We start from the raw sequence: 72,089 nt of genomic DNA, 5'->3' as shown, positions 1-72,089 counted from the left end.
GAGGTTCCCAGAATTTTGCTTAAAACAAAACAAAAGCCCCTGTTTCTTTTCAGCTTGAAACCACCTGATCCTCATCTTAACCTGGAGGGCTGACATTCTCTTTGTTCTCCCCTTCAATCAATTAAGTGCACGTGCACAGCTTTTTCGAATCTCCTTACTGCTTACTTCTGACACCAGAAGGATGTTCCAAGCTGGTGGTCACTGAATTCCTTTGCTTAAATCAAAACATTCTGTGGAAATCTAAATTTAACCATCTTTTCTTTTCCAAAGACTGATAATAAGCAGACTCATAAATGAAATGGGTGCAGTATCTTTCCAATACAGTGTAAAGACAGAACCGTCTCATATATATCAGCTAGTTGATAGAGGCCAAACTCAGTCCTCGCCTGCATTCTTTGGGATCATATTGAATTCAATGAGAACCACCTGCACACAGAATTTGGTAAAAATGAAAAGCTTGTCACAGATTTCATTTGAATTACTTGACATAGAAGTGAGGTAGACTTTTTTCCCACAGTGTTTTTGGAATAGTTTTTGTAGTAATAACAAAGGTAGGGCATTTCTCTATGGAATAGGTAAGAAAACATTTAGAAATACTTCTGAAAAATAATGATGATTTGCTGTTGCTGTACCATCTATTAAAAAGTGCCATTTTCCTGTGATGTATTGGAATCATTATGTTTGAGATAGAATGGCTTTGTGGTGCCAGATGACTCAAAACATCAACTGAGCAGGAGTTTACAAGTGGGTTGAGTTTTATTAACTAGCAGAGCCATCTGGACTGATTCGATTTAAGCAATCCTGTAAACTCACCACACACTGTGGCTAACTCCCTGAACTGGAAGACAGGGACAGGGAACAGAATGAAGCTCCCATAAATCCAAGGGGATTTATGGGTCAGCAACTTGCTGTACCTCTTAGACACACATAAGTCTATGGGGCTGGGTGGGATCCACCAAATAATATGGCAGGAGCTGGCAAAAGTGCTCACTGAGCCACTTTCCATCATTCACCAGCAGTTCTGCTTAACCTGGGAGGTTCCACTTGACTGAAAGTCTGTGAATGTCCCACCCAGCTACAAGAAATACTGGAAGTAAGTAGGATCCAAAGAACTACAGGACTGTGAGCCTGACCTCAGTGCTGGAGAAAGTCATGGAATAGATAGATCATCCTGAGTGGCATCATGGGCACATGCCACACAACCAGCTGACCAGGGCCAGCCAACATGTGATTATGAAAATAGGTCCTTCTTGACCAACCCGATCTCCTTCTATTTTCAAGTGAACAGTGCACTTAGTGGATGAGGGAAAGGATGTGGATGTTGTCTACCTGACTGTTAGTAAAGCCCTTGACTCCTTGTTCCACAGAATTTTCCTGGAGAAACTGGCTGCTCATGGCTTGAACAGGTACTCTCTTCACTGGATTAACTTGGCTGGATGTCTGGGCTCAGAGAGGGATGGTGAATGGAGCCACATCCAGCTGGCAGCTGGTCACAAATATGGCTCCCTAAGGATCAGTATTAGGGCCAGTTCTGTTTATTAACTTTGTTGGTGATCCGAATGAGGGGATAAATCAGTTCATAGATGACACCAAGCTGGGTGGGAGTGGTGATCTGTGGAGCGTAGGAAGGCTCTGCAGAGGAATCTGGACAGACTGGATCGATGTGCTGAAGCCAGTTGTGAGAAGTTCAAAAAGGCAAAGCATCAGGTCCTGCACTTTGGTCACAACAACCCCCTGCATCACTACAGGCTGAGGGATGAGTGACTGGAAAGTGGCTCAAGAGGACCTGGGGGTGCAGGTTGACAGCAGCTGAACATAAGCCAGAGTATGCCCAGGCGGCCAAGAAGGCAAATGGCATCCTGGCCTGGATCAGCAATAGTGTGGCCAGTAGGGCCAGGAAAGTGATTGTCCCCTGTACTTGGCATTGATGCAGCCACACCATGAATCTGTGTTCAGTTTTGGACCTCTCACTAACAATAAGGCACTGAAGTGCTGAAGCAGGTCCAGGGAAGGGAAAGGTCTGGAGCACAAGTCTTATGAGGATCAGCTGAGAGAGCTGGGGTTGTTTTGCCTGGAGAAAAGGAGGCTCAGGAGAGACCTTATTATGCTGTACAACTCCCTGAAAAGAGGTTATAGCAAGGTTGGAGTTGGTCTCTTCTCCCAGGGGACAAATGACAGAATAAGAGGAAATAGCCTAAAGCTGGACCAGGGGAGTTGTAGATTGTGTAGTAGGGAAAATTTATTCACTGAAGGGGTTGTCAAGCATTGGAACAATCAACATTCCTGTAAGTATTTTAAAGGTATGTGGATGTGGCACTTAGGGACATGGCATGCTGGTGAACATGGCAGTTCTAGGTTAACGATTGGACTCAATGATCATGGAGGACTTTTATGACCTAAATGATTCCATGATTCTAACTTGTTTTTAATAGCTTAAATGTTAAATGCCACAATATGTTAGGTAAGGAATTAGTTTTCTACTTTGTTTACAAGCAAGAATATAAAAATAATGACAATCTTTTAATAAGAATTTTTTCAAAAAAAGAAAAAGAGAAAATATTTCTCACTGACTTCACCATAATGTACTTCTGTTACTACTGCAGCTAAAAAGGATGACTGGAAAATTTTGGCTAGCATATCTTGAGTTTTCCTTAATTTCCTCAATTAATCATGGCAATGATGAAAAATAATCATTCCATTATTTAACGTACAGTTAACAACATGCCTGTCAGTAAAGGAAACTAACTGCTGAGGTTAGAATATCTCTGGTTCATGTTCCTTCTAAATAATAGTCCAGTGGTGGCAGCAACGTCTAGTTGTTAGAAGCTAAAAGAAGTGCCCTTGAAATATTTCAAATACTCTCATGTACTTGAAAGTGAAACACTCATTTAATAAAAGTGTAATCTTGAACAATAGAAGGTGTTAGTGATTAAAACATGTAATCTTTTGAAACATAGTTTCTCCTTTTCTTTCTTTGTGCCCTTTGTAATCAGAAAAACCCCCACAACATATTAGTGAATTGTACAGGCATTTCAGAGATCTGTACTTAAAATTCAGTGACTGGATACCAATGGTATTTTCAAGGAGATGGGAGACTTAAACCAAGGACTGAAACCACTAGAACATGTTCTGAGGCATATTCTCACTCCCCTTCTTCTCTTGCTCCTTCAGTTTCTCCTCTTCCCTAAAAGAGTGTTTGATTAAATAGAAGAGCTCTCCTGCTTTTTGAGCAGTTACCTGTTTAGAGTCAGATCAGATACCTTTTCTTAGTACGAGTAGTTCCCTCCTCCATAAGAGTCCTTAAGATTGCAGTAAGAACTAATGGCAGTGTACAGTGCTCCTTCCAACTAACCATATTCTGGTTGTTTAAGCACATAAAGGTCACCTATACAAGATGTTTCCTTTATGTATTGCAAGAGTACAATTATCAATGGCAGTTTGGGCATCCCAAGCAGTGTCACTGAAATAAAAAGGAGGTAGCACAACCTGAGCAAGCTTTTCCAGGATCCTGAACATGGGTGTGAATAAACAGCCTATGTAGAAGCATATATGTTAGAGTGCTACAGGTACCAAAGAGAGCTCATTTTGCGACATGCCAGAAGGAGGGAAACTCATCTAGCCCAAGGTTTAACATAGTTAAACCTATTGTTGCCATGCAGACATTTGGACTAGAAGTTGCAGTGTAGACTGATCTGAAAGTATGTGGCTTGCCTACATCTCGGGCAACTTGCTTAAAATACCTCGTGAGTGAGGATCACAGGCTCCTAAAGCATTACTTTTGCTTGATTGTCAATAAAAACATAGTTTTGCATTTCCATATTTGCTGTGATTCTGTGGTTTGGTGCAGAAAGTACTGGAACAAGCTTTGAGCAACCAGGTGAGCACCCAGAGGACAGTGACCCTCTGTGGAATTTGGCTGCCTGGGCTCAGGGGCAGCATAGAGACAATTTATGTGTCCGCCCATGGCACACCTCACTGGAACTACTTATTTTCTTTGGAGCTGCTTGTAAGCTTTTTATTAAAAAGTTGATTACAAAAATGAGTCTAGAAATAGTCCATCAAAAAGCTTACACCATATACCTTTTGAAATTTGGACAGATGAGTCCCTGCTATGGTGTTTGTTCCTGTCTCTGAGCAGCTGTTGATCAGATTCTTTGTTACCCATGTTCTGCTCCGAATATTTTGGCTTTTTTATATTCTTCATTGTTGCACAAGTGGTCTCTGACTGTGTGGCTCTGTAGATCAGAACGCAACATACTACCCCACAACCTGGGTATTACTACTGCAATACAAATAATAATTTCAGCATCATATTAAATAAAAACATTCTATCTCTCTGTGTCTGAAATGATACTGAAGCCAAAATCTAATGTCAGAAGAACAACACAGAATTGCCTCATCTCTGAGGTGACAAAGCTTTCTACTGTGGACAGTCTCATTTCTATATCTGAAGGTGGTACTGTCCAGCTGCCTTTGGTGAATAAAACATCCCCTTTGTGTTTATTAATTTGGTGACCTGATGGTTGCCTGCTTGAGATATTAATTAAAAAACAGTTCAGAATTTTTGAAAATAGAGTTGAAAGGTTAGTTCATGGCAAGAGCCAGCATGATTAGTGAAATTTCTGAGAGCATAAAAGCTTCCATATATTTGAGATACAGACAGCTTCTTCTCCTTAGTGAACCACCTTACCTATAGAGCTGTGTTTGATTTTAAGCCCTGGGAGCTCATAGGTTTCCTTTCCAAACAGGTTTTTCTTTGTTTTCATCATTCTCCAATATGAGCATGGATCCTGAAACCCCTGTTTGGCTACAAACATGTCCAAAACTCAGCTAATGGAGGCCTGTGATGTGTTTCCTTGCTTGCTAGCCATAGTCAGCACATGGGTACAATTTTGCTCTTTGAAAGTTCTGCACATGAATTAATGAGTTAATCTAAATTAGCAGGGAAAACATTGGCAGAATTGCCTACCTCTCGTTAGCCTGAGAGTTGGGAGCACATGAATGCTCTCAAATCTGCATCTCCCACATGGCATCCCACTGTTGTGCCCACTTGAACCAAAGGGCAAGAAGCAAGTGCTCCTTTGAAGTACTACCTTAAACAAGAGATAAGGAATAGTAAACTTAACTGAAGCCTAACTGATGGCAAACAATTCTGTCTTCTCATGCACAATAAGCAATTGCTGAAATGGTCTTTCAACCTGCGTAATGTAATCATGACAGCAATCAACCAAGCCCAGTCTCCTTTTTTCGCTCTTCCCATGTTATTCTTTTACTTCAGCAGATCTTCTCTATAAAGCTGAGTGATAAGACTTTGCAATTGCATCCATGTTTCCGAAGAAAAAGTGCACAAGGTAATGACAGGTTTTGTCACCGCAGTGGTGGTGGCTGTAAACAGTTCCCAAGCTTCCTGTTCCTGAATAATATTACAGTGGCTTCCTGCAATTACACAATACATTGTCATGCAGATTAGCCACGGGTCACTGAGTAGGGATAGGAAATTTCAGAGGTTTCTGTTGAACCTGTCAGGTTGGCAGATCTAACATAACGTTGGGATCCCCTCCAGCATTTCTCCCCATAATCCACACAGCTTATTGCAGGCTGTCTTTGAGAAGAGGGTGTAAACCAAGTTGTGCTGCTCCCCTGAGGAAATGCCCCAAATGCCTGTTTTAGAAGCAGGCATTCAGAGTCTTCACTTCGTTGAGGGAATGATTAGGGCTGAAGACTTGCAGGAAAGCAAGCTGAAGGGATACAGAGGAGTCTATTTTAGGAACATGGGAGAGTATGAGATCTTTATGGGCTTGGTCTGTCTTTCTCTGAAACAGGGACATTACAAACATGCACATACACAGCTACAGTCCTTGGAATGAAAGGAGAAAGACAGTGAATGTGTGAGTATGTGTGGCTTTTTCATTAAGGTGTGGCTTTTTCATTAAGGTGCCAAGGACAAATCTGGGGAAGAGATGGGCTTCCTCATGCTCAGGAGCTGGCATTTAACAGTGGTCTTGTTATGAATCTAGTCAGGAGAAGTATCCATTAAACCACAGACATGAGGAGCAGAAATCAGAAACAACATGTAAAGTTAAGTTTAGAAAAGGTAAATTGAGAAAAAGATCTGAGCTAACATAAGCAAGGAAGGAACCAGTCACAGTCTGTCTGTCTGCAGTTTAGAAAATCCCACACATCCAAAGGAAATGACAATGCATTTGGAGCACAAATCTCATGCTGGTACTGTAATAGAAGCCATGTATATTCAGAACTGCAAATGCAGATTGCATTTAATATGGAAAAAGCCATGATTTTGAGATTTTATGTCAAAGCTGAGCTTAGGAACTAAGCCTAGGCTTAGGAACAGATGTATCCTGAGTTCTATTAGAAAGCACAGTGGTGTGCTATGATAAGATTACTCTGTGTTTTGGGGATCTAGGAAAGCTGCTAGCTCTCACCTTCTATCCCTTATTGTGGTATTTTTGTATATATATAAAATCAATTAAATTGTGTAGCAAATGCAAGTGATTACAAAGGACAGTAGCCATCCTTCATGATGTTCTGTTCAGAGGACCTTAAAAATGTTTTCTCCTGTTTAATGGAATTGTCTCTGAAAAGAGTTTGCACTCTCCTGACCTTTGCAATAGACAAACTAATTGTCTATTACAGTATCAGCAACTATCTCTGTTAACTTTTTCCCTGCTTTTCAGGCATACTGAGTTACAGGTTTGATAATTTTGTGAACATTAGACCAGTAAACAGGTCTGGGAATATTTTGGTCTCTATTTCAACTCCTTTCACTTAAATATTCTGCTGAAGGCAGGAGTTCTGTCTGGGCAACCTAGAAATCTCACCTGTGGGCTTACTATGGTGGAAGAAGAAAGCATATATTTATATTCCTGCCTTGTTTTAAGCACTCAGTAAAGCTGCTGATATGAAAATCTTTCCCTCCCCCCCACTTTTTCTCTGTTAAGTGAGTGAACCTTCAGAAATTGTTTTTAAAACACAATCTCCACTATCGCTCAACAGATGTCTGTCCCTCTTTTCTGTGTCCCCACTGCTGCAATTATCTTCTTGAAGCCATATGGGGAGAAGCACAGGCCAGACATTCACTGAATTGACTCATTTATTAATCATTCATTATCTTTTGTAAGAATGAGCAAATTTACTGGCTTGTGTCTGAACAAGAGTTTTCTGAGCAGATTCTACAAGTCAGCATTTTCTGGGGTTGAAAAGATCCTGAAGATGAGAAAAGCGCTGTCTTCCTCCATTAACAGTGCTTCTCCACTAATCTGCTGATTACTCGGTGTAGCCGGAGTAGCCAAAACGTGGATTATGCCCTGGCACAGGCTTCGTGCATGCAGAACATCTTAACTTCTGTCATGGTAGAGGACTGTGTTCTAACAAGCTAGTTGAAACTTATGCTTCAGCTTGCCACGGTATGTTTATTTAAAGGCTTAACAGCTTGCCATGGTTACACTTGATGTTATTATTAATAGGAAGTGTTTTGTTTTGACTCTCTTTCCTGCCTGACTTAGGGTCCTTTTCTACATCATGGCATCCCCAGACATCTAAATGCACCTTCCTTCGATCCCTTTCCACACCTTCTGCAGTCACAGAAGTCTGCGTGACCAGGCAGGCATCACAAGAATCACAACAGATAAAATCTAGGCCAAAATGGTCACGGCGTCTGAGTAGGGCTGGCCTGATTTGAAATCTTCTATTTGGAACAATTTTTCACACATAAAAATATCTTTGAAGTCTCAGTACCCTTTCTCTCCCCCAACAGAGACAGGCCGATGGAAAATCTTTTTGGGGAATTTTACAGACAATTCAGGTTTCACCTGTCATTTCAGTTAGAAGAATGTGATAAATGACTACCTTAAAAGGAATTTTTTTTCAGAAAAATATAAATTAAATGCCTACATTTCTGTGAAGAAAACCAAACCCACCCAAACCCTTTATATTTCACTGGAATGAAATTTTAGAGTGAAAGAATATGCCTGAACCAGAGCTCAGTTCTGTTTCTCCTTGCCCCCAACAGAAGCTTCTGGGTCAGGGTCTGCCTGACATAGCTTATCCCAAAGAGGGCCATTTAGTAGGTAGTTGATTGGTGTAACTAAATTCCAAAAACAAGTACAGTAACTTCAGTGGGCTGATGAATATAGCTAAACTGCTGTTCTCTAAACAGTCACATAGCTAAATATCACTTAAGCAGCTTGGCTTAAATTACCTTGGAACAAGTTACTGTGAAAGGGAAATGAAAGCATATAAATGAGTCTGAGACACTTGTATTCATTTGAGGAGAAGTGAGGGAAACAATTAAGATAAACCAGAAAATGGCAGGCCTGTCGAGCCATATGGCCTTTTCCTGTTTCTAACACTTCTTTTGTTTAACTTTTCCAAAGCAATTTTGTCACTATTACTACTGTGGTTGTTTCAGTTTTAAGCATGTTTTCCTAGCATTCAATCCTTTCCCCAGCTGCCGCTGCCTAGGAAAAAAAAAAAAAAAAGAAAAAAAGAAGAAAAAAAAAAGCAATTAAAAAGTCTTAACCCAATTAAAAATAAATGCTAGAAAAATCTTTAAGGTGCTCTTTGGCTCATGGTGCCTTTAAAACTTTGCAATGTATGCTAGTTTCTTTTGTTTTTTGCTTTCTGCCTGTTTTACCCAGCTGTTGGACACTCCTGTGTTCTGCTATAGCAAAACAGATGCAGACTACAGATCACATGGACTGCTTCAGTTGAATGAAAGCAGCTTTGGTCATTAATCCTGTCTATAGCTCTTTGGCTTTTTTTTAACAAGGTGTCTTTTTTTTTTTCTTTTTTTTTTATTCTAGCTTTTAATCATGGTTTTCAAAAAATTACGAAATGTGTCTAAAAAAGTATGAGAGATGGAGATCAAGCAGGCTGCTGTGAGCTTTGAAGCATAAAAAATAAAGGAAAAAAAGAAGCTTTTATTGTCAGGAAATAGCAAATACCTAGCTCAGTTTAACAATTCTGTCTGGCTGTAAGATAGGGAAGTAATGCCTTTGGCAGTACATAAACTCTTGTTTTCTTGCCCTTTGTCTTCCGGTGTAAAACACAGTTGAAAAAATCACCTGTCCATAGCAAAGTTAAACTCCTGGCTTTAACACAGTTGCATGGGAACTTCGGTTTATTAATGAATACAACATACCCTCTTTGATTTGAATGCTTTCAGAGCGCTGAAAAGATTCAAAAGGCATCGCTTCCTGCACCAGCGGCGTGCCTTTATCCATCTCAGTGGTTCACCCCTACCCAGCTGCTATATCTCATTAACAAGCGTTTGGCCATCGCAGCGAACTTCGCAGTGTTGACACTTGAAAGGCCCAGGCAGGCGCTGGCAGGCTATCAGCTATGGCAACAGGAAACTGCCCCAAGACAACACTGAGAAAACAGCAGCTGCAAAAGCCAAAAGCAAAAGAGGACAGGGAGAGTTAGGTGTTTCCAGGCTGCGCTGTTTTCCATATGGGCTGTTTGTGCAGCAGAGCAATGCCAAGGGAGGGGAGGAGAAGAAAAAGAAAAGAAAGGTCTAATAAGGAGGTTGATATAAGCTCGGTAGGCGCTGGGGCATTAAATACTTTTTTGTTACATTTTAATGGCTTCCTAAAGTCTATTTTCATGCAAATAAAAGCCTGTCTGTCTAACGAGTTCACAAAAGCCAGGCCTGGGGCCGGTTCTCTGAACCATCTCTGGCCTGGGGTGGCTGGAACCTGCTAGCCTTCCCAAAAAACATGCTGCACTTGTCCCCTTGCTTGCAGCACATTCCCTCTGCAGACGTGCTGGACACTTAACTCCCACCACTTGCTATCATTATTTCCCCTGAATAACCGTGGCTGCAGCCTTCAGCCCCAGACAGGCTCTGTTTCCCAAGTGCCACTGGAGCAGAGAAGATCAAGCCCTTTAGCCAAAATGGGAGCTTCACCCTGCCAAGGACACCCCCTCTGCTGCTGTCCTTCCCCAGGCAGAGTGTGCTTTTCACCAGCTTCGTGTCACACAGAGAGCTACAGGGCTCACAGGGGAGGAGTGGGGGATCCTACGGGAGGCAGCACGTTGAGTGCCTTTATCCCTGTACATTGGGATGGAGGAAGCTTGGTGTCAACTGATGATGAAGGGATGAACAAGTAAAGGAGCAGTGATATATGCAGAGCATTAAAATTAGGATCCTCACTTAACTATATGGTGCTTCTATTTCACATATGTAAAGCAAAAGAAAACCCTTTCTGCATTTTATGTCTCACTCTGTGCTTCCACTGGCATACTTGGTGTTCCAGGTTAACTACAGCTCATTCTGCAAACGTTTGCAGCAAATCAAGTAACAATGGTCAAATTCATACAACAGTACTGAAAGCAGCAGCAGCAGCAGCAAGCAAACCGACATGAGCTCAAGACTCACCACCACCTTAACATTTTCAATGGTCTGGAAAAAACCTCTCAAATAGTTTTAAGTTTTTAATAAGCATCAGTCTTTATTTTTCCAGCGGTTCAAATGTAGTGCTAACTGTTGCCATGTTTCTTCCTTCGGCTGCTTCAGGGGTTTTGCAGCTGTGAGAGGCTTAAGGGCGGATGTTTAGATAATTCAAGCTTGTATTTTACATTTACAGGTAGAGGTTGTATACACTATCACTATTACAGAAAATGGAAACTATTTTCTCAAGCCTCATGCACGTCAAGCTCTGTGGTTTATACTAAAAGTGGATTTTATAGTCTGTTGTGTACACTTCATGTTTCCTGTGCCAAGGAACCACAAGACAGAAACCTGTGAAGTTCCCCTGCCTTAGACCTTGGTGTAGCATCGTCACCAAAGGTTTCCAGCACAGCAGCACACACTTCCAGTTCTGTAATCTGTGGTTTAGCTGCGGGATGACTCAGGTGGTGATTCAGTAGGTGGCAAGCTTCCCTCTGTCAATATTGAACTCATGTCCCACTATTCAGGTACACAGCACTGTTTAAAGGACTAACCTTCTGCTGGGATACAAGAGAAATGCAGTGACCTATGATTGTTGTTCAAGATCCCACTGCACAAGTGGAAATATTAGCTCTTGGGCACATGCCAGCTTTCAGTTTGATGGAATACATTCTGCTTAAATTTTCCTTCCCCATTTTAATACTAGTTTGAAATCTTGCCCTTCCTGATGGCTTCTTTCCACATGACAGTAGGCTGCATGCTGTAGTATGGGAGATGATTTTTCAGGATCCAAGGGACAGGGGATAGTGCTGGTGTCCTGAGTCAAGCAGATATAAATCATAGCAGGAATAGTGTTAATCCTCATTATTAAAAAAGTTCACACTTTGTTCAAAAGCAAAACGGTGTAGAGATATTTCAGGTTAATCCTGTATTCTCACATGATATCTGTTGGTAAAAGAACATGCACATGAGAAGGTAAGTGCAAATGCCAGCTTACCGTGCTACTTATTGCCACTGTACAGGCCACTAGGAAATAGCACTTAATTCTAAGAAAGACATTTTGCTAACAAGAGTTGTATGTTGCAAGAAGTACATAAATTCATGCTGTTTCAATTTCTCTAACTAAACTCTATTATTATTGTTATTATTGTTATTATTGTTATTATTTTACATTTCTGGTAAAATATTATATCTTGATATTCCTAAAAACCTTCCATACTTCAGATGTTTGCCAGTTGAGAAGTGGCTCCTGGCATTTGAAATGAGCAATGCTTGTTCTGTGGCTGGCACATTGCTGGAACAGAGCAGTCAGCTACCATGCTTTCATGCCAGGAGGACGTGCATGTGCTTGCCTCAGTGTGTAACTCTCTCTCTTTTGCTCATTTGTGCAGCTTCACAGGGTTTTTCTTCCCCGCTCCTTCATGTTTTGGTATGAATTATCTGTTGTTGCACAGATACAGCCTCTGCTCTCTTCTTGAGAAAGAATTGCAATATTCCCCTGTGACTTGCAAAACCATATCTAGACCATAAAGGGATGTTTAATGATTTATTTGTCATATGTGTCACCCAAATAAGGAATTGCTGGTCTGCAGAAAGAACAAATAGAGAATTTGGAGATACTGTGTTATTTCCCCTGGGTACTACATTAAGACAATAAAACATTTATTGACACTGGAGTTAGTTCTTCAATGTCATGAAAAATAAAAACAACTTCCAGCCAAAGGAGGCTTATAGAAATAAAAAAAGTATTTTCCGAGTCAATATTAAGAAGTACTTATTGTTGATTTTGAGAAGCAGCAGAATATATGACAGAATACATCCTTGCTCTAGAAGTGTAGAAAAAACTTCTGTATCAGTCCTGGTAGACAAAACCAGTGTTCTGGCTTGCTCATCAGACAGCACCATTTTAAATACATGAAGACTCATGAAGACAGACATATGAGAAGCAATTACCAGATGAGAAGATCACCAAATAGCTACTTTATTGTATAACTCTGATAAACTATGGCTATATCTGAAAAGACAAAAAGCACTGCAAAATGCAGAGTAAAGCTATGCTCTTGTTTAGGAAGTGATTTTTTTTTCTTTAGCTTTATAGTCACTTCTTCTATGAAATACTACACACCCCAGATGACATGAAACATTATGTATGCTGTTAAGACTAAATCTGTTATTTTAATTGTGATGTCCTGCAAGTATTCATATTAGTGTATCTCTTTTTCCTCCCTCACTGGACCTGAAAAAAATTTCATCTGACCTTGCATGTTTAAAATGAAAATGTAAATTTTATTTTCCACATTACAACTTTGATCCTCATGCAGAATTATTTTTATATATGGGGAGGCTAGGAGAGGATTGTGGTTTCTAATTTTAAAGTTTATCTCTTCAATTTTACCAGATTTTCAGGAACATGGACTATACAAAACAAAGCAGTGTACCCATCAAATAAAAATTATATTAATTTATTTATGGAATGAGATTTTAAGTGTGAAGTTTTTCTCTAAGGAATTTTTTTTCTCTTTTTTAAACCTAGGGTAAGTTGAAACAATATATATAACAAAATGTTAACATTTCCTTAATTCCAAGAATTCTACTGGACATTTTTTAAGGAAACCATCATCTCACAGATGTCTTTTAAAGGAAATGAGTTTTGAGGTAGCAACTTGGCCATATAGATTGTTTAGGAGTCTTTTGGGTTTTTCACATGAGCATCTAAGATTATTTCTAGTATACAAAGCAGCTAAACTTCAATCCACGAAGTCTACAAACATTTACACATTTTCCAGTTCATAAAAAGTGCCATGAAAAAGAGCTAATTACAGGCATATTTTTTTGAAAGATTTTTTGGTGTTCTGCTTCAAGAAATGATGGCTGATTTGAAATTGAGAAAAGTGCCATAAAATGGGTTTCTTCAGCTTGATCAGGTTCAGTGAAGATTGTAAAGGACTGTAAAAGCCTGGATTCATTCAGTCTCGTGCCTTTCCAAAGCTCCTGTGAATGTTTTGTATCATTGCTGTCAGATGTGATTTTCTCTGCTGCTGCAGATGTGCACAACAGATTTACTGTTACAAGTAATAGATAGTAAATTCCTGGCATAGAGGCATTTAGGGCCACTGCCAGATGTCTCATTTTAATAATACATTTGTATATCCTAGATCTAGAGGGACAATTAAGCTGTGAACAATAAAGATAAAATCATTGGAGGACAGGTATTACCACTTTATTGTTGTAGTCAATCTACGGTGCTCAATAAAATGGATGAATTCAGTTTTGGTTTTGTGCTGTTGCAACAGGATTACTATCGCTTAGGTCTCATTCAAAAAACAGTGGATAAGGATATGTCTTCATTACAGCTGTCTGCATGGGAAGAAGATGGTCTTTTGCTTCAACTTTTTCTCTGACAGTTTGGATGCAGAATTATCTCCATCAAACTCCAGAATGCATTAAGCAAATGGAGTCTCATTTCTATCCTCAGCAAATTAGGGATGTTGAGAGATCCGTTGGCTGGGTACTGACAATTTGTTATCTGTGCAATTGAATTGCCTGGGAAACACTGCCCAACTTTGTGAAGGGCATATCTATTTGCTACAGGTACGGGAAAACTGTGCAGGGATGTTTCAATAATTACCTGCTTTCTCACTTTCCCTTGGGCAGAGTTTTAAACTAGTTTTGTTTAGCTGGTACAAATAACAAGGGCTATATCCGCAACTAAAGGATGTCTGGGAGCTGCTCAACGTAAAAGCCTCAATCACAAAGAGAAAGAGAGGTAGAATGCAGGTCTAAATCATATCTTTACTTAAAATTAATGGGATCATGCAGACATTGTTAAAAGAAACAATAAAAAGTCCGAAGCATTAACTGTAACATTAGGTGAGTCAAGACCTGACCTTTCCAGAAATTCAGTGTTGTTTGAATTGAATGAGAAATTCTGATATTGGTACTTGTTGCTCTGTTTGCCCCTGTGCCACTCTTCAAGATACACTATATTTAGGTGTTAGTGTTAAGAGGTAGATGAATTTTAACAATCAGAACAGAGAAGAAATAAAGGGATTACTGAGGGAAGTCTTCTCTAAAAACTTGTCGGTTTACAGTGAGTCTTACCTCACCTAAAGATGCCATAACTCCTTCCAGTCCACTCCTACACTTTGACACTGATCAGCTTTGACTCTTGGTCTTCCTTTCTAATAATGCCTAAATGAGCAGTTGTGTGGGCCCAAACTGCTCTTATCCTGGCTTGCAGGGGTCTGGAAAATGGTTACACAAGATGGCTCTGGGCAATGGACCCTCCAGACTGTTTGCAATGTTGGCAGTTGTCTGAAAATGCCAGTAGCAGAATGTGGCACAACCCCTGTTCCTGTTTCCCATTTTCAGGGCCTCTCTATGGCTGAGTCAGTCTTTTAGAGTGGTGTCCTGTCTCTCTGGGTCACCTGGGTGATACCCCCTGCCAAAGGCTAAGCAAGGTGGGCAGTGTTCCCCATATTCATGTACCCCAGTCCCTCTGGGATGCACATTAGGGTCAGAAGTGGCTGTGCTCTACCCTCACACTTTGAAGGAAAAGTGTTTGCAGAGGTGAGGAATGAACCTTTACATCTTCCAGTACATCCATCAACCTAGAATGTGGGGAAACCAGGATACTGGCCTGCATCTGACTTCAGTTTAAACACATCCTTTGTGATGCAGAAGGGACAGGGAAGGGGTATAAAAAATATGCTTTTGAAAAGTTTAGTTTTGAGGGTGATGGTTGGAGAATCTCTCCATTTTCACAGTCATGGGAACATCATTTAGTGCCTGTTATAGCTTCCCACCATAGAGTCACCCTAAACTCAGGTCTGAAGGAAATATGCTTGACTACAATCAATCTGGATCACATACTTTAGTTTATTCAATTTACAAGTGTCCTTCTTCAAACTACCCCTCCTTTCCTAGTAAAAATGAGACAGATTTAGAGAGACAGTTTTAAGAATTATCCCCTGGGTCCTGTTAAAGAGACCAATTCATAGATACTCATGTGTTAAGCACATGTGTGTCACTGACAGTAAGTACTTAGAACCTAATGGTGATGGGGTAATGAAAATAGCTGAAATCATGGAAAATCATGGGAAAAAAACCCTGTGCAGACTTTTAAAAACAATCAATTAACAAGCCACTGGGCTATCAACATGGAATATCAGAAAAAGAGGAAAAGCTGTTAATAGTCCTGCCAAGCCATTATTAGCAAGTCTTAGCTTTCTTCAGGCACATCCTTCTCCCCTCCCTCCCCATTGCCTTACATTTTTCTTTGTAAATGATATAAACTGAGTACCAAATTGCTTCCCCAGTTTCAGCAGTCCAGAAAGTCTCCCTGGCATAAATCAACCTGTTTTGGAGATGACTCCCTTTGGCTTGGTCTGGCAGATTAACAATGAAAAGGGAAGAGACAATGGTACAGTCAGACAGACCTCCAAAAAACACATTAGTTGAGAGCTAATAGCTGATTAGAAAAACCTTGCCATCATTTAAAGATGCATTTTCCTTAGTGATGAAAACCAGGTCTCCTTAGACCTCGAGTCAATGTCTGGTTTTCTAGGTCAGATTAGAATGGGGTCTGCAGTTTGGGTAGGCATATGTGCAAGTTAGCTTTTAATGTCAGAGTGGACAAGATTCAGGGCTGTAGCTGTAGCAAAACCAGAAAAGCACACTGAAACTGAACTGTGTGCTTCTACGGGGGTCTAGTCAAGCTAACGCACCACATGAGGCCTTGAGTGAGGTGGAAGGCAGAGCACACACTTCACCTCTGTCCTCTGCAGTGATTTCAGCATTAGCTCTACAAAGGCAAGTAATGCCATCTTCCTTGCTGAAGTGTGCATTGATGCTCTACCTTGCTTTTCCTCGGTAAGACAAAGAGAGCATCCGTGTGGAATTTGCAGCATGTGAGCTATGATTATCCCTAGTTTTGAGAATGAAATTTGTGCAATTAGTTACTGGTAACTACTGCATCCAATCTACTTTAAAGTCTGACAAATGATTCCATGAGTAGTTTTTCTTCTTGTTCCGCTGTTGCATGAACCCAAATTTTAAGGATGCTGGAATGCAAGGATATAGGAACATAAAAGAAGTTGCAACTAGGTGAATATTCAAGGTCAATTACATATATTTGAAGGAATTGATAAATAATTTAATGATTTATAAATAAAAGCTTTCCATATTTCCTTTTTATTTACAGATTTTGTAAATCCTTTATAAAATGCAAAATTAGATTTTGCTACAGAACTACTTCCTGTGAATGAGCTCACATGCAAAAAGTGTTTTTAAAACATCTATGACTTTGTAATATTGCTTTTTTTTTTACTGTTGTTTCAATAATATGAAATATTAATTATAAATATTATTTTAAAACACTATGGAAATCTATTAAAATCTATTATTGTCGGCAAATGTTTTAAGGTTCTTTAGTGCATCTACTAAATAGATAAAGAATAGATGGATTGCAATATGTAAATATGTAATTTAACCTGAGTCTAGCATGACATTTTTATATATAAATACTCATGTGTATTTAAAAAAATAAAAGAAAAATAGAGTTATACGAGACACATAAACACCATTCTTTTTCCCAGAAGCACCAATACTAATGTCTGCCAGATACAATTTTCATATAAGGTGTTTGCCTTACAACATCAATGCTTCTAAGTCTTGTAATACACATATTTTTGGTTTTTTTTCCCAAAAGCTTCAATTGTCATAGTAAGGGGATTAAGGAGGAACCTTGGCTTTCTTTAAAAATCTTAAAATTGTCTCCTTTCTGACAGGTAGTACAAATGTACCGACTAAATCTGTTTGAGTTTTGTTGTCACCTGCATCCTGGCAGGCATATCTGCAGAAGCTGAAACAGCTTCTTCTCAATATTTGGGTAACTGTATGTCTCCCCTTTATAGTGTGGCATTCTGTCATTTTACAGCTACCACAATAAACAAAAGAGAGGCCACAATCCCCTCCTCAAGCCCTGAGTCCCTGATTTTCCATATTGCTTAGCTACTATTTCATTCCCTGGCTCTGTCGTGCACTGCCCCAGTTAGCTGCCACTGTGACGAAGCTCGAGTGGCTGAATAGGGTTCATTTCAGATAACGTGACTGTAACAATCTGACCTCAGTCTATCCTAAACAATCCTCTGACAGCATCCCAAGCTTCAAACACACATATAGGCCTTCATGACACTCACTAAGGAAGGCAACAAATAACTTCAGTCCTCCCTGGCGGCTGTGAAACACTCCCTTTGCTATTTTAGGCACTTTTAACTTGAACAAAACATGCGATGAGAAAGAAGAACATCTCAGGGACTCTGGTACTGAAGACTGCTCTGAAAAAGCTGCTCTATGGCGTGGGCATGGCTATCTTGTTCTAGATGTCATTGGATCCCAATGCCAGGCAATCTTGGGATCAGTGCCAATCTCTAAGTATTATGGTGGACTTGGGAAAATGAGGCTTCTGGGCTTGTATGCAAAACTAATTAGTACATAATTATTCATTATGCCAATTTTCCTCATCAGCAAAGCCAGTTTGTCATTTACCAGGTCATTAATGATTTGCCTGATAATCAAATCTAAGTCATTTTTGACTGTTTTTTCTAAATCTCTGGGGATTACAATACCTGGATGTTTTAATGCTATTGGGGACTACTGAAAATCCACCAAGTAACACTTTGTATATTCCTTCAGTTACTCCTGACAGCTCAAGCTTGTTTCTACTCATTTTGTACCCAGACAACTGTCTGAACTTTTCAGTGTATTCTAACAGTTTTGTGTACAGGCCTTCACAAATCACTTTAAACCAGAGCGAAATAGAGCAATCTGAATCCCACCTAAATTTTAAAGCCTATGTAACATTTCTCTGGGCACTAAGAGAGAGCCCTGCTTGGTTTATCTGTACAGCAACCATTTATGTCCAAACTTAGCTTCAGCACATGAAGGGTTTCACTGGAACAGGTGTACCTATGCTGAAAACTCAGACTATATAACTGGACTGTCTGAGCCAAGACCTCAGTTTCCTCAGGGCAGGGCTGTTAGCCATCCTTGCTGGGAGACTTGAAAAAGAACCATTTACCTATTGCCCATTTTCCCTCCAAGTCTGGTTTGTGGCACGCAGAAATTGCAGCTCAAAAGTGTTTTGATAGAAACCACCATGTTCTCTGGGGCCTGCTCATGTTGGGCACAGGCCCACAGCAGAAGCAGAGACAGCCCAGCTCCACTATTTACAGGGCCATCTGGGCTTTTGGTCATGAGCTGTTCAACCACCCAACTTCAAACAAAGCTCCTCCACAGCCTGTGTCCTTTCTGCTGCTCCCAGGAGCTGTGAGATGCTCTGGAAGTGGTGAAGCTTGGTCATTCACAGGAGAGATGTGGGGGAACTGCACCATCTGCACTGCTACCAGCCCCCATCCCGAGGCGTTCTGAGATTGTGTCATCTCAAATTCACTAACAGATGGGTAAACATAACTTGGTTCTTTAAGTCAAGAAGTCACACGACAGCAACCTCTCATACCTTTAAGCCTGTCAGACCTTTAAGCCAAAGATTTCCTTAAGGAAAGTTTGAGGTTTGATTCAATGCCAAATATATCCAAGACTTTATCCATCCTTCTTGCAGAGGAGCAACTGTCTTAGCCACTCAGCACACAGTTTGCCCTACTCCTGGTTGTCTACAGAGCCAGAAATGGACTCTGCAACACCCTGTTCACTGCTCCCCTTAACCAGGGTGGGAGGAAACTCCTTCAAAGGTGGTACAAGCTTCTCCTACACTGCATCTCTCAGGCTATTCACCTGAGGTATCATTTACTTTCAGAGTGCCTTGAAAAATCACACTGCAAAGTGCATAATAGGGAGTTCCCCATTCACAGCAGGAGCCCATATCCTAAGACAATTTGTGCCAGCAGTCCTGAGAATGAGGAAGGGGTCCATATTCTCTCAGAAATACGGGGAACTTATAGAGCCAAAGAGGAATGAAACAGTGATCGACACGACTGTCCATAGGCAGCACTGACTACTGGGTCCCTGCTGCATAGTCCTCTCTTGCCTTCTCTACCCACAGAGCAAGAAAATAAGGCAGTGCTTTTTTGTTGACAGCTGCAAAAAAACAAAAGGCTGGGGAAAAACTCACTCCCACCCCTCCTTACCTTCTTCACAGAGGGAGGTCTGCTGGTCTCAGCAGGGGTGAGGCTGGCGTTTGGGGAGTGATGGCAGGGCTGGGGGGAGACAACAGGAAGCAAGAGCCCACTGTCTCCCTGCCTGGTGCAAACACACACAGACTTAACCTACAGCTGAACTTTTGCCCTTGAGTGACCAGTGCCATTAGGACACAGGTCAAAAGGTTGCAGGGTGACAGAAAATGGAACTTTATTGAATGAAAGAGAAAATGAAAAAATTCCTTTGTTTGCTTAACTCCGTGTGGTTTGTATAGCCACTGTGATCCCATAATGGAGTCCAAAGTGAAAAAGTAACTTGATTTATCACATGCAAAGAAAAAAAAAATAGAGGAGGGATTTTACTAAGGGAATAACTAAAAAAACAGTGAAAGACTAAAACCTGCAAATCCCTAAAACATTAGAATAAATGTGACTTTAATCAGTAGAAACCCTTTTATAGATACGAAGCAGAGGAAGATTTTCATTCTTTAAAAACAAGTGTATATTAAGAACACCATTGTATATATCAGTGTACATGAAGGATACCAGCGAGGCATGATAAAAAAGTATTCTTCCTGTATGAATCAGGAAAAATGTGCACATATTTGAGCAACTGGCTTAAAAATGTTTTGGTTTGACATGTGTTTGAGTTCCAAAATCATTGCTTTATATGCATAATCCTCCTGCATTTAAATGCAAATGCAAAACCCAGATATTTAAAATCTGTTTGAGAAAAGGAAACATCTCTGGATAAGTAGAGAGAAAAAGGGTAAAACTTGTAGGGCTCTGTCTGGAATTGGAGATTCCAAATGAACTTAGCTAAATGTAACCTGAAATTCCAGCATGTGGCATGCTTAATATGCATTGGGTTTTTTCATTTCTTGACATGATGTGGTTCATCAATAAAGATAGAGCTGGTTAAAATCAGATGTTTTAAAATCTGTATTTTTAATGGAGTGGCATATTATGACTCAGATTCAAAGAATTTTAAGGGTTAATGTGCTAATTCTGAGCTGTCTCAGCAATGAGATAGAAATCAATGGAGCTAGAGCACAAGCAATTGAATGAAGTCCAAAGCTATGCCAGGTAGTAATACTCAGAATATACAGATACTCCCAGAAACACTTAAAATAATAATAAAAAATCTTAAAGTGAATTAAATGTTTCATGATCTGTCTTACAGAGCACTTAGGAGCAGATTTTGCAGCTGTGTGCATATGTAACTGCTGTGGATGAGATGAGTGGTTCTGTACCCAGTGTGTGCATAAACACTACTTGAGGGGCATGAGGCTGAAATTCTGCTTGGTATGAACAGGGCATCAAAAACTGGCTTCTCACATCTCTGTTACTCTTCACCCTTCCTTTGCATTGTCTCCTTCTCTCTCCCTCTCCTTTTCATCAGTCAGTCCACAACCTGCAGGGCTACAGCAATTACATCTACATCTCCAGTGTGCCCCACAACCTCTTCTTTTTGATCCCAGTGAACAACCAACCCTCCTGGCCTGACACTTAGCTCTAGACAGTGACAACCTCTGTAGAGTGTGTCTCTAAGGGTCTTCATTTCCAGAATATGTTTATGTCTTGCTAATTATTTTTTTTGCATTTTGTCACAAGCACAGGCCTTTTTTTTTCATCCATCTAGCTAAAACTCATATCCAGACTAGTTTTGGTGTTGCAATCATGTATCTCACTTACTGCAGTATCCTGTGCTTTTGTTCCTGACAGCTGCAACCATGCTCTCATCATATCTATTTGGACTGCTGCTGTCAAGATTGTTATCCCCATCTGTTGCCTTGAGTCTGTCATAATTCTGTTTGTCTCTTTGCACTGTCTCCTCCTTCTCTGCTATAACAAATGCACTGCCTTTCCCTATTCCCACTTAAATGACACTGTAATCAGTACTAAAAGGCTGACTGCTACCTGCATTAGGATTGTGTTATCAGTTTCCATCATCTCCTTTCCAATTTTCAGCCACCCGTTTCCAATTTTTCATCTTTCTCTCCACCTAGATGTGGGAGGAAATCCTCATAAACTCATGCAAGCCTACTTTGTTTCCTGACCTCAGAAAGTGCTATTGCAGTTTCCTTCAGCTCTCCTATCAGACTGTCTGATTCCATCTAGTGTAAGTACTCAGACCCCTGAAATCTTCCTTTTTTTTTCTCATTGTACAATGCCTAAAGCAATGTGGTCTCTATTCCTGACCAGGTGCTCCAGATTGCCTTGGTAATACAAATAACAATTTGAACTTTGAAGCTGTGAACTAAATGCCTATGAAATTCCTTAAAATGCTACTTAAATACAAACTTGTTTGTACATGAAATCTTGAAGGCTCTGGAAGTTTCTTTTTTAATGCCCTCTGTTTTCTTCTCACAAGCACACTTAGGCACATGATAGTTTACTGGTTTGTAACTTGTCTCTTTGAAAACATTAAAAGATGATTTTAAGATCATGGAAAGAATCTGAAAGAAGAACTTTATATTTTGTAAAGAAAACTTGGTTTTGGTCTAAAGTCCTTTATGCCAAGTTTCAGTGAATTTTTACAGCCAAGTTATACACTTCCACTGACAATTTTTAATGCTACAAGACAATTTGGCTGCATGGTATTGTTATCAAAATGCTAAAAGAAAAACTCAACAACTCATTATGTTGGGGAAGTAATGTCAGTAGACAGTTATTATGACTTTTAGTGTTGTTTCTGTTCAGCAGGTATTAACATGTTTGGAGAAAGGGAAGAAAGGATGGTAATAAACACCAGAATTTTTTTTTGTGGGTGGGTGAATGATTATTCTTCCACATGCTGCCAGAGACAGAAAGCAATTTGTGAAACCATTGTTCAAAGCAGAGATATTTTGGGAGCAAAAGTATTGTGCATTGTGTATCGTATGTCAATCTTTTGGGAGGTCATGTCAGAGTGGTGGGAGAAGTTTCGGGAAAAAAAATCAACAACAAGCCCCACTGCATTTCATTATCCTCAACAACTCACCAGGAATCTGGCACCTGGAAAACATGAATTTAGCAATTAAATTTGTCTTTCTCAACCATAATATCTGCTAGACAACATATATGGATACTTAAAAACAAAAGCTGATTTATTCAGTACAGAGATAGAGGGTTTCTGCAGCTATTACAGAGGAGAGTATAAAAAACATTTAAGATTTAAGGTGGAATTCTGAAAGCAACTAACACCTCTGCTTGATATGGACAAAGCCTCCCTGGATATATCTTTTAATGGAGAGATTTGGAGTAAAGTGGCAGTTTAGATGATTCATTTAGGCCAAACAGATGACGTACAGATAGCTGAAGTTAAAGGTTATAAATCCCACTCACAGAAACTGCATAAACTTGTTTTGGCACTTCTCACCGTGCATGTAAAGAATCAACTCTGACCACTGCCAGTAGCATCACAACAGCAGCCATAGTGTTGAATGCAGGCAGAATGCATTTATACAAAAGCAGCAAGATGATCCTATTTAATATTTAAAAATCTTACCATAAAAAAGTATGGCTTACTTGAAAAAACAAATACACTTCTCGCAAAACAGAACAAAAATAGGTTAATCACTTTTCGGATATTTGCAAATGCCATGTGCAATCAGGCCGTAGCTACTCTGTGAAAATTGCCAGCTTGTTCTGGTACTGAGAGGGGCTACTGCTGGGAAATAACTAAGATGTTCCCTCATTTAACACAGACCACAGAACAGCTGCCGGATATGAATGCCTTTCAGTCACCATTGATCAGGAATCGATTCAAATTAGTGACCTAGAAATAAAAGGCTGCATATTAAAAGAACAAATTTCCTATACCATTCTGTCTTTGGTAATGAGAAATGCAACTGTCTGCCACATTTAACTTTCAGCTGTCAAATACAGAAGAAATATGTGTCCTCAAAGCATGACAATATGAAAAAAAACCTCTCAAACTTCAGGCATTTTTTCCTGTTAAGCACTTTTTCTTTTGTTTTGTTTGTGTTTGTTTGGCAGCTTCCTCACCAAAGTTGGCAGTTAGGTGTTTACAATATTAGGCAAATGTAGGAAACTAATATTTTGTTTTCCACACTTTCTCATAAAATCTGGCTTTAGAAATGGCTTCTCGATCCTAAACTTCTTGTGTTACATTAAAACCCACAGGGAGGGTGTGCTTTCAAATGCTAGGCTAAAGCATTCACAATTTGGATTCCAGTCCTTGGCTTTGCAAGCACTGCCTCCATGGCCTTGGCAAGCTGCTCATATTTTCTCCATCTCAGATTCCCATTTACAAATGGAGAAAACTAATGTTTCCCTATCCTGGGAATATTTTGAAACTAAAGTCACAGGTAACTGAAAGACACCCTTCTATGCATATACAAATGACCAATCTGACAATCTTACTTGGCTCTTTAGACTAGCTAATATTTCCTTTGAAGGCTGAGTTGGGAATGCAAGGCTGAAATGTAAGATTTAAGGATATCATTTTCATGCTTATGGTCTTTAGAGATAAAAACAAACAACATTCCCCTCTCCCCAACTGCTGAAGGAAATGGGTCAATCGAAAATTATCACAGTGACAGGTTTTTCCTTTCATTAGGATTACAAAACACTCAGGGTTAGTAAGAATTGTAGAGATTTTTCTGACAGAATTAATTATTCTGAATGATTAGTTTGTTATGCTCTTTGCAGGCACCAAGTTTGGAAGAGGAAGTGCTTTCTCTTTCGATTAAAAATATCCAAACAGCTCTGTGGAGTCATGATCTGAGAAACCAAAACAAGTCCTTAACCATAGATAAATGAAGGTTGGCTGATCCCAGTTTGTAGAAAGCCAGAGGAAGCCCTCTGCTCTGACCCCGTGCCCTCTGGCATCACAGCTGGTGCATGAGCACAAAGACAACCTTGATGTAGATGCTGCTGTGGGCATTTTACACAGGCTAGATTGTAAATTTGTCCATTTATGAGTGTTCTGTGGGGGTTCCCACCAACTTGGAGGACAAAGCAAGAGCTGAAGCAAACAAAGCATATCCATAAAAGTTTCTCTGATTGCCACTATTAATAAGATGGAGGCCATAAACAAATTTGCTGTGTACTGTTTCTTAAGTGGGGGAGCAGGAAGCAGGGGGTGCTTCCCTGGGACTGAAGGAGGTGTGTGTGTGTGTGTGTGTGTGCTACACAGGGTGAGTGCAGGTAAGGTTCATATGTTCTATGAAAAGTAAATCTGCCTGCTGGAACCATTTTCCTTTACACTTCCCACAACTGGGCTGTGCACAGGAATTTCATAGTACCTGAAATCCCAAATTGCCTTGGCAGAAGCTTGCAAATTTGCATTTGCAACATACATAAAACAGATATATTTGAATTTCTGGAGGGTATTTTTTTAATGTAGTTTTTTTGTTTGTTTTTTTTTGTTGTGTTTTTTGGTTGTTGTTTTGTTGTTTGTTTTTGTTTTGTTTTAATTTGATTTGATTTGTTTGTTCTTTATATAAATTCAGAAATGAAAGAGTAGTTTTAAGCAGTCCTGACATGTGTTAGCACAGTCCAATGCACATCAAGGTCCACCTCCAATCTGCATATTTTTCATTTTCATTCACCCTTTCTCGCAATAAGGACAACATGCTTATATTTGATGCCAAAGGCTATTATGAAGCATTAGATATGGTCCAAAAATCACAGCAGTGTTATACAAGTGACTCAGTTTTGAAGAAATGATTGATGGAGAAAGCTACATTTCTTTCAAAATGCCAGTCCTGGTGGTTCTTTCTTGTCCTGTGTACAGAGATGGGTTCAGACAATGGTCTTACTTCTAAGATGTAGGTGTTCATATATTTTCCAGGACTCTCTGCTCTGGTTTGCTACTCATGGTAAGGAGTTCTGCAAAGCCTTGTGGTAGTTGTTACACCTGAGGTCAGTCCCTGGAAGCTTGATCCACTGAGATCCACAGCAAATGCTTAAATTATGGCATATCGGAACATGTGCTGTAAAAACTACTTGTGCTGTAGCTTTCTGCATTGCACTTGGATCCTTTTTCAGATAATTGTATTGGGGGCTCAGAAGAATCTTTATACTGAAGAAAATTTGATAACCAGCATGGCACTTAATCCTGTCCCCAGGGCACCAAGCATCAAACATAGCCAAGAGATCCACGTGAATTTTCTTTTTTTCCTTAACTTTAATTACTGCCAGGTAAGTTCTGGGCAGAAACCGGACACCTAGCCTAGCTGGAATTCATGAGCTGGAAACCACTAAGAAAAGCCAGTTCCCGTGTTCTACATCCCAAACCCAACATCACGTGGTCACACTGTCATGCAGTCGCACTGACAGCAGCGCAGGAAATAGCTTGGAGAAATGCCCTCATTCTGTTTCATTTGGAGCTCATTTGTTCTGGAACTTCCAGTGGCAAAATTATGGTGCAGTTTTAATAGAAGTATGTGTCTAAACTCATACTCATGTTTTTTCTGCAAATATGGGTTAGAAGATCTCATTTTTCTCCTCCCACACATGCACTCACTGCCAGCTTCACAAACAATGACCTGTATTCATCCACGCTGTAACTCTGTTGACATCATCAGGCTACAACAGAGATAGATTTGGTCCAGTGAGGCGAATGCTGTGAAATGGTTTGATTTTTCTCTTTTACCTAAGGAAAATGCATCTGGAAACATATCATACTTCCATGCTGACACACAGGAATGTCTTCACCATTATCAGGTGACTGATTTTCCTGTAGATTCATGAGAGTTTCTTTTTTTAATAGATGCTTAAATTGCAAGTTTTGTTTTCTATTGCAATACAAACAATACATGAGTTTGCTTTTCTGTTTATAAACAACTTTTTAGAATAAACAGCATGAATGTTTTTCTTTTTCTTTTTATTTCCAAAATGTTAGGTGTTTCCAGCCTTTCTTTTGCTTTTAAGAACACTTGACTTCACTTCAGTGGGATCCATGATCTAAAGATGGAGTATTCAAGAGCACCTGAGTGTTTCTGGAGACTAGCATTTTCAAAAGTAGCTCAAATCATATCAACAAGATTTAGAAACACGGAGTTTCTAAACACAGAAACACGGAGTTCAGGAAGAACTCAAAAGTGGTGTCACTCAGCACAATAGTGTTATTTATCTGGTTAAATGAGAGGGGTGCCCACAATCCTAAGGTAGGAAACTAAGTTGTGTGGGCCATGAAGAGGAAGCAGGAATGTCAGGAAAGCAGGAATCCTAGAAAGACTAGGATTTGCAGCACATAGCACACTGAGCAGAGATACAGCTAAACAACGCAAAAATAAAAGCTATGAGAAAGATATATCTGAGATTGTGATTGTTACCCAGGGAAAAAAAATTACTAAAATTACAACACCCTTGAGATAGGTGCCTCTGCAATGAAGATCTAGAGTCAGAAGTTGTCTTTGGAGTCAAATGACTGGATTAATGTTGTTTTCCTTTAAATTCAATTGCTTAAGAACAATATGTCCTTTACTTAAAGGAATATAAACTTCATTTTCTCTACTGTACAGTGGAACTGGAGAAAAAGAGATTTCCTTAGAATGGATTTAATTTTTTAATTTCAGATTCATAACAGAATAATCAAGAGTGCTGTTCACAGAATAAAAAGCTGTCACATAGTCTAGCTAATATAAGCAAGAAAGCATGTGGCTAATAAAATCAGTTATCAGGATGTTCCCAATAAAGTCTGAATCACCAGCCCCTGATACTAACATGCTTTTTTCCAGAGCTACTGAAAACATGAAATGCTGCTTTAAAATGTATTGCAAACCTGATATTTCAAATTCCCTGTAAACTATTAATTACAAGTGGGATTTAGAAATGACCATGTCTGAGGATTTTGAGTTTTCTTTGGCTTTGGCATAATCAAAGTCAGATCATCTCCCAGAAAAATTACTATAATAATATTTAAACACTTAGAAGGGACTTAATTAGTTTATACAGTCATCAGAGATTCTTGTCTCTTAAGATATCATGCTAATTTTACTACAAGGAATTTCATTGAAAATTTAATTAAAATTATAGCACAAGGATTTAAATTCCTTACCATATTTGAATATAATGTATTTAATTTTTAAATATTTTTTATACACAGTTTAATATGGAATTAGCTGCATACCCCCCCAGAAAAAAAATCAGGGAATCAAAGGCATGAAGAGTGTGAGAGCAGGAAGATTGTGTAGTAAATAAAGAATCATCCCATAAGTTTGAAAGGGAACCAGATCTTTCAGCTATGTCCTGTGAAACTGATTTCCATCTTGCTGCCTAGTTTACAAATACCACAAATAACTCCCATTAAGAGGACTGTTCTGCATGATGGGAATTCAACGCCTGGTACCAGTCCTTCAAAATAGCATCTAGAATACTGGATGAAAGTGAAAACAACTGGCTGCCTCAAAGTGAAGCTATAGTCTCTTTTGGGACCACTTGCTCCCTGCCCAGATAACTTTTTGTAACTGTTTGCTTTCACATGTGCAGTTGACTGTGAGGTTCATTTTGTGGCAGGACTGCCTACATTAGTGGCTAGCTAGTTTGGGGAGCAAATGAAGTACACCTAGAGCCCAGTGTCCTCTAGACAAACAGAGCCAGCATGAAATGAAACATCTCATATGATAAGTTGAAAATGGAAATGGGGGTGTTTGCCTGGTAGGATATATTTCCTCTTCCCATTTTCAAGTTTCATTTTTAAAGAGGAAAAGATAAACCAGAAAAAGAACTCAAAGTTTAGGAGATTAGGAAGATTAGTAAATGCCTTTTGCCAATATCTGGTGGAGAAGATGTTGAGAAAAACCCATCATAGGCAGGCAAGTAAAAAATGGAATAAACCAGAATCGAAGAAAGTTTGAACCTGTTTTGAGAATTTTCATATGTGTCTCTCCAGTGCAGAATAGAGGGGAAGTATCACCTCCCTTGAACTGCTGGCAATGCTCTAATGCAGCCCAGTAGACTGTTTGACTTTTTTTTCTTTCTTCTTTTTTTACAAGATCATATTGCTGGTTAGTGAAGATGATATGTGTATCATCATATTGGATGTCTCAAAAGGAACCAGTAGATTCTTACTAGCAATTGTGTGGCAGTGAATATTCTCTATTTGGGTTATACTTGGTAGGGTGGCCTTTGTTTGAGTTGCATAGTACAAGCACATACTTGGAAAAACTAAATTATATTCCTTCTTGACAAATTCAGCCCCAAGATGTACTTTATTCCAGCATAAAACCTGTTTAGCAACAAAGGAATGCCGGTTAGCTGCCCAAAATCTATGTAATTTTTCTCTACAAAACAGATAACTCTGAAATGTTCCATACCTTGTGAGATTAACTCCAAGAGCCCTGAGCCTGATTGTTTGAAACCTCAATAAATCTTTCAGATGCATAAAAAGCCCACTTAGCTCCCTGGCACTTCCTTTACAGACTGATTCTTCAGGACTGGGCATGGGAATGAGACCGCCATAAGAAGACAACAGGGAAGAAGAGCTTATCCTCTTCATGGCTAGAAACCTTCTCTGCCAGACAGGAAATTTCAGCTGGGTGAGAGAGGACCATGCTCTGAAAAAGAGTAAATGGTGTCTTTTAAACTGGACAAATACTTTGGAAAACATAAACCTCTTATTTGAGTACTAATCAGCCTCTTCAGTAACCTTTCTGTTGCACTTTTTGGTGGGAAGAAAATGCGTGTTTCCACTTCCAATGCTTTGCATGCCATCTCAAAGGGATGCTGAGTGATGCAATATACAAATCCCACTGCTGCAGAGACAATGAATGCTTGAAAGCTAAATCTGCTGCCTATCAATACCTTCGAGAAATGTCAGATTTGGAAGGAAAGCTCCAAAGAGAAAAAAATTACCCACATGCTGACAGATCAGGCTTTCATTTCCCATCTGCTGATGAGAAATGAGATGAAGGTGATAACTATTTGAGAGATTGCTGTATATTGATCCCCTTCCTGAGGAAAGGAAGATGTAATGCATGATAGTTCCTTACCTTAGCTTGCACTTTTCAGGTACTGGGAGCATTAAGCAAGGTTTCCACATGAGCTGAACTGTAGTTTTTGAACCTTGCAGCTCTATGACAAATACCTCTGTGTATACACTCACACATGGATTTAGATCACCTCTTTCAGTCCTGCAAACCTATTCAGGCCCACCCTGCCAGCCTCTGTACCACAATGTCTTGTATTCACAATGCAGCTCAACAGCTTCTCTTCTGCTTGAGGGACAACTTAATATGGTATTTTCTGAAAACCAGGAAAAAGTCTTGGTGTTACCCTGGGCTTTCCTGGAAGATGTGTTTCTTTGGTAGTAGCCTGAGTTCAATCTGCTCCATGATGTTCCCCTTGGTTTATTTTTCAAACCATGCCAAGAACCTCAGCTGCATGACTTGGACATTGTCAAACGGCTGCCTTGTCAATAAACCAGGAGGTTTGTCAAACATATAAGTAAAATTAAATTTTCCCTGGTCTTGGTTCTGTAAAAATATTTTAGTCTTCTGTTCCTTAGCAAAAAATCTACTCCTGCAATTTCTTCATGAAAACTACATTATCATGATTCAAAAAGGAAGGATTGATTTAAAAGATATATGTTATAATGCTTTTAAGCTACAATAGGCCAAAGAAGTTAGAATGAAATTGTTGATTAGAGTCTATTTGACTAACACATATAATATTAGTAATTGATTGATTTCAATAGAATTACACAACTTAGTGAAATAAGCAAATTCTCCCTAAGGTAAACATTTAAATTAAAAGTTGATGGAAATCTTGATATGGAGAAATGTTGATGGAATTTGAAATATTTATCTCTCGTTCTGAACTCATTTTTTCTCTAAGATGTTGTAAGCTTGCCTACATATATTGTACCCAAAAGAGGAGAAAGCAGTATCTAATTAGAAAAATGAAATGTCAGTATATTTCTGTGTTTCTTCTCTTCGCTCTCCATATGAAATAGATTATTGGTTTAGTGTGTTGGGTTTTTAAGAAGAAAATGAATTTACTGTAGGAAGCTAAGTCAAAATGTTTGGCTTATTCTTTTGAATTAAGGTAAGGTTATATTCTTATCTGCTTTGTGTTATTTATTGTTTGATATATTCAGTTTTTAGGAACTAAAAGCCTGGATCACGATGGCAATCCCACTGTGCTGTGCTTGCTAAATCCTGCTTTCAGTGGAGCAGAGAGTAGGTTTCATGGCCCCTACCAACATGTATTATATGCACAAATATAAAGAGGTACCTTCCACAAGTATAGGGCTATTTTGGTGCACGTGGATGTGAGTGTGTGCAGGCACACTTGCTTTTTCACAGGTGCACTTTGCCCTCTCACTTTGAGAGTCTGGTGTGCAGCAAGACAATTTTAATCCCATTTATTGACCTGTCTGAGAAATGAAGGGAAGGAGGGGAGGGGGAAGCATACACACCTGCAGTTTTTTTCCTTTAAAGAGATGACTTGAAGATAATAGAGATAAGATAGAAGAGGAATACTGCCCCTTGCCAGGAGCTTTGTTCACAATGCATACAATACATGGCCTCAGAAGCTGACTGGGAACTGTTGCCATTGGAATGAAGAGCGGTATTGCTGGGGGTCATGGAGCAGGGAGTGCAATTGATTAGAGGTGTAAGTCTTAAGATGGCAGCAGGGAAAATGTTCAGTGACCAAATCAATCTGCAAGATGACCTTTCCTCCAGATGTGTATAACGTTATTCTTCTAAAGCTGAATTTGCATTTAGGTGCTTTATCTTAGGTGGTTTTGAAGGCTCGGGAAGTGGAGTGACTGTCTGTGGGAAGATAAATTAGAACAACGGATTCACGAGATCATTTATTTAGCATGAGAAATACCTGCCTGATATTTGATAATGTAACTACAAAGGAATCCAGAAATAAGGTGCAAGAAGCAGAACTTAGCAAATGTTTATTGATGATAGGTAACTGATTGTCATTTAAAGGGCATTCCACATCCACTGGTGTCCATTGTAGCTTTTCAGGAGAAATTTAACTGGGTCTTTGGTGAACATCATCCCCACTGTGTGGAGATCATTTTGACAATGTCATTGGATACTGTTTAAGGCAGTGGACTCCTAAGTAATTACTCTGTTTTTGAGAAGCTTCATTTATGCCCATTGTAGTATGACATAGTCTGTATTTCTCTTATGAACTTCACCGACAGTTTTAGTATGTAAAAATTAGGGCTAGGCTATTTTAACCATGTTAGAACAAGATGCTTCTTTGGCCTTACTTCCTTCTGTCTTTTCTTTGCTCTGTAGGGAAAAGAAAATACACATTGCAGTATGCTTAAATTTAATCCATCCACTTATTCTTGTCACATATTTCTGTATACTGTCATTCAATCTGGCAAAAAAAGAAAATCATACAAAACCAACTCTCCTTTGTTTATGAAATCCTTTTCAACAACAAAAATTCTTTCTTCTTCAAATTCTGCTTATGCTATACTGTGACCTGATTCCTGCTAGTGTGGAGAATTTCACAACTCTTTTATGATCTAAAGCAGATCTGAACGCAACATTCCGAAGATGAAAGCTGCATGAACAACAGCGTGTAGTTCCTGGCAGAAATGTCTGTCCTCAATATCCTCTGTCAAGAGAAACATTTTCAGCTGCAAGACCAATTTATGCTCATCACAAGTGAAGAGTGAAAGTGCCTGCTTCCAGATGAACTGCAGTATTCACTGCAGAAAGATTCACTGGTCATGTTGGTATTGTGTATTTGTACTATAAAAGTTTCAACCACAAAGACAAGTTACACTGTTGAGTTTCAAATGTTCTTTGATGGATTAGTGCATATAAATGTCTTAATTCTGTCGTGATTTTTTATAGAATTCACTCTGTTAAAACTATTAATTCAGACTGAATGAAAAGTAGTATAAAACATATAATACAATGTTACATCACGGTTTTGACATATTGCATGATTTCAAGATCATTTTGCAAGAGAGATTTTATTTTCTTTTAAGTCTGACTACTGAATATATACTTTGTTATGACAAGAGCACTAATGCTCATATCAAAGGAAGATACAAATGTGATGGAAAATGTCAGAAAAGATTTCCGTTCCTGCACTAGGAAGTATAAAGGTTACACTACCAGGATCTGCTGTGCTCAAATGTAAGAATAGTACTTCTTGAAATGCCTTGAACTCCCAGATTTGCTTATTTTTTTTTTATCATAAGAATTCTTTCACTAGAATACCAGCTAAACTAATCTTTGGATAGTATTTGTTGAAAATTTGATAGTTCTGATAATGATGAATTTCCCTCAGTGTGAGTACCTGTATGCAAGGCTAATCCTGTTGCTCTCACATCCTGTTCAGTGGTATCCTACAGCTGGCATCTGAGCAGCACAGTAAGTAGTTGGTATAAGAAATTGTCAACATTTTGCTGTCTTTAACAACTATCCACAGGCGCTACTCTCATATAACCTCTGCAATCAAAACCAAATCTGCTATTCCAGCTATGATATATGGTGTTAAATCTCCCTGTTGCTGTAGCCAGGAAAGAAAAATGTGCTCAAAGCTTGCTTTTTTTTTTTTTTTTTTTTTTAAAAAAAAGAGTAACACACTTCAACAATCAAAGGGTGAAACCAGCTAAAAAGTCACATAGAACTGTATTTAAAATCATTGGTTTGGGAGTATGGGGTGTGTGTGAGAGGGTTATGTATGGAAGAAATCCCCTTAACTAAAAGCATTAGAAAAATGGAATGAATGTAAAATTCAACAGTTTAATTGGATCCCGAGGAATTATCTTGGAACCTGCAAACTGGCTTCCAAGCCCTGCTAACTAACTTACCTTCATCAAATCCTTAAAGTCTTTCCTCACATTGTCAAAAGCATTTTAAGCAAGCACAGCACTCAGCTACATACCATGACAAATTTTGCCTGTAGGCTATTAAAATGGCTTTAAACTAGTGAGGCGTGCTCTTAAAATATATATGTATATACTTTGTACATATTTCATCCCGAGCTGGCTCCCTCCTACCAAGCTGCATTCTTTGTGGGTTTTGGGTTTTTTTTTTGGTTAGGGTTTGTTTTTTTTCTTTTAGCCTTTATATCTTTGGAGTCTAGCAGGGTTATTAATTAATGAACTTGTGTATTTTCTGTCTTTAGCTGCTGAAGAGTGAGGAACTGTCAATCAGCAGGGACCCTCCTGAATTAGGTGAATGCTGACATTTGGCAAGTGTCATCACAGTTGCTTGCCCATGCCCTTGTAATGCTCTAAGCCAGTGACCCTTCTCTCTTTGTCACACATTTCAGGTAGCACTCAGAGCTCATTGTGTGCAGCTGAGGTCAACCGCCAACCAACCAAGTGCTCTGTCCTGCTCACACAAAGCTTTCCCTGAAGGCAAGAGAAAAGAATAATAAAAGGGGGAAATGGCCTGCTGAGCAAAGACTCTGGGTCTTTTATAACAGGAGGTCGTTTTTGATTATAGGAAGGAACCTTCAGTGGCCATGGAAACCAAAATGCCACACAAAAGCCAGAGGGTGCTTGGGAGGTAAACAAGATAGATGAAAGGTGATGGTGCTTTTAATCTCTGCAATCAGTGTGTTTAGGTGGGTGACTTTAATTTAATCCATGTCTGATTAACCCTCTCCCTTTGTTTACACCATTATAGGAGTTTTTCTCCTATAAAATTTTTAAACAAATGTTAAAAGATTCCAGGAGAGGGCTGGTCGCCACAGTGTTTTCATCCTATTCACCCCACTGATGTAATCATGGATGTTCTCATTATCCACATAAATGCCTAATCCTTCTTACTCCCGCTAAGCTTATCCTCAGTGCTATATTTTTGAATGAGAGAGTGAAAGTTCTTACACAAATACAAATTCTTGTGACTTTCTCTTGTAGACACCTAGCAGGATGGAACAACTGGAAACAATGGCATTCAGTAAGGAAACCATTTCCATCAAGAAGCCTTGGACCAGTTTTGTGAAAACTGGTTTTGATTTGGTTGAGTTATGAGTCCTTGAAAGCTGCCCATCGTACGAGCTTAGACGTTTTTAAATAGCAGCAGTGGTTTTAATGACAGCTGAATGTTCGGAAGGAAGTTGTGCCGTGCATGCGTGCGCGGCTAATTTACCTACTTACTGAAAAATATACTCAGGGGTAGTGCTCCGAGTGAACCCTGCCACATTCGGTTTGCCTTGGCTTGCACGACTGAAAACTCTCTCCAATGGCTGCGCAAAATTTTCCACAATAATGAGCATTTTATGGATGATATTTTGAAAAGCCAGTCCCCCTTTAGTATAATGGATCATATTCAGACAGGAAAGGGAAAGGTATTAAAAAAAAAGGTCCAGAGGAATTTTTGTTCCTACATCCCTTGAGGTTAAGGGGTGCATTCAATAAAGAGAGGTATTTAAGCACTTATCTCAGTATCAGTGTTATTAGAGAATGAGGTTTAAAACCTCTCTGAATCTCGTCCCAGCTGCTGAAAATAAAATTATTCAGTTAGACTCCCTAACCAGTCTGGAGTTAAGGGATAGGTGCTTCAAAATAGCATTTGCAGGAAGAACTAAACTCACTGACTTCAAGTTATCTTAGCCCTTTCCACAGCTAAGATGTCTTTGCCATGGTATCCAACAGCTGCCTGTATCCAACCAAACCCAGGTCCTTTCTTGCGTCCAGCTGCCTGCCTCAAGTCTTTGAAAAAGGAAAGTAAAGATTAGTGTCTCCTTCTAAAACACAAGCAGAGGAGGCACTGTAAGTGGTGCTGCCCACTCTCTGTGTAATAACCTGGCAGTAAGGGTGTTTGGGAGCAAGAGACCTGAGCACCATGCCTTCCTCAATGCTGGGACAACTGAACCTGTTTTTCTGCTGCCCAGCTAAGCAGGTCAAGCCTGGGGAGGAGGACCTTTCTGGCTCTGGAATGCTCCTCAAAAACAGACAGCATGACTACGGGCCCAGAAAGAAAAAAAAAAAAAAAGCCTGTGAGCTCCTACATCTGTAACCCTGTCAAAAAGGGGTGGTCTGTCTGAGAAGAAACTGCTTAGGTGAAACAGGGAACTGTGTGCCTGGATGACACAGCTGTAGATTTTGGTGCCTCAGCCAGGTAACACTCTCTGAGGAAAAACACTGGTGTTGTTATTTGCCTTCTGCTAACAGTGGGCATTCATATGCCCTTTGAAGTATTCAGATTCTGATCTTCTGTTCAGTCTGGAGCTCACTTCTTCCTCCATAGCTCCCCAGTGGGGTCTCTATCCACTAAACTGGAAGATATTCTCAGACTGCCATCTGAGACAGCCTAAGACAAACTTTTCTAAACAAAGTGAGAAACATTTTGCTTTTTATTAAATCCATGGGTAATTCTTATTTGAATCAACCTTGCTTTAGACTTTACACAAGCTGGTAGGCATCTTTCAAGGAGTAATAACCTCTGATAAATTTCTTTATTTGTTTAAGTATATTCAGGAAAAGTTTTCTGACATTCTCTGCAGGGAGCAAAATTTGGGTTGCTTCACCTATTCAACCCACGGATTATTGTTGACCATGTATTGTGTCACACTGAAGCACTCACAACACCATTCTCACAAAGGAGCACAGAAAAACTTGCTAATGCTGCAGTCCTTCCCTAATTTTGTTCAAGCAAAACTCAGCTTAGTATGCTAGTCTATTTAATGAGGACCTTGTGATCAGTAATACCAGTTGCATTTGCCGAGTCCTGGCTTTTGACAAAGTACACTGAATCAAAGAGCCTGTGAAATATTTCTCAGATATCTATGTGGCAGGGTAATATCAGCGAGTAGGATGGAAAAGGAAAGAAAAAGGTTCTTCCAGGATTTTGGCAGGTTTCAAAGGACCTTCCATTCATCAGTCAGATGATTGCATTCTCCTTTTTTCTCTGAAGTTTTGTTTGGTCTCCTTAAGAAGGTAAAGAATGAACAGAAAAATCAAAGAAAGCAAGTGGTGGAAATATACCACATCATGAGATCTCTATCTTAATTTGTAAAGATAAAGTAATATAACATGCCATTTAGACAGCAGATCATAGAACTACTCAAGAAATCCTCAAAAGACGACAGTGATTGAATGGAAGGGGAAAGACTTTTTACTGACTTGAAGGGAGTATCAACAATAGCAAGTCTGAAGACTGAGAACATTGCTATGAGGAAATTAAGAGAAATGTGATTAAATGATATTTAAGATTATGTTTGTGGACCTGGACTTTTGGGCTATTCATGACTGTTAGCGAATGTTTCTACTTGTCTCCTTCGACTGCTTTAGCAGCAGCATTCAACCTCTCCACATTCAATAATTTGAACACCCCAGAATGAATGCATTATTTATTACATGCTCCACTTTGCTGAAAGAGTCCCTAAGTTGCAGTGGGATAAACCTAGAATTCTGAAATAGACCACTTCTCTCTTCACTGAATGATTGGATTTTTACAGACACAGCATCTGAATCCAGACAAATTGCTAGGGTCCTAGAAATAACAATCACGCTGCTTTCTGGCCAATAAAAGAAATGTTATATGGCTAAATCAGGCAACCCAATGACCACCATGAAATCTATTGAAGCTTTTCCTTAGAGTTAATGTGAATGCTTAGTCAAACCTCTTTGGCTGTGCAACTAAGCTTTATCATACTCTTCTTCCAGCTAAAATTATAAATATCCTTATACTTCTGCTAGCACAACACCACCTACTAGGAGGCAAGGGTAAGAAAGCTGGCCCTTTCAAAAATTAATGAGCCTTGGAAGGAAATGAAGCTGAGAGAGTATGAAAGCATATGAATTTCTCCTATACAGAAGAACTAGCATTCATTAAGCTGTAACTCTACACTGTTCAAAGCTCCAGTCCACTTCAGCAGTAGACTAGTATGAGTAAGGACTATAGAGTTCTATTAGTCTATAGTTTCCATTGCCTGGAAAAATATATTACTGCATCTGTGTATAACAAGATTAGCAAAGACATTTTCTTTGTCACAGAGACGTGTGCCTACCTGTGCATTAGTTGTAATAAAATTGGTTTTGCAATAGTCTGAGAATACAGGAGGTTTATCTCCAGTGATAAATTTGGGGCCCTTTGCAATGGTAGCAATTGTAAGCATAATCCTATTTTTACACTGTCAGATTATGGGAATCTCATAACTGAGTATGTTGAAAATGGCAGTCTGAAGGTTTTGGTACTAGCTAATATGAGAAGAGGTGAAAATGAATGTTCTTACAAATAACTCTATTAAGTAACATACCTTTTAATTGTTCATTTTTTTTCTCTTTTTACCTAAAAATATTAGAATTGTAACCCTTTATAGCTCTCTTTTATGTGCAAGAAAGTGGAAGCTATTGCAAACCAATGGATTGGATTATTCACAGTTTTGGTTTTTTTACCAGCTATGACTACATAATTTAGAGGTTATATATGAAGGGGGTGTGTTACTTATTCTTTCTCTTCTATCAAGAAATAGTCTCAAAGAATTCATGTTCCAGGTCAGAAAGCTAAAGAAGGGCATATTGATCTGGGTTCCTCTTGTTCTGTACATTTCAGACTTTTCTCTATATTCAGTCTTCTACTGAGGGTCATTTCTATACAAAATATTTCTATCAATATGTCTGTATAAAATGAAAGTTCATAGTTATTGAAAATACTGTATTCATAGTTATGCAGCTGTGAAGGTTATTCCTTAATACCACCTTGGAATAAGCTGTACAAAGGGAACACAGATAATACAGCAATGACTGTGCCTATGCTAATGAACCATTATAATTATACCTTCATCACCAAGTGTAAATAAAGAAGTACAACCTTACAACTCTGGAAGGAAATTGCTGTCAGACATGATGGATTGTATTTCCCATATCTATGGCTGGTAAATTTATATTTAGGCTTCATTTGATTACTGGTCACTATATTGTGTTTCTTGCATCATCAGTCACTAAGGAGTGATCAAATAATTTTCATGAAGACACAGATTCAGCATTAGAAATGGAGACTTTTGAGGAGACACAGTTTCTTTGTCTATGAAAGAGCAGCTATGCAAAAGGTGAGCTACCAAAACCAGAGAAGACTAAGTCTGTATTCTTTCCAGATAGCCACTGTTGCCATTTTTAAAGAACATTATTAGATGCAAGTAGAGTTGATCTGATGGAATCCAGTATCTGAAACAGTCCTGCTTCTCTCAAGAGTTTGCAGGATATGTAGCCCCAAAATCAGAATAGTGTTCAGGTGCTAGTCACAAGAGGGAGCTCAGTGCTTCAGAGCTATAATAGAAATAGATCCAGACCGAGAAGAAAATCTGAATTGTTTGTAAAGGGGTATAGGGTTGGTAAATCAATAGCAATGTTTCATTTCATTTCAATGCTTTGATTATGTTACTTCAACTTGGATTTATCCTAGAATATCAATATTTGGCATTAAAAAATATATATTTTGCACTCAACTAGTACATAGCTCATTTTCTCTGGCTTTCACCTCTCCAGTCTCTCATGTTTCTATTTCTTTATCAGAAGTAAGGTTAAAATGGAATGGAACCTGAGAGTTTATAGCAGCATTTTAAGGCCAAAAAAAAACCCCAAACCAGTAATATTCTATTTACCCTATTAGTCTTAGGAGTGGACTGGACACAAACATTGTCATGGTTAAAACTTTCAATTAACATACTTGCCTGGATCATTTTAACTTTAAAAAGTGCAATTTTTGATCTGAGGAACCATCCATTGATAAAATTGTGGCCAGGTGACCCTGAAAGTAGGGGTATTAAAGATAGAAATCATGACAATTAGCATGAAATTTTCAAGAAATCCAGACATTTTGATCTATGGAGGTGAATAATTTTAAAATTATGTTAATTCCCCCTCAAAAATTATATAATGGGAAAAAAAGTATGATTTGTGCATTCCAGAGTTTGTTGTTCCAGATTAAACTAGGCTGATTCTTTAACAATAGCTCATTTCTTATTTGCCTCACCCACTTCTGGTGTTGCCTGGGTGATGTAGTTGTTCAGATGTTGTGGGCTTCTTCAAGTGTTTACTTATCACTAGTGCAAACCCTGTGAAAAGAATTGGCTTGCTGAATTGGATTTACAACTGCTGTTCTTCCCCAGAACAGTGGAAAGTAACTGAAATGGTCATATTCCTCCTTCTTGATGTAGATTCCTTTATCTTCATGTCTCTTAACCTATACTATCTTTGACAGTCTCTCCCATTTTCCTGCTCTTCACTTTATGTCATTTCCCACTCCTTCTTGCAAAACCGTCATTATCCTCATCTTTTCTTGGCCAGCTGCTTTGAAAACATCTGGTGAAGTGAAGTGGGTAATTTAAAAAGTAGAGTCTGTACATATCTCACCAGAAAAAGATTTGTCATGGTTGCAAAATAGAAGCTGAAGCAAATAACCTCTGCTATACCCTTTCTAGGAAGTTCTGGATCCTGTGACAGTTAGAGTACTTGAATCAAGTTTAGGTCTAAAAGGTACACTTTCAGACTATAGTCATGGACTTCATGACAAAAGTACTTGTTAAAATTCCATACTCTGTGTTACAAAGTTGTGAAACATAAATCACCCTAATGATCCCTTCTGGCCTTACGAAGTTTTGCTCTTTTAATTTAAAAGGGCCACTGTGTCTCTTTGGTGAGCACCAAATCAAGCTGTAGGGTGTTACTAAGGTAATTTATTAGGAAAAATCCATAAACATTAAATATAATAGCATATTTCTTAACATATCCATTTTAAATCAATCACTTTATGAATTAGGTTTATTTTTAAATTTTAAAAAGTTGTTTTCTAAAGAGAAAGCACTATAATTTTGGATAACATAAGCTTGTGCTTGCAAATAGTTGAATCCTTGAATTAAGAAAAAAACCCAACCTCAATTTTGAATGCTATCAATGATTTACACAAAGATAGATTTACACAAAGTGTGATTTAGAATTTATATTTCCATGTATAAATAATGAGTATATAATGTATAAAGAAAAAAGACTTGATTAAAGTTTTATACTTTTGTTGTATTTGGCAGAAGACAGAACGATGAGTACCCTGGTTTTGGGTTTTTTTTTGGTTTTTTTTAGTTGAAGTACCTTTTATCCTTTAAAAGCATTCTTCAAAAATTTTTGGCCAGACTATGTGAGTGTCTAGTTTTAGAACTATTTCCCTGCTTGTTTCCCAAAAAAGCAAGGTGTGCATTATTACATTGTCTGAATAGCCTTCCATTTCTGTTTATTGTCAACCCCCCTAAAACTGTAAAAACTTCTTGGCCAGTTTTTGATATAATTCCTATGAGTTTAATCAGCAATAACCAACTGTTTGGAAAGATGCAGCTACTATCTGACTGAGAAGCACTTGCATCAATAATCAGACAACCAACACATACGTGACTCAGCTATAACAAACGATGCCCCTTCCTTTCCAGCAGGTCAGAAAGTGGAGTATTTGCAAGGCAAATAGGGATACTCCAGTGTGTGGAACAGGAGACATAAAACACTAGGAAACCAGGCTTCATTAGTTGCTCTTTTCAGTAGCAGAGACAATTCACAAAACAGAGGAGACACCTTCTCATATGGCCATTAAGTTCAAAAGAGGCTGAGTATCTTACCCTGAGAGCAAAATTGGGGAAATTCTGCTTTTAACCATCTAGTTGCCCTTGTGATCAAGGCAACAAAGCAAGCTATAAATTAGCCCAGGACAATTTGAGCTAATTCCAGTACCCCTTACGGGCAATGCCTTGGCAGCCAGGATCTGACGGCTGTGAGATTCCTCAGCCACACTCTTCACCCAGAGATATCTCACTCCCAAAGGCTTCTAGCTGTATCCCACTGCTCTTCCCTGAGGAAGCCTGAGGAGGCACAGATGGTCCAGCTCTACAGCTGTAAAGTCACTAAGAACATCAAAGTCAAGACTTCATTTCCCTCCAGCACAGCAGGTTTTAAAACAACAACAACAACAAAAACCTCCTGAACTGTCTATAGCTCAGGAAGTAATCCCAGCACAAATTGGCAAGAACTCAGATAACTTCAAATTGGAAAATGTGCAATTAGTTTGCTAAATGCAAGGTGACATGTCTAAGAGGATGGTCTGTATTTGAAATCAAGGACAGTTGATTAAAAATTGTGCTCTCTACTAAGAAGGAAATAGTCATCCTTAATCTATGATTTAGAGCATGATTTTATTCTACTCTCATTCAAGTATGCAGTGCCTGATTGAAAAGGAAGCAAATCTAATTAATTAATATTGGCCTCTCATTATCATGCATCTGCCCTGCACTTTCTGAATGACAATCCTAAACATCAGAAGAAGACAGAACTCTTTATAATCAAGGATCTTACAAACAACAAAATAAAAAATAAAAAAACCCCCACAACTGCCCGAACCGTATCCTATTGCTAAGAATAATCCAACGGCATTTCAGCGGCCCGGCTGAACAGACAGGCCTTACATCGCGCTCCGAGTTTGGCCAAACCGGGGCCCTGGCGTGGGGCCAAAGGAAGCAGGTTTCAGCGGCGTGAGCCCTCCGCTGAGAACACCCTACCGCCGCTCCCCCCCGCCCGGGGCACCGCGCATTCATTTTATGTGTAGTGCTCCTGTGCCTCCCAACTGCTATGTCTGATATTTTCTTTATGACTTCAGCTTATTTGAAGATTTGGCTGCAAGATGTATTTTCGCACAGTGCTCGATACAAAGTCTAAAACTCGAGCTCGGAAAGGCAGTCTACCAAATTGAAAGGGGCTAACTTGATCTCTGGATATAAATAGCTGTGGAAAGACAGGGAGATCTACTCCTATGCAGTTTTGATAATTTCTGGCATTTCTGATGACACCAAAAAATGTTATACCAAAAGTACATGCAACCTTAGCTGTGAGTTGAGTGAAATTTCTTCACAGATACACAACAGAAACAGAGAAGTCAGAAAAGCAACATTAAGTCACTAGTAGCAGGTAACAACCACAAATACTCATCATCACCTTTGTACTCTATGCCACAGACTGGCATTCCAGCCTCTCTAACTTTTCTAGCTGCAACATCCCTCTAGAAAGCTACCAATGACCAGTATGTGGGTTTCTATGGAACTTTGTGCCTGAACAACTAATTTGGAGCTTGGGGAGGGGAGTGCTGGAGAGGGGAGAGAAGAGGAGGGGAGAGAGAAAAAAATATTGGATGCGTAAGCAGAATCACAAGTCCATGAACTGCGGGTAAAGTGTCACAGAATCACAGAATTTTCCGCACTGGAAGAGACCGACAAGAATCTTTGAGTCCAGGTCCTGCACAGGACCACCCCCATGTGCCTGAGGATATTGTCCAAGAACTTCTTTAACTCAGACAAGCTTCATGCTGTGGCACCTCCTTGTGGAGCTCATTCAAGCGCTCAACAGCCCTGTGGGTGAAGAACCTTGTTTCTAATATCCAAACTAAAACCCTAAGCCTTCCCTGACACAACTTCAGGCCATTCCCTCTGGTTCTGCCACTGGTAACAAGAGAGGAGATCAGTGCCTTTCCCTCCTCTTCCCTTCACAAGTGAGTTTTCTGTGGTCTTTTAAAAGTTATGGATTGGTGGATGGAAGAAGGGATATCTGCTAGTTGGACATGGATTTCCTTTTCCTTTCTCTTTGTGTTTCTAGACTGTGTTTTGTATTGTACTCTAAAGGTTATGTTCCAGTCTTTGCAAAAATAAAATAAAAGTCAGCCTGCTGACAAATATGTTGTTTCAGATGTTTATCTTCTCAATTGTTGATGAAAACCCTTTCCAATTTGTGCATAGACTTCCATTAGGAAAAAAATTTCACAAATACAAAACACTTGTTCCAACAAATTTTCTCTCAATGTTTCAAAAGGCTGAATAATATTGAATGAATGAAATTAAAGATATTGTCTATTGCAGAACAAAATCTCTAAGCCATTAGGAGACTGCTGTGGCTGTATTTTTATCTGTCCATGCTGTTAGGATTTAGGGGTTAAAAAGAAAAACTATATTTGTATTTGTCCACAGAAAAATATGCCAGTGATCTGACCTCAATCAATGAACTCTGAAGTTGCAGCACAGGTGCTAGAGATGGCTAAGAAGAGACAGTTGGAGACACATATTGATTATTTTTATTGTACACTTCACACTGACACTTGACTGATAAATCCAAAACACCTAACTCTTTCCAGCAGCTGGAAAAGAGGTTGATTTTTATCTCATCCTTAGCATTTCCATCAAGTTGAGGAACTATAAAATTTTTGCCGGCAAACTCAAATTGAAAAAAAGGTCAGACAGAAACAATATTTTTTCACGCACTAAAACATTAAAAAACTGTCCAGCTGGATATTTTCAGGTCTGCTGTTAATATATGGAGTGAGTTCCATGGATGATACTGTGATTTGCCAAAGTACTTAAGCATATGTTTGATTTTAAAATCTGAATAATCCCCTTTGCAACAGAATTTAAGCAGGCATGCCAAACTAAGGATGGAGGTGGAGACAGATAGCAGTCCTCCCACACCCCTCAATCATCACCTTTAGGAGTTTTGCTATTTGGATGCAGGTGGCCCAGCTACTTTGCAGGAATTTAGGTTTGGCAAGCATTTACCTGGAAACCAGGATAAAAACACGTAAAAAATTAACCAAATCACATGATGGAGAAACAGCAACAATCTGTTACTATGGAAAATAAGCAGGAAAAGGTAAGGTATTTGTAAGATGTAGGGTTTATTTATGGCTTCAGTTGCTTCAAGACCATCATGATTACAAAGAAGTCTGCAATTAATATTTCCTATGATATTTCACGGTCAAGTTCTGATAACAATTTTATATTTGACCAAGTGTGTAGGGACTTCTAACTGCATTCAAAATGAGCAGTCTGGAGACAAAATAATTATCAGAACATACAATGGGTTCAGTGAAAAATTCTACTAGATTCTTGTTTCACATGTGGAGCAGAAACGGTAGGTCTAAATATAGTCACCACAGAGGCTGAATGCCTCATTTCTCTAACTCACTCATTCTCCTGGCATTAGAGCCAAGTAAAAAATTATTAATATCTCTATTGCCATGCAAATCTAGACATTGTTTGAATGCATTTTTGAATTTTTATAGTTGACCTCTCAAAGTATTCAAACGTGGGCTTCCATCTTTAGTTTGTATGGATACAATATTGCAATATTGGAAGGCCACAGTACAATAATAATAGTTGTAACGCCAGCCTCAGTCTCACAAGTTATTTTATATGCAAAATGAGGGGACATTTAAAATAACCTTGAGCATGTCTTTAAAGGCCTAATTTACTCAAAAGTGCTATTATCTGCGGGAGTCCCGTCCGTGGGTGCCCAAACCACCCCGGAGTTCGGGGAAGGGAGAGACTGCGGGAGAGGGCGGGGCCCCGAGGGAGCGCAGGTGCTGTCAGCAGGTCGGCGAAGCAAACAGGAGATGCAGTCCAGATTGTCGGTGCTCCAAGGAGGGTTTATTAGGGTAAGGGGTGAGGGGAGTTGGAGGGGTCTCGGGGCATCGACAAAATGGCCCCGAGCCTTCTTGTACAGTAACTTTTATAGGGGGAGGGGAAAGGGAAGGAGGAGATTTGGGGAGCAAATGGGGAAAGGGGGATTTCTGAGCGACAAATCATATATCCAAGGAAATAACAATACTATAAAAAGAAAACCAACCAAATAGCTGCTTAAACATGAACAAAGAAGAACATTCTAGAATCCAAACCATATAGGGAACCAGGGGAGGGGAGAGGAGTGGCTGTCACCTTGTCAAGCCTGGGTGCCTTCCAACTGGCCTGGAGAGCAGGGGGTCCTGGGAGTGTACCAAGTCCAGGATCCATCCCCATCTCTCTCCCAGGGGCTTGGGGCACCCAGGTGAGCCATGAACACTGCAGCAATTATCTAGCTGCATAAGAGAATAACTTGTTATGTTGTGATGTCTTAAATTCTGGAGCTTTTAAATCCTCTAACCACAATTGTTGGCGAATCTGTCCTGAAGATTTCTGTGTCACTTGTCACTAAGCATTTTCCCCTTGCTTTCACAAGGGTGGAAAAAAACCCTAACCAGTCTGGATTCATCATGTTAAAGGGTATTTGCTGAAAATTCATCCCATGTGGTCAGTGTAGGTTGGCAAGTGCCAGATTTTGTTAACAAACTCTATCTACTAAATTTACCACCAAAGTAGAACCTGCCAGAGACCACTTTCCTTGATGGCATTGCTGATAGAGTCTTTGTCAAACCTGGAATGGGCAAACAAGCTAAAGAAAAGAAGAACTGACTTAAACAACTGTGTAAAACTCACAGTGTGTTTCCAATGATTCAGTACCTTGGTTTGGAAAAAAGCTGACATAACCTTTCTTGTCTGGTTTTTTGTTCTGTAGTCACTTTCAAAATTCCTGACTCAAGCCAGGCCAGTGAGTGGAAACAGATAATGCTACAGACCTACCTTTTCTTGTGGCTTATATATATACACACAAGGAAAATATCTCCATCTCTCAAAATTACAAGAATTTCTGATTTTGCAACTAACATCAAGTTTTGCAAGTCCAAGTTTAAGCCAATCTAAACCCAACTTCCCACTGGCCAGACCCACCCCCCCCCCCCAAATAGTTATTGGTGGTGATAATTTATGTCAGAAAGCTGATGTGAATCCAGACTGGATTTATACATGGATACAAGTTTCCTTAATGATTTAAGAGATATAAGTGTCATCATAATTGTGTTATCATGAGAAATTCAGTTTCACTTAAATAGGTTGAAAAATATTTGTATTTTATATTGATAGCTTCCTTATATAGCTCGATTTGAAGGCTGCAACTTTTCTTTCCGAGTCACAGAAACAAGAGGAGGTAATGCTTTCATCAGTTTTGTTTTGGCACATGGTAAAGAGATAATGGAAGTTCTGTTACAGATAGCCTTGAATCCAGATATGATTTATTTTAAATTAAATATGAGACCAAACACAGGCTAGACAGCCTCTGTTTCAAAAAAGCAGGCCTGGAGAAACTTATGAAAACTCTTCCTTAAGATTTAGCAAAACAGTTAGATGTGAGTTCTCAATGATGAGAACAGGATTTAGACTGAAAAAAAATTAACGTGACAGAAGGAGAATAGTGTTTTGTGTCATCCAGCAGCAGTGACACTGGCATTATGTCCAACAAACTAAGGTAAACCGGGTAAATTAAAAAATATATGTAGCAATTAAGACTGATGCGTACAAAATATAGGCAAAACCAAATGTGTTCAGCAGAGGTTCAGGTAGTCTCCATCTCACGTTGTTGAAATTAATCTATCCACTTGCAAGATCTTGTAGCAAGGACTAATGACAAGTTGGGTGTGTAAATTCATCTGGTGGTGCAGCAGCAGCTCAGTAAACTTAAAGCACAGACATGTCATGGAATCTTAGAATTGCAGAATTGTTTGGGTTGGAAAAGTGCTCTAAGTTCATCAAGTCCAACCATTAAGCCAACACTGCAAAGTCCACCACTAAACCATGTCCCCAAGTGCCACATCTATGCATCTTTTAGACACCTCCAGGGATGGTGACTCCACCGTTTTCCCAGTCAGTCTCTTCCAATTCTTGATAAGTCTTTCTGTGAGAAAAATTTTCCTAATGTCTAATCTAAACCTCCCCGGCACAATTTCAGACCACTTCCTCTCATCCTGTCACTTGTTCCAGGGGGAAGAGACTAACCCCCAGCTGGCTACAGCCTCCCTTCCTGTAGCTGCAGAGAGTGATAAGGTCCCCTCTGAGTGTCCCCTTCTCGAGGCTAATCAACCCCAGCTCCCTCAGCTGCTCTTCATAGGACTTGTGCTCCAGACCCTTCCCCAGCTTCCATGCCCTTCTCTGGACATGCTGCAGCACCTCAATGTCCCTCCTGAATTCAGGGACCCAGAGATGGACTCAGATATTAAACAGAACTGGCCTCCATACTGAGCTCTGGTCAACATTACTTCTGCCCAGCCACCAACTGGATGTTATTGCATTCCTTCACAACTGTCTTAAAGCCACTGCACTGCAAGGAATGATGAATCCACTTTAAACTACCCAGGCTTAGGACAAATAATAAGATTAGCCAGGAGCAAATGACTCCATAGACATCTGATGAGGATGGTTGGACTGTCTGAAGTTCTGGCCCTTTGCTTTGACTTTGTGTTTTGGTCAATAATATTTTAATGAGTACTGTACACGCAGTTCATGGTGTAGATAAAGAGGACCTAAAATCTCTTTCTCTTCCCAAAGGACTGTACTCATCACTAAATAAGAGAATCAGCTTTCTTCTTGCTTATTTTCCCAATGGCCCCATTTTGCTCTGCAGAGTGGAAAACTTTTAGCTTAAAGCTCTGTGGTGGTGAAGGTATTTTCCAAGGAGGTGGGAGCTGTGGGACTGTTTTTTCTGAAAATGAGTGAAAAGGTCTTACACATCTGGTGCTCTAACTGCTAAACAACTGTGCAGAAGTCTGGGCACAACTTGTTCCTCTACCCATGTGCTTAAAAAGAAACTTTCCAGATGCATAATGAGGGGAGCCTCATTCCTACCTCCAAGTCTGGGAGATTTCAAGCTATAAATCCCAGGTGTGTGTAGGTTTTTATCTCAATTGTAAAAACATTCTTGTATGAATATGAGAGAGACACGGATTCAAACATGTTTCATTCCTAGGTGGTGCTATTACATGGCTTGAGGCTTCCTGTCTCCTTAAAGGTATAGGCATCTCTCAAGTCTAGAGTTTAATGCAGGTGAGGACCTAACTCAGAATTATGAATGCCATTCTCACTGAACTTCAGGTTCTGTTATGCTTAGCTGGGTGTTATCTATATACTTCTGAAAAGCGTTTTATGAAGACCAAAATAAAGAAAACTCTCCATCGTTATATGTCTGTCACTCCACCTTCTCTGTGAGTAAGCTGTGTTTCTTAGCTTTTGTATGTGTCTTTTAGACAGCTGAGAATGAAAATATCCTGTTAGATCTTACTGCACCTTAGTCCTCTTGGACTGCTCTTTGTCGCTGTTGAGCAGCTAGCAGAGTAATGAAGGCACCAGTTCTCAGTGGCAAGAAGGAATGACCTTTATTGTTTTGATTCCATCACACATACAGAGTTCTCAAAAGTCACCCAGATTGGTCAGTCAGAAGCCTTCCCCCAGGCCTGATTGGCCAGGCCTGCACTGTCCAAGTTCTGGGACACTGTTCCAACAACATCCAAACTTTATCTTTATTTATAAAACACAAGAAAATTTCTCATGGGAAAAAGCTGTGCTAGCCACAGCTCTTTTTCATAAAGAAATTACACTTTCACTGGAGGTAAGTTTGCCAGGAGAAGCCAAATCTGTGTGATCCCTTTCTCAATTCTTTTGGAACTGTCAGCAGTATTCACTGTGTTTTAGAGGACATTAAGGATTTGATCCCTTAAAATTCAACATTCTGAAGTGGTTCTGAGAGGTAAAGCCCAAACCACTGTACAACTTTAAATATACAGATTTTGTCCCGTAGTCATAAACTTAACTGAAAAAATGTGTGATGACATTCTTGTGAGAAAAAAATACAAGAGGAAATTTATCCCACTTATATGTTTGGTGAAAAGCTGGTTTGGAGTTTATATAGTGAGAAAATGCTTTATTTTTTTCCTGCCTTTTTTTTTTTTTTTTTGCTTTGCTGTTATACTACCTCTCATATTTTTGCCTCGTGCTTTAATGACCTCCTTTCAAAAAATCTTATGAATGTAAAACACAGCCTGAATATTTTAGGACATCTTATAGGTGTGTGCTAGCAGGTGTATGCTTGAAACCTTTTGGAGTCAAGAACGAGCAACTGATCCAGCTCTATCTCTGAACCTCACAGATCATACATGAAAGTACAGATTTTTATGTGCAAAGGTATAGGTTGATTGCTGTAACATTTTTCCTTTTTATTCCATTTGAATTCTATGGATTTTACCAGATTTACAGAGATGTAAAGTTGAAATAACACAGTGTTAAATCCAGCAAATTAAAAACCATAAGTACTTCTAGTGCAGTATTGATCCAAATAATTCTACAGTTACATTCTCCTACTCCTTGCCAGACACTTTGTTTTTGTCTGCCTTTAATTTGGAAGCTTTTGGGGAAAGAAAATGTCACTATTTCTTTTTGTAAGTTTACATAAACTGCACTCTTTACTGCAAGATAAATAATGAATAAAGTCTGCTCATGCTGCTTGAACAAGTTTGAGAAGCCTTGCAAGAGAGCTGACAATGCAGATGTAATAGTTTGATCAGTCAAAGCATATTCCCAACAATAGAATCAGATTGATTCCCAGCAGTCATCTGCCACTGAATGCCTTGTGATTTTGCATTATCAATTGAAAATTGATTGAGTGGCATCCCCTGAGCCTTAATCTTTTTCCTAATTGCCTGTGATGTATTTTTCAGGAAAACTGACAGCTTTGGAAGGGTTTGAGTTGCTCTGTTAACATGTTGCTCTGTTTTTTCATCTAGTGGCACAGACTGACTTGAAAACCAGGGATAGTGGGCTTTTGTATAACTTCCAGACAGATTTAATTATTAGTAATTACATAGCAAAACAAGCAAAAAGACTTTCATGCAGTGCTTTTTGTCATACTGCTGTCCCAGACCAAAATGCAAGCATATGCTTCTGAGAGAAAAGGACAGGCTGAGAAGGAATCAGTGCTACCTCCATGCAGCAAAAATTGATTCTCTGGGGGGTGTGCTGGAGAAAAGCATCTGATCTGTGGTGAACATCTGCGTTTGGATTAGTCACCTGAGCAAGGAGGGGAAAAGGATGGTTAATCTCACTCTAATGCAGACTATTAAATTATGTGAAATTAATTATTCTTTAGTAGTATGTCCTTCACTCTTTGGCTATGAAAGCAACCTGTTGGCATTAGTTCAAGTAAGGGCATCTGCACCAATGATATGTACAGCTAGGTTAGGTGAATCATTCCTTGATGGTTTTGTGTCTAATGGCAAATTAAGCAATGCCAAGTAATGATCCTGGCTATTGGAATTCAGTCATCTGTAACACTATTATTTAATCAGCCCATGGTGTGATTTTGGTCTACTCCACTTAAGACTACACTAAACAATTTCTGGGCATACTTTGGGAGCACATATCAACATTCCTAGCAGACAATGGGAATGTAGGCACCCTGTCTTTGAAGGTAAAAGATTTTAAAAATGCAAATGCAAAAAAAAAACCCTTCAAGTGATGTTTAATTTTCTACTATAGATGTACCTGGAGCATCTAAATTTGAGAGTAATGGTAGGGGACAGTAAGCCTTCATAATGCAATATGTCACATATTTTCATTAGTTTGTTGACTACAGCATCTTAGTTTATCTCATAATGGCAAATCTGCAGACAAATGAAATCAGGATGAGAAGTTTTAGAGGATTTCCACAGTACACAGTGTGAATCACAGTGAAATATCTTCCTGGATAATGTTGGTACATTGGAAAAACATAATATGGCCTGCTGTATCTGTGAATGCATCAATTGGTCCAGTACAGCTTCTGCATGAGGGTCCTGATATAAGCAAAAGTATAAAAACAATCAACATTTTTTTTTGGTGCAGTCAATTTGCTATATTCTGTATGCCTCCTGTTCTTGTCTAAATAATAATATAGAAAATTCATGAGCCCCATGGGATATATTTTAATTAAACAGCTGCTATAACATCCATCCTCTACTATGAAAAGTTGTTTGACTTTGTGGATTTTTACGACAGCACATCATTCCTATTATAGCAAAACAGTATTTTAGACTAGGCATAAGTTTTTCCTGATATAACCAAGATTTTCATATGTAATATGGAATTAACTGCTTAGAAGCTAAATACATATGTATACTTTGCATAGTCACCAGGACAGAGTAATCAGACAGGTTCCCTCTCTATTCTGGATTTATGTACTTATGCTATTATCAACAATGTGAATATAACACTGAATATCTTTTAAAAAACAGAATGTCTAACAGTTGATCTGAATTCTGGGGTAAATTATTCCATGAAAATGACATCTGCAAAGTGTATACTTTAACATGAAACCTATATCAAGTAAATAATTTCTTTAAATATATTAAATTACTTATATGGAATAGATACTATGCTCTCTGATTCAAATGAAAAATTACAAAGTCAATTAGAAATGAGAACAGGCTGTTTGCAATTTTCTGAGCTATGAGAAACTGCTGAGCCAATTGGTAATTTCAATTTGCATGCTTATTTCCCTATTAATGCTATTGTAAAACAAAGAATAAACAGGCTTTGCTCTGCCTGTTGGTTAATTAGCCATAACAAAACTTTATGAAGTGTTGTACCTCAGCAATTGAAGGTATCATGGTTGTAGACAGTGGCCTGCCAACAATAACACGAAAAGACCCTGAAACTTGCCAAGACTTCCCCTAAGCATGGCTGGGGCTTGTCCAAGTTGTATGAACCATTTCCTGCAGATGGGTTGGGCTGTTTTGTTCAAACAATTTTCAGAAGTTATTTATTTATCATATTTTGGGTATCTTATCCTTGATGCCGGACAACGGTTTGGATTACCCAAGGGAAAGAGTCAAGTGCAACAGAACTGGTGCTGCTCAGTCAGTGGTCTGCTGAGAGCAGGTGGACAGAGAGCGAGTGGGATATGGTGGACTGGGAAGGGAGAGGGGACCATGGCCTTTGCTCTCTTATTGACTGGCTAGAGCATCTCAGCTGGAGCTGATAGGGGAGGAGCTCAATGCTGCTGAAAGCCTGCAGTAAATTAGTAGCATTTGGGAACAGAAAGGAAACAGGAAAGAAATTGGGCCACAGCATCCCAGAAATGCTCTGCCTCCCAAGACTTTAATTGGGTAAGTGCCACTGAAGATGCCATTCTTTGCTTTGGAGAGGAGCTAAATTAAGCCTTGGGTCTTGCTGAGTGCCTGCCAGTCTCATGCAGGCAGGACCTGCAGGGACACCCGGCCAAAGGCATGCATGCATGCCCATGGTTTTCATGGAGCTGCTTTTCTGAGGAGAGCTCTGAAATTGTGGCCCTTTGCACAGCATAGATCTAGTAAATTTGTGTGCATGGATATGCAAATAATCTCCCTGCTTGGACTCTGAGATCCTCTGCCTTGGCTGTAAACCTGTCCTTTGACAGTCATGTTATTCTAAACACACAAAGGCATACTAAGCGTAATACAAACTTGGCTCAGAAGTGCTCCCTATTGTCTTAGATTAAACACTTTTCTCTGGCTGCATCTATTTCAGGTCTGAACAACTTTATCACTGACTCTGATAAGGTTAATTGAAACTTGTGGAGAACACATAATTTGTGCAATAAAGCAAAAGAGCAGAAATGTTCTTGAGTAAGAGATGCAGTTACTGTGGCATACACGGTGACACCTCTAAGGACATTTGGATAAAATTTACAGATTGTCTTAAGAAGGAGAAAGGATAGAAAATGTTTGTGAGAAAAATTGCAAATCAAGCTAAGAAAAAACAGTGCGATACCTCTCCAGACAAACACTGGCCATGTGGCATTGTACTCAGAACCACCTAGGTATGCTTCCCAAGTAGTCTAGCATTTTTCTAGCATTTGTTCTTCATCTGGCTAATACTGTTTACTCACTTACTGAAGTCTAATAACTGTTATATGATAAAAGACATATCCAAGAAGCCTACCATCTGCTTTATCAACCAGCAGTCTTGGCCACAGCTTCCATAACAGCCATCTAAATGCAATTCATTCTCAGCTGGCAAGCTCCATGTCTGTGGGAAGAGTCAGTTGGGGAGTGGGGTGTGTTCACTCTTGGCCAAATGAATGTTATGCTGAAGGGAAGATGTAGATGTAGGGAGAGTCTGGGAGAGAGTAATGTTTGTGAAGAAAACACTTGTGAAGTTATGCCTTCATTGTTGCAAAGCTATAGTTCTTTGTTCCCTTGGAAAGGCAGGTGCAAATTGGGTGCCAAATGGAAACCCAAACTAGTGGTACCTGGCTCTCATCTTGCAATTCCTTTGGATAATTTTGAGTGAGCAGGTATACAAGCAAGGAAATGGATAATCAGGCTCCTCAGGTAGGCAGGTATGTATCTTTCACTTTAGAAGCCATGGGAAATGTTGTGTGATGTGGTTGCTTTGAATGTGTTTTATTTTGCTTTTTAGCTGGCTCTCTGAAAAATAGGAGTAGTGCCAAGTCTTCTAAAATTGACAGTGAAGAAATACATCTTGTTTCAGGATAGTTTTCCTTGGTGATGGGAACAGAAAGAAAGGATTTCAGAGAGGAGAAAAAAAGAATGGGGGATGCAAAAATATATTAACCTTTCAGTTATTTTTTTTAATAAAAAGGAATTATTATTTAACTTTCCCTGTGCAATATATTCAATGTGTACTTTCTGCTGTGTATCTAAGAAGAAAATTTAGCATTGGGGCTAATAAATCAATTTTAATTTTTAAATAATATTTTGCCATTCTTAAATAAAAAAAAATCTACTCTCTATTCTAAAGCTGCTCCCCACCTTCTTTAAAAAGAATTCTAAATAAAAAATTCCATTCTAAGCTCTATTTTAATTTTCAGAATGGCTTTACCAGATAAGTTGTCGCTCTCTTCTCTGTTCATTTCCTTCTTTGAGAAGTCAATCTTCTCTTTTTTTTTTCCCTGGTTTTTATTTTTTAATGCTTTTTGCAAGAATCACATCTAAACTTTTTTGTTATCATCCTCTTGCTGCAATGTTACCATTGCAGCAACTATAACAGAGGCTGTTGCATTTGATTTTCATTATTCCTTTTACTGTCCTTCTGGATATGTGGCATGTGAATGTTTTAATATTACATTTCTTTCTAATCATAATACATCTCATTCTATCCCCCAAAACATGAGCAACACTAGTTTGTCAGGTAAATCGAGTCAGCATCAGTGAGTCTGGGTGACTTTTTCTCTTAACACTTAACAGAAGGTAAAGGCTTTTGATAAGAACTGCAGCATGGGTTGATTGTACCTCCAAAGGAGCTATGTGGGTAAACCTGGGGGGCATGTAACTAAGGCTTTATTTCAAAAAGACAGAAGAAGGAAATGGAGAATCAGGATCTGACCTCCAGGCAGAAAAATGCCTCTTGGCCAAGGAATTAAAGATGCTGTTGGTAAGATGGGTCTTGATTCCTGAGTTCTGCTACCAAAGCGGTCCTTCTCTGTGTTTGGGACCCAGGCCAGACCCCAGGCTAGACCCCAGGCTGATGCACCCTGTTTTGTGGCTCTTGAATTTCTTACCAAGTTTGACACTGTCTCTGCCAACAATTAACAAAAGCTTTGGCCTCAATCTTGAACATGATTACCATAAGCATCTATTACAGTAAATATTTCACTAATGTCAATGTCTCCTGTTCAGTTAAAGTCCCATCTTAAAATAAAAATATTTCACATCTTAAAATAATAACTTCATGTCATCTACTGCAACATTCAACAATCTCAAAAAAATTGGCAGACTTCAGAAAATACATGCCAATTTCTGCACTCCTTTGACTGCATCCTTTCAGTGAAATCTCATAACATTCAACTGGATTTGCCTTGAGAAACAAATGAGTAGGAGTTGAGTCTTTCAGAGTCAACATTGCTGTAGTCAAAACTAAAGGTGAGGCACCTTTGAGGAAAAGGTAAGGGCTGCATGCAAAGTGGTGGGGACAAAACTGGGAGGCAGAAGCTTTGCAGGCATCTCTCAGACATGGCAAACAGCTGAGGGCTGGTTTTGGGGGATGGGAAGCCTGTCTGAAGCAGAGGAGCACTTCTGTCTATTTACAAAGATTGCCTCTGGGGATGCCCCTCACCAAAAGTGGCCAGCAGTTTTGGTCAGCAGCCTCCTGGAAGTCAGTCCTCACAACAGGCTGCCATCTCCTGACTACGTCATGTGTGAAATGACTGTTCCTTACTTGGTACAAATGTGTTCCTATGGTATATTAAACTTAGCACAAATTCTCTGAATCCCAAGTAGATGGGAATTGAGGCAATTCTGTGAAGTTCCACATGTTGTAAAAATAGTACTGCTTAAAAGCATTTAGTATTATTAGACTGGATTTCCCAAAAGAAGAAATATGTTCTGAATGTAAGATCACTTTATGTTTTTAGCCTCCTAAATCCATCTTCTTGTTACAAATTTCCTGATTCTTTTTTAACCTATGTTTCTACAACAGAGCTGAACAATCTGTTGTGGATATTTCTGTAAATGTTATTACATATGTTTTCCAGTCCAGGCAATCAGTACCTATCCAATTGCATATCTTTAAGCAGCTCACTAAAACTGAAGCTCAAAAAGGATGCAAAAAATGGTATTTCTATGTGTAGGAGGATGGGAGTGAGAACGTAGCTCTTTCCCTCAGCCCTGGTGATTTACATGGAGTAACATCATAAACCTGTCTCAGTGTGGGAGGCTCCATGAACATAGCATGCATCTGTCAAATTCCAGTCTCTCTGGTATACTTGGTGCCAGTTCAAAATCTTCTCAAGGCTGAAAAAAAGAATTCTAAAAATAATATCTCCCAGATATATAAAATAGACACTACAAAATGCAGTGATAAGAATTTAATAAGGATATTAGTGGATATTTGCTTTCTTCTTTGGTAGTCTTTGACTTCCTACAGGTTTTTCCCTGATTATAAACCTATCTGCTTCATCTGCAATGGTCACCTGCAGTCTGCTGACTCCTCATAGAACTGTCTCCACCGGAAAAAAAACAATAAAACTTATTTGATAAATAAAACTTTTATCTATACACTTGGTCAAATATAATTTGCCAAGACTTTCAAAATCTACATCTGTTCTGTATACAGTTTGTATTGCCATTTGTTCCACAGATGTGTAACAAGACAAATACCTGTCCAGGCTTACATGTGATTCAGAAATGCATATGTTAATCATGCTGGTGGAAGGAGGTGAAGGAAAAGACAATAAATCAGCCTACAAATGGTTTCACTTGGAAAGGTTTAACAGAACAGGGTTATTTTTATCCTAGGATGCTTTTAATTTGAATCAAAAATGCTTTACCACATGTTCTGCCAGCAGTTCAAAAGAATTGGTAACAAACATTTAATCTTTTGTATTCTGGGATTGGCACTAAGCCCTCATCAAAAAGCGTATGCAGTCAAACAGCTTATCTCCACTGAGCTGTTTTCCTTAATGTGTTCCTAATTATAATCCTATATATTGCTCACTGTGGCCGATTGAACAATATGGCAATAATTTCTTTACAGACCTCGCTGTTCTTTGAACTGCAAGTACAGAGGGCTAGGACGGAACCAGATCAATGGGATTTGAGTGCAGAGGAATCCAGCCAGATGCAATCTCTGGAGAATGCATTTCCAGCTGTTCTCCAGAAAGGGACCAGAGCAGACAGCTGGTAACTGTGAAGCCCCTTTCATGCAGCCCCACGGATCTGTGCTGCAAGGTGTAGTCCTTCTTATCTTTATTACATTCTGCACCTCTGGGGAGGGATTCACGCAAATTCCACACAGAAGGTGTTTTTTAACTGCAGGGATCGGAGTTATTGCTTGTCTGCCCCCTCCTCTTAAGATTTCATTAGACTATTAAAAAGTTTCTGAAGGACTATTTGAATCAAACTTGGACAAATGTTTCCATAAGCTGAAAGCCATAAAATGATGCAGAGAGGAAGTAAAAGTATTTGTGCTATTGTGTTAGGTATGTTTATTTGTGGAGGGTTTTAGAATATATAAAATCTGAAAAGTTATGCCTTTTATTCTTAAAGTGCCTGCAGCCTTAGGAATTGCAAGCCTTTCTGCCTCCTTTTCCCTGTGTGAACACCTGGTTCACGAAGTACACGTATTGCTCTAATGTGATAGATACTAAGTAAATTAAAATGGTTATAGCTAAAATTGTGTTTATACCAAAACAATTGTTTGAATTTGCCAGCTTCCACTTAGCTCTGATGCAGTGGTAGATAACAAGGAGAAGAAAGCTGTCAACTAAGCATTTGGTACTCCTCTGCTTGTGGTTAAGATTCTTCTTAAAGATCATACTCCTTTTTTCCTGACTGGTGGATACCCTTCCTTTATTGGGATGTGTTCCCATTGCCCACATATCCCTCACATATAGAGGACCCAAGCAAAACAGAGTATAGTGCTTAATCTTTTAAACAAGGCAGATCAGAGAGGCAAACTCCTCAGGCTATCAATTCACAGGACAAACTGGGTATTCTTGGGCCATATATTAGTTTTAATGGAAAATAGAGCATTGTACAAAATCTTTCTAGTGACCCTTCAATTTCCTCCAGAGAGTGTTTGGGCAGGTACTGCATCCCAAGCCTAGAAATCAGGAAATGGTATATTTCACGTGTATGTTGCTGATGTTACAAGGACTGAAAGGCAAATAAACTCATTTTTACCACCCCAAAAGGATCTAAATACAAAGATTGGTTTTTAGCCGCTCACACTGGATGCGCGCTCTTCTGAATTTCTCTCTTCAAGGTTTCATAAAACCCTTTTGTTCTGTACCTTGGTCTGACTGCCTTTGCCAAACAAGGTTGAGACCTTCACAGTACCCTACTCAAAGTCTTTTAAAGGCCTGGTGTCTGTGAAGTCAAGGTGTGGAAAATGATCACTTGAAAAACAGCATTACTTAATACACTATTGCACATATGAATAATCAATCAAATAATTACTGAGGATGTTCAGCTGGTTTGTGAGGCAGTCAAGGCTCACTGAGGCTCTCCAAGTAATAAAGTTCATTGCTTTCAGAAGACAACACTACTCTAGGTTTTTTACTTTCATGTCTTATCCCTCACCTTTTGGGATCATTGTCAGCCAGATATCTTCTCCCCTTCAGACAGGCGGAAAACATGTTTCTGTGTAGTTCATATCTCTCTTAGAGTGCCAAATTCTTAAGACTGCCAGACATTGTACTGCTCACTACTTCTGCTCATGTTTATTTTTCCCCCAGTAGAACACTATTGTCACAAAGTGTGGCCAGATACCAAACCATATTTTGTGATACAGGATATGTGCCTTTTGCCAAAATTGCCTTTTATGTATTGTCAAGTCACTGGTGACCTTCTTTCAATTTCAAATAGAGACTGCACACTTTTAGATAAAGAGCTGGATAAACAAGTTTTTTGATGAATGTTGATCCTATCACTTTGTTGAGTCCTCTAGAAAGGGTGCTGGTTACTGTCAAATTGCTTTGCCAGTCAGCCATTTTTAACTAAAAGAATATTCAGAAAATTCCCTTCAGGCTGTGTATTTCCAGGGCACTTTCTAGCCTTGAGAACAACTTTATGGGCAGTTTAAGTTACCACAACCCTCACATGAGCAAAAGCATGGAAGTTTTTACACCATTGATCAAGGCCAAAGATTTGAGCAGATGAATAATTGTTCTTTGTTAGACTCTAAGATGAATAAAACACTGGTTGCCAGTTTCAGCTGTGCTGTGACATGAAGACCAAGTCAATAGCCTATTTACGACATCTTCTTAGAATTTAATGTTGCTACTCATATCATTATATTTCAGGATCAGAGCTTCTTTGCTTCCGTTTTTCGTGTCTGTTGAATAACTTTGCACTGTAAAATTCCCAGGTATTCAGTTTAGGCTTTTTGAGTAAGGGTGTTTACATGAATCATGTTTTCAAATAATTTGTATCAGTTTCACATCTATTAAAACATGCTTGCTATTGAAAGCCTCAGCTTTGATGTTCTCTACCACTTACCGTCTTACACACATATATTATTGTCTTCACACAGAAGTTGCATTTCTGCTTGTTCAGATTTATCTCAACTGATCCATGTTTTCCAAAGCTTCTGGTTATGCAATACAGCTTTTTCTTCTCATAGTTAAACGTCACCTTTATAGCCTTTTGTATCCTCCTTACCAACAAAAATGTTATATTTGCAGTCAAACCTCTCAGGGGCTGGAAAGAACCCAAATGGTAGTCTGCAGAAACAATATTTCTCAAAGGGACTGTTGAGTGTGAACAAATACCTTCTGTTTTTCTTAGGGCACCCTGTTGAAAGCTATTTGGCATTATCCATGTTCCCCAATATGTCTCCTCTCATAGGTAGAGGAAAGTTGTCACATTTTATAGATGTATATATAATTCTTCAGAACTTGAAATAGGCAGAGATTTGTCTCTTTTTTAATCTAAATGGCTAGAAAACCAATACACTCTAGTAGTTCTTTTTAGTTACTTGACTCCCAGAGCAATAAACATCATGGTCTGTTTTAGGGTAAGAGGATTTTTCCTTTGCATATGAGTTGCTGATTTTTTGGCTTATTCAGCCAAATGTTCTTATTCTTACTCCCTTTTCTTACAATGGTTTGAAACCTCTCACTAAAGTGTCACACAATGTCTTTGGGAAATTTAATTTTTAAGTTAAAGCTTTTGCTGCCTGTCAAACACCAGCTATTTTGCTAATAATGATTTCTAGTTTCATCATATGGATCATGCTTTTTTTATCTACTCCCTTTCCTCAATGTTCCTGTTACTTGTTTTCTATCAGGAAGTTGCCAGTTAATATTGCAACCTTTTTAGCCTCAGATCAGTCAAAAATTGCTATGTTGGTTTTTCCCTCCTCCTGCATCGTCTCTCAGATGAGATACATGTTTCTGTGAATCTTAGGTTTCTAACTACCTTAGCTGACTGAAAATCATTCAAAACCATCTGTTTTAAAAATAGGTTGTTTTCTGAATTTCATTGTCTTGACTGTCACTCGTATCTCAGAGGCACAAAATGAGTGGTCTGTTTCAACTTGTTCCAGTTACATTCCAGTTTTCCAGACAGCTACAGGTTTGACACAGATTCTGATTGCTGCACTATGCCAACATTCACATGGTGCATTCTGATAATTTCTTATCTCTTCAACATGTGATAACCATATGATAATCAATGAGTATATTTACCAAGGATAAAACATTTAACTCAAGTCCCAGTCAAACATGAAAATTCCCATTTGCAGCTTGCATGACTTTTAGTTTCCTGATTTTATATGTAGGTAGTTAAATCACATTTGGGTACAAACTCTTTTGTTACATGTTGACATTAAAAAAAAAATGTACAACGTGTGAGCAACAATTGCAGTGAACGCATAAGTCAGGACATCAGTACTTCCATTAAATTTTCCATTAAAGTCTCACTAAGTTTTAAAAAGCATAATGAGTATGGCCAGCAAGGATTAGAACTCACAATTTCCTTTATAGTTGACTGTTTTAATCACAGAGCAACATGATAACAAGATGTCTCCTTATTTTCTCTTTGACCTATATATATTGAATTCTTTTTCGAACAATGACATACCTTTGTGAAGAAGAATGTATTGTGGTCTTATCCTGGCTTGCCATGGCCTTTACTTCAGTGGCTGAGACCATAATCTGAGAAACAAAAACGAGGAAGCTTTGAATCCCCTCAGGTAGATTTTTTTAATGCCTGTTTTCTCATTTCCAGACAAATGCTTTAATTGTTGGTGACTGCATCCTCTTTCTGTCGTTTTCATACTTTTTAGGTGATTTCATGTCATACTGCAGACTCTCTCTTCTCCCACATTTCCTAATGAGGTGGCTTGAAAGCAAAAAGACCATTTATTTAGATTAGATTCCATTCAGGATTGGGCTGGATTCATCCCACTGAACCTAAGAATTTAACTGTGGAGGCTACTTTGCCCTAAACTCCATCTATATTCAATAAATCTCCCAGTAGAGAGAGTAGGATGACAAGGATCCTGTTTGCTAAGTGGTTGAAAGTAGGTAGATAAATCCAGGCCTGAGGGGCATCCTCTTAGACTTTTAATGCACTTGCTCAATACTAAATTTAAGCACTGGTTTAAATACATTTCTATTTGGAAAAGCATGTAAGCACATACTTGCAGTTAAACAGCTAAAACTTAGGCATAGAATCCTGCAATAAATTGTCTTTTTCATGACTACTGCCTGCAACATATTTTTTGAAAGGGAAATGGCTCCTGCATTTCTATTTTTCTGAAGCGATTTTAAGCTTCCCTATGGTAATAAAATATTTCCTACTAAGCTAAACCTTATTAACTTTCTCAGATTTCGATGTTGTATTTCCACCCTGTCTTTCTGGTTTGGAAAATTCCTGAAGTTTACAATTCCATTGACTTTAGTTAGGAAAGCTGACACTATATATTGTATTCAAATTAATTGTTATAATTGAAGAGATAGTCTGGCTGTACTTGAAAAGATAAACTCTTACAATGATTATAGTAATCGCAGCAATATGAAAAACTCTTTCACTTTCTGTTTTTGCAGATTGGGAAAACCAGCATATGAATAGAAGCATATTAAATACTTGGTCTTTGATCTTTCAGTGGAACTACTCAGTCATCTTAGTAGTTAGCACCTAATAAAATCCATGTTCTTTGGCTAATGAAAGTCTAGCAGTCATGTTTGGGATTCTCTGAAGTAACTGATCTAATTTTTCTAAGCATAAAATAAGTACAAGATATAATAACTGCAGAGATTACCATATGTTTATAAAACGTAACCCAAGCTAGGAACCACTTATATCCCAAATACAGGGAACAATGATGCACCAGTTTATCCAGAAGAAAAATCCCACTTCAAGTACTGGAAAAGCAGCCCCTTGTTTTCTAGGGTCCCTTTCATTGCCTTCCCCTGTGCTAAAATTTCATCTTGTCTCCTCCTCATCTTTCCTCACTCCACAGCAATCCCCCTTCCACCCTGTATCAGCATCTCTGTTACAAGCTTCTCCAGATCCTCTTTCCAAGCCAGCGTAGGCATTTTTGTTTGTACAAAGAGATCAAAGTATTTCCCTAAGGAGAGAAATATTTCAGTGAATGTCTACTTTAGGGGTATGATCACTACTTGGATTAGGGTAGAAACCAAGCATAGTTAGATACCTATCTGATAGAAAACCACTGAGTCTGAAAAGATTTTACATGTGAGGAAAAATACCTTTTAATCCCTACTATATCTAGAGATGGTCTCCACTGAAGTTGTCATGGTCATCTTGATGAAAATGTAACTAAATAAGACCTAAATGAAACAGCTGAGGCAGAGGGGTTTATAACTGATGCCAAGACAAATCAATGGGACCAGATTTTTTTCCACCTAGATTGTTTCAGTCTAAACAGACTGAAAAGTTTTCCCCCTAGTAAGAGAGAAGCCATTAAATAAGCAATTTTAATAGTTCAGTCACCCTCAATTTATTTGGTGTCCCTTTGAGATTATCGAGTGAAACAAAAATAGTACCTTTCTATATCTTTCTTTCTATAGTAAGTAATGAATACAGAACATACTTTCACACTTTCCAGACTTTTGCTTCTTGCTGCTTAGTCTCATTTCCTTATTTTTAATAATAAATAAATTGCATTAATTTTTTGTGTTCACAGCACACCATATACATCAGCTAAAGAAGAAAAAGAAAAACGGTTAGTAAATTTTTTTAATGGAATGCAACATGTGCTGCCCCTTCCATGAACTCAACACTCCTTCAGGAAATTGATTTGTCAAGATGTAAAAAAAAATGCATCATTTCATCACATTTTTGGAAAATATGGGTCCAATCTTATAAGATGCAGAGAAGGCTCAGCTCCCTTAAAGCATTTCAATACAAGCACTTAGCACCTCATAGTAACAGGCTGATTTTACATGTCATTTTAATGATGCCTTTAATAGTTAATTCTGAAACCAGCAACACTGAGCATTGCAGTGCCTGATGCCCTTGTTGGGCCTGGCTCTGAGCCAGCTTTATGCTTTGCAGCTTATTTGTACCCAACAATCGCACCTTAAAAAGCACTTGTTTTCCCAGGATGCAGGTGTTGATATAGCTGCATTGTAGGTAAGATTCTTGGATCAGGTAATAAATCAGGGCATGGCGCTGACTGGGGAACAGAGTTCAGGCCTTGAGGCACATCTGAACGGGCGTTCCCCTCCTTCTCTGCAATGATTCTGTACAGCCCAAGAGTGGTCCAAGAAAAGCAGCCTGTACAGGCACTACAACGTCTGGAAAACCTTGCTAATATTGGTTTTCAAGCAAGAGGGGTAGATATATCAGGCACAGCTTTCAACACTTTACACAAGTTTTATACCAGCAACTGAACATTACTGAAATTTTGCTGGCATAAAACTGGCACTACACAACCTACAGTGTGGCTCACTGCTGCTGCTACTCTTTTTTTTGGCCATATGAAAAGCAGCAATTAACTTTGCCACATTTTCAAATATGATCAGTTATGACAGAATCATTCATGGACTCCTGATCCATATGGTACTGCAACCTCAAAGACACAGGGTGTATCAATACATTATTATTCTTCAATTTTAATAATTAAACATCTCTGAAAATGTATCATAGGGAACAAGTCCCTTGTTATCTGACTCGTATCTGAGTAAAATCTGAGTAAGATCCTCAGAACTTTGTCCACAGTAACTCATAATTCCCTGAAAGTTACTAACAAATGTTTTTGGGAAAAGTAGCAGGCAGAGACAGAGTGTGTTTTGTGGAATAGTTTTATAATTTTGAAAACAAAGTTTGTTGGGAATTTTTAAGGATGGGTTTTCTTTGCTTCTGTAGTGAATGCTAGATTCAGAACTTTGGGGTGATATTTTCATAAATTGCTAGTTACCCAGACGAACATGTAAAAGAAATCAAATTGATTCTTATAAGTATGGAATTGTTTGTTGTTGTTTTCTTTTTTCTTTATTCATAGTTCTCTGCAACAAACAATCCATCCAGCAACACTATGTCGAAAAATTAAAAGGCAAACTGGGAGTGGAAATCCTGGGCACAGGATGAAAAAGTGGAACTACAGGAATATTTCAGAGGCATCTACAACTTGTAGACACAAGTCTACTACTCTTCTATGAGGAATATGCAGCAAGGGTTGACAGGTGATGTTTTACTTCAGAGTAGGTAGTGGTTGGTGTAGGGCATTCAGGACAAGGGATGGTGACGGCTGTGGTGTGACTTACACTGTTATAACAAGGCTGTGGTGTGGCATTTGGCCAGTGGCTGAAGTGAAAACTGAAAAGCGACAACTGTATCCTGCCAAAATCTGGTATTGTCCCACAAGCTTTTCATTTTATTCCAAAGGTCATAATGTACTGTATTCAGCCAAATATGCTTCAAGAAACTCCTACTCTAGGAAAAACACTTCCTGACAGAATAAGTGCTACGCTGAATTTTTTATATTTTAAAATGAATTTTCTTTGTATGGAAATAGGTTTGTAAGCTAATGTCTGTGTGCAAGAAGGTAAAATCTTGTGAAAAATGTGGCAGGCACAATAAATGGATAATTCTTGTAGCTCAGCAATTTGTGTCAATGTTTTACATAGGAGGAAATCCTCTGTGACATGTATCAGATAATGGAATAATTTCCTATAAGGGTGCTTACTGCATGAGTGCTTTACCCTTTGCAGTGATGTACAATGGAGCACATTAGCGGCACAGCACCAGTTTAACACTGGACATTGAAGGCTGAGCCCTGCTTTTAGTTATTGCATCAGCAGGAGTTAAAGAAGCCTTGTTCTAAAAGTAAAGGCCAGAGAGGCAGGGTTGAGAATTAGCAAATACTGAAGAGTGAGGCTTTTTGCATAAGTTGGACCAGATTCCCTTTCCATTGCTGTTTTTACATACTGAGTTACCCTTCTTATTTAGAAAAACACTCCTCACAAACCGCTGGTTTTCAGAATCAGATCCATTTTTCCATCTAGGTTCTTTCCCTTCATTACCTAAGTGGCTCCATCATCCTAAGTACCTAATACCTCTCATTATCTTAGTGAGTCATTTAGGGGTTGGCTATTTAATATTATTAATTCATCATGAATAAATATTAGAGCTAAAATCTACATTTTCTCTGGAAGATGGAAAGCTTTTTTTAATTTCTGAGGTCTAGGTTACTTAACAGCATTTGAAACCACTGGAAAGGTTTTATAAAGAACCCTGAGAGTGACACTAACAACAGCTTCCCAATGATATATAATATTTTGCCTAATAATAAACACAATTATTTACCAAGAGGGGCTTCTGAGAAGTAGACAAATTTAGCTCTGATGTGGATTTCTTTCTACACTGAACTTTCCAGCTCTGTAAGAAAAGCTTTATCATCAAAGGTGAGGAAGAATTCAGTCACGTTTCTACCTAGAAAATCCTTATGTTTCAGAAGAACAGACAGGTTGGACATATCAAAGCAAGGTGAAATGTGTTTCTTTTTCAATGCCCATGCTGTTTTTCCAGCCATACAAAATGGTCTCACTTTCCCTCACTGTAATTCGGATGACTATGACCTAACGCTATGCTCTGATGAGGGAGCTCTCATGGCCAAAATTTCTTTTGTAGGATCACAAGGGTACACTTTACCTTCTCCAAGACTACAGTACTTATGTTTACACTGCCTTAGGGCTCTTCTGATCATAATATTAACTTCTGCAGTTTTTAACTGCTTACAGTCCACACTTGCACACATTTCTGAGCATGTTTTATGCAAGACAACCTAGATGGACACTTCTGCCTGTTCTCCCTTGAAGGGTAACCCAAGCCCAAGAATGTTTCTGCAGTATGCACGGGCAGGACATAACCATGACTAGGTTTGTTCAGCACAGTCATTCACCCTGTACTTGGTGATATTTTATGGGGATGTCAGACGGTCAGGGTCAGGCAAGCGAGTTGTATATGTGTCTTACTAATAGGAGCTTATGTTAAATATTTCAAGGAGTGACGGGAAATGTAGGCAAAGTGCACTTGTAATGGCTCACGCTGAGAACTAGCCATCACTTACACTTTTACTCATTGCAAATATGATGTAGCCCCTTCATCCCTCCATGTTTTTCTAAAATTAAATCTTCTTTCAGTCTGAACTAGGACTGAAACCACTGGAAATGCTGCTTTAAATTAGAGTTTGGGTGAAGAAAAGGCCAATTGCAGTTATTTAGAAAAAAAGTTATTTAGTTTGAACAGAAATTTGGAAGACAGAGAGATCCATGGGTTTGCATCTTGTCTTGCTATATGTCTTACCACTTGCTCAGAACAGTAACTAAAAGAAAAAGAATCTTTCCCATTGGCTGTGAGAAACATTGCAGAGCTTAGACAGTGTGGCACTGTATAGGAGCACAAGGCATGCTGCATTCCAGCCTGAGCTCTCCTGATTCCCTCCTGACTGTGTAAACACCAGTCTTTCAGACAGGTCTGGTGCCTACTCTGTTCTTCTTCCTACCAAACCTAAGACCCTCTCTTGATCAGAAAAGAGCAGAGAATTTTAAGCTTCTCACCTTAATGTCACCATGCCCTGCACTCCCTCTTTTCTTCCCCTGGAAAACTGTTGCTCTTTTTTGTTACATAAAGACCATTTCTTATAGCCGTGTTTCTATCTTTACCTTCAGGAACTTGTATTTCTTTGTCCCCTTGTTGTCCCCTGCCCCCATCCCTTATTTCTATTAATATTACCCTAATTCTTTCAGGCATTATTTCCTGCAAGATTCTGACCATCAGTATATCTGTTTTTTAGATCTCCTGATGCTCCACTCACAATACCTCTTGCAATCAGCCTCAATGAAATTCAGTAAGGTTCGTCTTAAAAATACGAAGTTCACTCAAGTTTTCTAATGATCAATGGATGATTAAGGGTCAGACACTCCAGATGGCCTAATATCTTTTCCTCCTCTCAGTGCCTCCATCCATGAAAAAGCTGTGAAGTGAATTCCTTGGTATCTGTTCTGGCATGTGAGCTAGCCTTTCCACCGTGTCTTCTGTCTCATTCATCAGCAGATGTAGAACATGGGTCTGTGGGTCTATCCTCTGGGAAAGAGGAAGGCAGGAAAAGAAGAGATACTGGGAAATTCAAAGATGTTACCAATGGGCAACACCTCAGGCAGATCAGAGTGTGAAAGCTGATGGAAGAGAGGCAGACATATATCCCAGCCATTTCTCCTGCTCAAGAGATATTTGGCTTTCTATGCCTAAAATTACTTGAGAGGTTCCTTTCCTGTTGCTCAGGACTTCTTTTAGCTGTTCTGTTACTAGCACTGACATTTCACAGCTTTGATCTCAATTTTGGTACATACATGCACTGCATTGTGATGAATCTCACCTGATTTCTAGCCATGGAAGGACCATTGCTAGCTGTGTGGAAGGACCAGGATTTATTTTACCTGTCCTACTTAATCATCTTTGCAGGACAGGTAAATACTCACAGGTCAAGAAAGAACTTGGACTTGAAGACTAAAGAAATACAGCTGATGAAACTCCCCCCAAAACCTAGTCTGAATTCATGGGCATGGTTTTCTCTTTCAAGTTTTATTATTGTGAAGGTTTTCAAATCTGTAACCCTACATCTGTGCAAGTCAACGGAGAGTTTGGGAGTTCGGCAATGCACTTTTTGTTATTATGTATGGACTAGAGATGCCAAAAACAAGTGCAGTGCACCTCTGTCCATATTATTTAATAAAAACATTTTCTGTATCAGTGTGGTGAGGGGATTTCTTTGGTATAAGGGTTAAAATTGCTGTTGCATGTTTCCAGGAAAATCCCTCAGTTTTATTTCATAGCCACAATTCTTTTGAATGGTTCCTTTAAACCAAATCATTTTCTTTCATATAGATGCAAAGACTTGAAAGCAATAAACACAAATGTGGACTCAGCATTTTGAGAATGCATGAAATACTCCTTCTGCCACCTAATTTCCCCAGAGTATACGTATGTGGCTACCTACCCTGTTGTTGGAAATCTCTAGGGAGTTCAGAAGCTGGCTATCTTATGATCAGGAGCATGAGCCAAAGTATTCCGCCCAGTAAATGTCATCTGAAGTGTTTACTGGAAAATTACCTCCTCTTAGGTACTGCAGAGCACCCCAGCCTTGCAGTACCCATGTTAAAGAAAGCAATTCATATATCAAGCAGGCGGTAATCCCAACGAGGATGTGATACGCTAAAGAGGTCTGGGAAGACGGGATGTTTTTTCTGTGCACTGTGCCTAACAATGCCGAAATGTTTTTTCCCTGTCCGTTTGCTTTAACAATGTGCCATTCTGTACCTCATAAGCACTTAATTTATTCCAACTCTTTGGCCTGACCTGTAATCCCCCCTCTCCTTACCCATCTGACCCATCTGTGTTTCATTTCCCACTCATCAGCATCCAAAGAGCCAGGCCCAGGCCCTGTTTGGAGCCATTAGACAGAGATTGGCACTGTTCCCTCTTCCTGCACCACATCCTCCGCTGAAAAAAATGACCATCAGATCAGAGAACAGAGCCTGCTTTGTCCCCGGCAACCAAGATCTGGAAGCACTTTCAATCATTTGCACTCTATACCCACTCAAATGCATTAATGTGATCAACATTGGGCCTGTTGTGGGCATTTTTTCCAGCAAATAGCTTGCTAACATTCCAGGCATGTACTTCCCTGAAAACAAGACCGAGACAGGGCCCTGAATATTCAACTGGAAAATCACCAAGAGCAAGAGCTTAGCTTGGCACGGCTGGTGTTGATTCTTAATAAGTGACTTCCTAAAGCTGAGGCATGGGGCTTACGGCTTCAATGACTTGTTTGAAAAATATTTTGTAGGTGCCTCATACCACTTTATTTCCTGTGGTATGCGTCATATTGTGAGCTATTCTGAGCCAGGCTGTTTAAGCACACTAACATTTTTTTCCAAGATTGCGGTGTTTAACTAAAAATGTGCTTATACAAGATGAGCTCATAGCTATTAGTGCTGATGTAGTTTTAACTACTTGGATACCAATAGCCCAAGGCCTAAAACCTGCTGAAAAGGGGGGAAAATCTAAGCAAAAATCATCCTTTGCAGTCTTGAAGGCTTTTTGAAGGCAAGACAACTGGAAAAATATTTTAAAAGCTGGATTTTTCTCCTATAGGATATTTGCTGTGCAAAATGCCTTTCAGTCCCATTACAAAATCTTGCTATTGAGAGGCTTACTGATATGAATAGCTGAAGAGATTTCAGACATCCACTTAAAAATAATTTCTTCAATTTTTTTGCATGTGCTACATACACCACTTCCAGCAAAATCATTTAATATGTCCTTCTCCAGTGCAGCTGGATGCACTAGGTACATCCTAATGTTTTATTCATTGGAATATGTCTTTCATTGACATGGCTACCATGACAAGGCAAGTTTGACTGTGCTAAAGGGGGTCAGTGAAGATTTTTGTCAAGGCATGCCATTGTGGAGGAGGGTGTCTGGCTGTCACAAAGCTATTGTTCAGTGATGTGCTCTTGTGTGAGTCCCATTCTTCAAGCTGAGAGAAGATGACAGCATTTTGCATGAGACACTTGAAAAGTCAAGGGGTGGGATTTTTTGAACTTACCTTGGTGCCTAAGGACGACTATGAACAATGGGAGGTACTTTTAGGAAGCCTTGTTTCAAGTCCCATTTTAGAGCAATGCCACTTGCCTAGATTATATCTAGTCAGGTACAAGAGTAAAAAAATCCTGAAAATTACAATGAAGGGGATGAATGTCTATATGAAATGCTAGGACTGTTCATTTTCAAGCCAAAAGCTGTATCCTGGACTTAATCTGTATCTAGAAGTTCTGTGGAGAAGAGATAAAATGGGGAACAAATTTTATTACAGGAAAGAAAATGGAAATAATTTACATTTTCCAAAACATGATATATATGCAGTAAGGCGAACGAGAAAAGCAATGTTTTGCAAATAACACATACCATGGTCACTTTTTCTAACCCAAACTATTTATGAGTCAGGGATTCAGTTGTAGAAGAGCTTATATAAAAGGACATTTGCATGTGCACAATTTGTTTTCATACACACTCCTTTTCTGTATTTCAGTGAAAAATAACTGAGACAGGATTTACAGCTGAAAATGCCAATAAGAATGTTTTACTATTTGCATTAAAAGATCTATTTAAAATTTTGTTGGTGAGCTTATTTTTGTTACAAGTACATACATGTAAATTGATGTTGAACCCTTCACTAATAGGGAACATAATAGTTTCTTCCTGAATTACTGAAAAAAGTGTCCTGTGCAATTCTAGAATCTGTGTTTACCCTTTTCTGTGGATTCAATGGTAATTTATGGCATTTTTTTGAAGTGGCAGTGCTTTTAACAGGGTTCAAGTATGTATGATTTTACTTGCACACCTGAGTCTTAACTATGCAGATAAGCTCACAGGACACACAAACTCGGACTGTCAGAAAATTGTGCAAATCACTGATTATGCTAAACATCCCCCCATCCTTATTTTTATAAAAAAACTTCCCTTTGAAGTGGGTTAAGATCTCAGTAGAGTATAGTATAGTTTCTGTTCCCCGCAAAGCAAATTCCAAAGCTTCAAATCCTTTTTATAATACACAGTGTTTATTACAAATTATTTTACATTATAGAAAATAAGCTTCCCAATTTAGCAAAGTAATGGGAAGAGAATGCATGTAATAGAATGTCACAATAACAAACTCTGTGATCAATCACAGCCTTTCAGAGCAAATGTAAAAGTGCTAGTGGTGTCTGCTGCACTGGTGCTGAAGCTTTACCCTCGTGATGTTTGAGCTGATTTCAGTTTTCCCCTTATTTGGCCCCATAACAGAGCTTTAATGTTTAATATGGGCATAAATTCACTGTAGCCCTCAAGTGAAGACTATATTTAAAAACTGAATAGAATGCTTGAATTTACTCTCCAGATTTTTCTTCCATGATCAAGTAAAGTTCCATGTAACTTTCCTTCCCAGAGTAGTGCACACAAAATCTCAGGAAACAGCAGGGCTTAATTAGGACCCTATTTTATAGTTTCACCTGAAAAAATACATTTTAAAAATCACATATGTTTGGCTGTGCAGATTTTTTAGTCAATAAATTCTTGTTAATTAATCACATTAACGGCACTCCTTAAAAGTTGAAACAAAATCACAAAACAAACCAAATATCCCATAAATATAATGCATAAAGAACCATTCACCAATGCATAAACTGCATGTCTGAAACATTTAAAAATATTTGTTCTTTTTCTTCTTTTTCTTTTTCCTTTTTTATTCTCTTTCTTTTTTCCCTTTTTTTCTTTTCTTCCCCCACCCCCCCTCCCCCCTTTTACTTTTCCCTCTTTTTTAATTTCTGTTCTTCTTCCATCTCTTTTCCTTTATTACAGGCCTAACTCCAAGACAACAGCTCCTATCAGAGGTAAGAATTCAGTAGATAAAGCCAAATATTTTTTTGGTGGGGGAAAATGTACGGTATTTGGCTAAATGATGTAATACTTTTCTCCATCTATCCTGACTTTAAAGGCCTGATTCAGAATTTTAAACAGAAGTGACTGCAGTCACCCTCCCTCAGACACCTCAGACAAGAAGTAAAATGTAGAGAGAAGTCCCATTCAATCATTGTTTTATCCCAGGATGCCAAAAGCAGTAATCCTCAGTGCAAACTGTGGCACTGAATACTGCCTTATGGTCTATGACTGTCTGATGCAGGGTTGATGACACAAAGGTAGGATTATATTGAGCCTAATTTATAACATAAAAAAAATAAACAAGCAAACAGAAACAGTCTGGATTTCCTGGATTATCACTTATGACACAGCTACTTGTTTAAAAACATCAGTGCAAAGCCACAAAAATTTAACATTGTGGCAACTTATGAATTGGCAGACTTTTAAATCATGGAATATGTATTTTTTATCAAAGTCTTTTGGATGAAGCATGAGTGACAGTAAATACAACATGTCATTCTTTCCCTTAGTAAGAAAATTATTCTTACAGTAAAATGATTCCCACCA

The sequence above is a fragment of the Lichenostomus cassidix genome, chromosome 1, assembly GCF_008360975.1.
Source record: "Lichenostomus cassidix isolate B80296 chromosome 1, HeHo_3.0, whole genome shotgun sequence".
Classification (NCBI taxonomy): domain Eukaryota; kingdom Metazoa; phylum Chordata; class Aves; order Passeriformes; family Meliphagidae; genus Lichenostomus; species Lichenostomus cassidix.
This window is presented reverse-complemented; position numbering follows the sequence as displayed.